The sequence below is a fragment of the Pleurodeles waltl genome, chromosome 1_2 (genome assembly GCF_031143425.1).
Source record: "Pleurodeles waltl isolate 20211129_DDA chromosome 1_2, aPleWal1.hap1.20221129, whole genome shotgun sequence".
Classification (NCBI taxonomy): Eukaryota; Metazoa; Chordata; class Amphibia; order Caudata; family Salamandridae; genus Pleurodeles; species Pleurodeles waltl.
This window is the reverse complement of record NC_090437.1, coordinates 78,776,793-78,848,881: the sequence shown is the minus strand read 5'-3', so window position 1 is coordinate 78,848,881 and position 72,089 is coordinate 78,776,793.

The following is a 72,089-nucleotide window of genomic DNA, read 5'->3' as shown; positions in this document are numbered from 1 at the left end:
TGTTGGAGGTTTCCACCACGGTCGTAATTCCAAATTTTTTACCGCCGGCCTGTTGGCGGTCTTACCGACGCTTTAACACTGTCCGCCAGGGTTGTAATGACCACCTAAGTCTCCTGGGTCATTAAATCTATGACCCCAGGAGAACACACCATGGCCCATATTCATACTTTTTTTGCACTGCATTTGTGTCATTTTTTGACTCAAAAGCAGCGCAAATGTACAAAATATAATTGTATTTTGTAAGTTTGCATCGCTTTTGCATCAAAAAATGACGCAAATATGGCGCAAAAAAAAACGTATAAATATGGGCCCATATTTTTAAAGCATTCGTTGCTGGAGCTCTGTGCTCTTTGGTTGAAGTACAGGGCCCCTTTGTGGTTTGTTCTATGGTTGCACTTTGTAGCTTGAAAAATGTTGAAAAAAACACTCAAATACATGTTGATTTTTAAAAATAAACTTTGATTAACATGTTTTATGAGTATATAACATTGCATTGCATGAATTATTGAAATATACATCTGATTATAATTATAGGTGATATTTATACATTAGCTGGGTTGTATTTTATAACAGACTGATATTCTGAACCTTTGACAAAGTCAGTGGGTCTCTCTTACTTAAAGTGACACCTTTTACATTGTAACATTACATAGTCAGCCTGTGGGGGTTGGGCACAAGGGCCAGGACCTGCGTCTAACCCCACATTGTGCACGGCTAAAGGAATGGAGTTGTTAGGTGCCAGTGAGGTTTTGGGTGCGGGGTCTGGCTGCAGGCTGTGTGCTGCAGGAGGTAGGATGCTTGCAGGGCGTTTGATACATCCTCTCAGACGCTTACCCTAACCTCTGTGATTTTTCAGGAAAGACACCAATAGTTCCACATTCCGCTCCTGGAGTTAAGTGCCCAGTGCCAGTACTCATATGCCCAGTTTCTACTCTCAGAACCAGGAGAAAGGAGCATGGAGCCTTGGGTATGTCCTCAAGAACTCTAGTATGCTCTTGCCTCTGATTCTAAAAGTACTAGCCCATCTACAAGTGGTCAACAGAGCACTAATAATGGAAGTTCCCTTTAGGCCAAGGAGGTGCTGATTTCCTCTCCTTCAGAGGATGTTAATATTCCATTATTAATTTTGTTGTTTTATGGAATGTTGTGGGCTTAAAAAATAAGCTTTGCAACCCGGATTGGGGTACATTTATTGACTCCTTCAATTTATGCCTGATGCAGGAGACATGGTGTCTGGAACTTGTCTAAAGGCAAGGTTACTTGAACTTTTCCCTCCCTGCTCACTACACTGGGATGGGCTGCCCTCTGGGTGGCCTTACTATATGAGTTAGATCAACTCTGCTTGTCAATATTGGCATACTCAATGTGAACTCTTCTGATGTTTTGGAAATTGCCCTTATGAGCAAGGATGGTCAGTCAACCCATGTATATAACATATGTAACAGAGGGATGTGAGGGGCCGGGAAAACCTCTATTCTGAAGCAGTCACACATGGAGGATTTTGACTCACATGACACCCTTGTTGCTGCGGGGGACTTTAACAAACTTTTGAGCCAGTAGATGCTAATGGTGAGTCCCCCACAGGAGCTGAAGATGATAAATGGGACATTCCTGTCTTGCCTGTAAAGCAGTGCACAGATGCTGTATATCAATTAATGTCTTTGTTCTTGCTTTTTGGGCTCAGGGCTTGCAATGGCCATACACGTTCTGATCCACAAGCTCAGCACACTTTTAACTGCCCAGGTCACCCAACAGTGTAGATTACATTCTTGTCTCTTTGCCCTTATGGAGGTTTGTTAAGGATTTGGTGGTAATTGAAAGGCAAGTCAGGGACCACAATGTTTTACACTGTTCAATGGGAGACTTTGTAATATGCTTGCAGACTGCCCTAAATTTATTAAGTATGGACATTAGGCCCACTAACAACAGGCCTACCTTAAATTGGGCCAGAGTGTCCACTAAACCTGAAACTTTGACTTCCATAAAAAAGGGGCACTAAATATGTCCCTGCAGATCATAGCTTCACCATTGTCAAGGCCAGAAACATTGCATGCCTGATATTCATAGTACCCTTTTTAGTAAAGTTGGTGACTGTTTTCACCAAGATGTCAGTATGGACCACTTCTATGTCAAACAAAGTTATTCATGGTTTACCAAAAATATAAGGCTGCAAAAACAGATCTGTCACATGGGGACAAAACTGGCAGAGGTGATCTTATAAGAACAAAGAGGGCACAATACAAAGAAATCCAGGTATAGGCCAGCTGGGCTTGGGACTCTAAATGTTGGCACCATATATTCAATTCCACAAAGGCGAAAGATGGGCAATAAAATGGGAGCTAGTGCCAAGTGGGGACTAGTGTAGACGCGCAAACTTAAATAACGTTATTCATCCAAAGGCATGGTGAAAGCATTTCTCAGACCTTCATGACACAAGATTGGAAAAGGGTAGGGTGCCTTACAACAAATCTAACTTGTTCATTGATCCTGCAGTCACTAGGAACGCCATCACTAGTATCATGTCTTGTAAAGTGGCTTGACCGGATGGGATTCCAGGGGATCTTTTCAAAGCGGATATAGCAAATTGGACTTTATATTTTAACAAACTGGCAAATGCAATTGTGGCACCCAGGTTCCCCTTCCCTACAAAGCTGCTGAAATTGCTCCCATCCACAAAAGGGGTCCAAAGATTCACCAATGAAGAATAGACCAATTAGTCTTACAGACGGTCACAGGAGATAGTCTGTGGGCAGATTCTGAGCACCCTTGAACCCTGGATAGAAGAAGCAGCCATTTTGTCGAATCTGCAAGTTGGGTTCATGAAAAGCATTAGCACTATAGATCATTTGTAATCTTTTTTTAAAAAACGCTTTTGCCTTAGTTACTTGTTGTAAGTTATTGGAGACATTAGGCAGATGGTGGCTCCCTTGCCACTACCGGAGATCCTAATTTGGCTATATAGTGTCACCTATGCGTAACTGAGATGGGGCCAGCAAGTTGAGAGGGAGTACGGCAAGGGTGTGTTCTTGCCCCTAATCTCTTCTCTTTGTATTTAAAAGATGTAGTGGCACAGTTGGAGCAGTGTAGGAATGATGCCTCAATGATCACAGGCTGCAAAACATCATACTTCTTGTAGGGCTTAAACCTGAAGCACCCAGGGAGAGTGTCAATTGGTAACGCTTTCCTCGTCACCCAGGGGAGGGCCTCGAGGCACCTTTGCTGAGCCGAGGAGGTCAGGCCCATAGGAGCTGTGACCTCCTCAGCCCAGCAAAGTTCAGTTCAGGCAGCCAGGAGTGTGCGCAAATCGCGCATGTCTGGCTGCCTGAGCTGAACATGGAGAGTGTCTGTTAGGCTGACCTTTGTCCAGCCTGACAGACACTCTTCATGAAGGGCAAAAGGTGGGGGTGGGGGGGGCGTGGCCCTTCCGCCCCAAAGGACGGGCCGCCACTGATTATATGTACATTTTATGCAAACAGCAGTGTAACAATATGAAGCCTTAAAGTATCACTCACTGTAACCGCACATCACTGTAACTAGGAAGCCTCTAGTGGTCTGTTGTGCATATTTAGGGCACGTGGTGCAAACCTTCCGATTATATAAATATAAGCAACTCTCCCTGAAAAATATCTTGAGTATTCATTCTGTAAGTATATAAAACGTACAAAAAGATAAGAGGTTCCTGAAAGTGTTTGCAACATAACCCACGTTTTGCTAAAAGTAATCTAATTAAAAGGTGTACTGAATATATGCTATTACAGATTGTATTCTACATGTGTGAAGTGCAATGCACTCTCTTCTTGGTGATGTAATTTATAGTACAAATCTAACACATCGGATGGTTCAAATACAATTTGTGCATGTTCTTCCGCTAGCACCTATTGGGAGCTGAGCCATGAACAGTCTTCTCTTCTCTGTTTCCTTACGCAGTTACCAACAGTTCCTGAAGGTGGTAGGGCATGTGCAATAATAGAAGTAAAATGGGCGCAAATAGTATTCGCATGTACTATTCTCCATTTTTTGCCTGCAGCTAATTATTCGCACAAAAACCAACATAAACATAAAGGCTGCTGAGCAACATAGCCCACAGCAGCCTGCTCAAAGCTAACACCAGTACACATGAGCATACACACATATGAAAGCAACTAACCACTGCCCCTTTGTCCTCTAACTAAGCAACTAGAACTCGTTGGTTTTGCCATGAGTGTTAGGTCTTGTCAGGTAATGGGCATGTTTGAGGAAATGCAAAGAAATATTCACAGGCATAGGGTCAGTCAACAGGCAAGCAATAATGCAGCATGTACACCCCAATTTCAAATGCGACAATACCACTGAAAAATTCCATTCCACGTGAGTGGACTATGTTTTAACAACGCTACAGAAGCCATAAAGGCCAACATTATCAGCAAAGACTGACGTCATGGTTTGGCTGAAGCAGAAAACACGGCATCCATGACACATATGCAAGCACTTTCCCCAAGGTTATTAAGTGAGAATGTAGCATCACATCCATGACTGATAAAATAATCCCAAACTTGAATGAGGTCTAATGTTTTTAAAAAATCATCTTGAACTTGCTTATCATCCAATCTAAGTCCACATACAATCCTACTATGTCACAACTCTCTCCATATATGTACGACTGAAAATACTTACACCAGTTAACTTCGGCATCTCATAGGCTGCCAGTTATAGCGGAATAGATAAGGATGGTATTTGCAAAGGGCTAACGGTGCAAACTCAGAACACCGCTATTTCTAGTAGGATGGACCTTTTCTCGAACTGAGGCTGAAATCCCCAAAAATATTTCCATTACATTGACAGTGAAGCAGATTTTGCCTCACAGTAACAACAGAGAAGAATAATCTTGCAAACCATAAAGGTTTATTAACAAATTAGTACAGTTATAATCTTCAATCAAATCAATTAGATATAAATCCAAATATGCCTGAATATAGCATACCTGAATATAACCCAAGTATTTCAATTAGTAATGTGAATATTGTGTTATTAAAGGCTACATATGCCAACCAAAGAGTGGTCTAAATTCCATAAAGGGAACACCCTACTGCTAAGCTATGGGTGTGGCAGGTCGGGGAATTTCAGAAGCAGCAGGTGTCAGTGGATATAGCATCAAAAGAAGAACTAAATAAAGTTTTTAATTAGAATGAGAAGGAATATTCTTGCTTTTGAAAGGAGCACTATGAGTAGAAAAATAAGAAGTATTGGTCTCAAGAAGATTGATAGAACATCCACCTGCAACATTTCATTTTAAAATGTGAAATTTATATTGATAAATCGGTATTTTATCACCATTGGTTTAGCATGTTCTCTGTGACTGACATGGGTAGCATATTTTGATTTGTCATTCAATATTATACACATTTCAAGTGTTACAATATTTACAATGTGTGCTCATGTGTTTCAATTGTGAATGGGACAGTTTGATTCAATTAGTAGCATTTACATGGATTGTTAATTCATTTGTTATATTTAGTTTTTTTGTATCACAATTTGAAATTGCTGACTGAATGTCATGTACTTTACTCAGGTAACTGTTGTTTCAGTTGATAAGCCATTTAGTATGCTGCAGAAATTTGCAAATGCTTTTATTGTAACCCGGAATACCATTGGCCACTTTATTTTTTGTTCACTAGCACCACAATCTTTAGTGAGCCATTCATCTATGTTTATTCATAGCACTGTATATTTCTATTGGGTCTTGAATATGCCACTTTGATCTGTGAGAAAGGCGTCGGCCGAAACGCATCAGGTGGGGAGCCATCATTTGCATTAAAGCTACTTTTGAAGTTCTCAAAGTGCATCTGCTACTCTTTTTGTACTGAAGAACTGTCATAGGAATTTTATGGGACAGCCACGGCCTTTTGCTGACCACAGTCAGAAGAGGCCAGACGGTAATGGGACTTTATCTTGCTTTTGATATTCTGGCCCTCCAGAACGCCTGAAGTTGTCAACATGCTGCACAGTTTCGATTCCATGCAATTGCTGAGACTGTGAATGTTTCTGAGTCAGAAGACATGGACAGGGGACTGTCAGAGTAGCAGTAATTGCGTTTTCTCTTGCCAGCCACAGACGCATTGTACACACTGCTTGCTTTGGATTTGCTCTTATTTCTGGCAGACGGAGCCCCTGTGAGTGGCATTGACACATATTGAGCTGTCTTCAAAAGGTAACTTGAACATACCTGCGAAGGTGGATGCAAGTAATTTTAATAATATACACAGATCAAGACGGTTTTTGTTATAGAAGCTAAGAGAATACATCAGATAATAAATTATGATTTGCCCATGTTATGGAAAGTCTGAGTATCGTGCATCAAGGTTAAGGAGTTAATGAACAAACAAATGAAATATGTGAGACTGGAAAGGTTACATGAAAAGAAACGTTCTAAATGGTGGGAGGCGGAATCACTACAAACATATACTGATGCAGGAAGAGTATCCAGGGGTCTCCGAATTTTTACAATCCTCACAGAGTGGACAAGTAGTTCCATAGACTGTTGCATCATTATGATATGGATCCTAGTCAAATAAGCATTGAGAGAGTCAAGATACTGGAAGAAATAGAAATGCTTAGCATGGAAATGAAGAGCAGTGATTAAAAAAAAATACTTGATACTTTCATACAAAATATGCAATTAAGGTTGGATAAGACAAAGGAAGAAATCAAGTCTAAAAAACAAAAAAATAGTTGTGGGAGGCTTTAAGGATTACCAGTCTGGAAGAGTTTTAACAATCAACAAAAATTATCATTATATGTGCAAAGATATAAGACAACATTGGCATTAAAGAGTTGTGGCAACTATCAGCGCGTATGGTTAGCAAAAGTAATGTATCAGAAAGTAAATTCTCCTATGTCTCAGATTTATTGCTTATGGGAGATGAGCCCACAAATAATTAGAGTATTTTTAAAGTAATTTTAACTCTTAAGCAAGGGAAGGACAGAGTTCAGAGCAGAAACAAACTATCTTAGAGGAAGAGGCAAAGGAAAAGAGGAAAAAACAAATCAAGAAAAGAGCAAAGAGGTAACATACATGAATGACGTGTGCAGAAGTGACATGCCAATGTTGACCAAGTGGTGCTTCCAAATGTGTGGGATGCAACAGACATAAACCCGATTTGGATGTCATTGGGCATGGGTATTGCTAAACGCAACATTGCGCGTCTATGGGGGGCTATGTTCGTAACACTCCTGAAGGACTGGAAAAGGGACATGGACTGGTACATAGTAGCGGAGAAAGTGGTTAATGAAAGCCAGGGCTGCCCCAGAAAATGGGAGAGGGTTTGGGGTAAGTGGAATGTCTATATTGGAAGTCCATGTGCCGCTCCCGCTACAGACACTTTTGATGACGCCATTCCCTGATGCAGTAATCCTCGCTCCTGGTGGCGGACGGGTGAGGGGAGTGTTATCATCAAATTTATGATTACCTTTCCATCCAATTCAGGTATGGGACTCTACCAATAGCTGCTTTTACTGCCAAATGGGGCAAGCAGAGTTAGGAAACAGATTGTTGTTTTTTTGTAAAACTGCCCAAGAAAGTGCTAAGCGCTTGTTGTTTTTTTGCCCACTCTATACTAAACCTAGAAATAAAGGGATCGTTCCTTTGTGTAGATCCCTCAGTTTACAAATTCAAGTTGAAGTTCTTAGAATATGTAAAAGTGACCCTGCCACGATTGTGGTTGTGGCTGTTTCAAACTTTTCGTATGCTGCCCAGGCAATTAGAACTAAAACACTAGGGCCAGTATAAGTAGGCACACCTCAAAATGAGCTATACTTTGTTTTGCAATCTATGTTGATCTTAATTGTGTGTTGATGTTTTAAGCGTTTCATAGTTATTTAATTGGTGTTTCAGTTGCTTCCCATGTACTTAAAGTATTTTTTAATAGTTTTCCTAATGTATGTTGATGATGAGACTGTTGTCTTGAACTGTCAATAAATGAGAATGAGACTACCATTTGTTCCTCATTAACTGTATGCATGGTTATCTGTGGTGTACTAGTCTCTTTACTGCTTGCTGTAGGCTCATTAAAAAGATGCTAAAAAAAAGAAAAGAGCAAATAAAGGACCAACCAAAACTCCAGTGGGAATGATGACAAGCGGAAGAAAACAGACACAATGAAACAACAAAAGATGAATGTGGAAAATCTTTTAGACCGTATTTTGAAAAAAATGTGATTGAACTGCTTTCCCTAAGTTTATTGTTTTTCCCGTCTTCAGAGCTGAACTATGTTCAAAGTAGAATTGATTTGTTTCATTCCACTATCAAATTGAAACCCCAAAAGTGGTACAAAAGCAAACCACAGATTACTAAAACTAACATTATTTGTAAACCACCCATTATCACTCTCCTTATTAGGAACATCAGTACATTACAAACTCTTTCATCACTTGACAAATATACTGGTTATCGTAAGATAAGTAAAACACTTTATTCGGTATGAGGATAATCAACCATAAAAACAAATAGCAATACAATACATAATACCAATTTACATTAAGTCAATGTATAAAAATGTCAATCCAAAATTCATTAAAAATATACAACATCAATCAAGTTAAAAATTATAAGAACCATTTTTAAAAATGCTCTAAATTACTGCGCCAAGTGATAGCTCCCTTCAGAAAGGATCCCAGCCCCCGCCACACCAATGCATCAGAAGCCATTCGCAGTCACAAAAAGGCAGGGGGATATTGCCCAAAACCCTTGGGCCTCAGCAGGGGGAATAAAAAAATGACACCTAAAAGGTGCATAAAAAAACTCAAAACAATGTAAAATGAGTCAAAGTCTGCAAAGACACACCATCACAGGGACAAAGTTTAATAGATTTTTCATCATACTGACCTAGCAGGAAGCATAAATTACTTCTGATAACCCCAAAGTGAAATTGCGTAATGAGAGTCCTTTCCCTCACATCTCTTATCTCTAAAAGATAGGGCTCAGGGCCCACCCCCATCTTTAGCATAATAAAATCCCTAACAGACATTTTCCTTAAAACCTCCACCTATCTTTTAGCCCCCAGGATTCTCAGAAAATTTGCCTTTGCCCAATTTTTATCATGGCTGGTCAGACCCTCGGGAGCCTCAAACATGTCCGGCCGACCCAGTTCATAGGCCACCTTTCTTATATACATCAGCCAGGGAATATCCTTCAGGTGGTCACAAGTCAAGCAATCCTGCAAAATCTCTCTATTAAAAGAGGCACAATCATTAGTCCAAATAGAGATCCATAACAAGAGGGAAGCAAGCTGGATGGTATCTTGTACAAACTCAAGATCTAATTCCAAGTGAAGGCAGAAACCAGAGATGTTTTTGGCTAACTCCCAGTATCCTTCTGCAGAAATGATTTTCCTCTACAGCAGGGGCTCGGGTGTCCATGTACCCCCAAAGTGCAGCACCATGCAACAGGACTGGGAGACATTTACGGCTGTAAACTTCAAGCAAAGACTTAATGGGTTTGTTTTCTACCCCAGCAGCAAAGTGAAAAGTAGCACCAACTGTAGCATAAAAAAGCATTCCTCTTCTGGCATTACAAGGTTTCCATGTAACTTTATCATCAAAAATAACCCCTAAATAGGGGAAATCGTGGACCCTGCTAATAGCTTGCTCTTGAATCTTCAACTTCACCACCCTGCGAAGATGTTTTCCGAAGTCCATAAAATTTGATTTTTTTACAGTTAATCTGTAAATCCAGAGCTGACAGAAGAGAAACATAAGTTCTAACTGCTTCAAGCAGGCCATTCATAGTGTGGGCCATGAGGACCGCATCATCCGCATAAATCAGTACGGGACACTGTTACCATTAACTTTGGGAACATCCCTACAGTGTTCCACTAAGAAGTCAAACAATCCATTTGTGTATAGAAGAGATTAGGGGCCAGGACACATCCCTGGCGTACACCCCTATTTAGCTCGAAAGCATCCGAACACTCCCCATTTGTCCCCACCCTCACATTTGCATTTGTTCCTAAGTGGAGGTACCAAAGCAACTCCACAATGTGAGGATGCATCCCTAACTGGTTTAGCCTCTCTCACAGCTTAGCCCGATTTACCTTGTCAAAGGCACAGCTGAGGTCCATAAAGGCAAGATAAAGGGTGCCCTTCTTGGCTTGTGTATATTTCCCAATTACCATCAGCAGATTTAAACACTGTTCCCGGGTACCAAGCCCTTTCCTAAAGCCGTACTGGACCCGGCTCAAAATTTCATTATCAGCCATACAAGCATCAATGCGCCTTAAGATAATCCGGCCCAAGATTTTCGCTGAAGAATAAGGAAGGGAAATAGGGCGATAAGACTTGGGATCATTCTGGTCCCCCTTTTTAAACACCAGAATGATACAAGCTGATCTCCAATAGGCGGGAGTTCCCAAACTGACTGCTGCATTGAGAACATTTAGCAGAATAGGCGCCCATAACTGGGGACAGGATTTGTAGACATCCATGGGGATCAAATCTGGATCCAAAGCTTTGTTGCTGGCTCTACCCTGGAGCGCCTCCCTGACCTCATGGACTGTGAACCTAAAAGCTAGATTGTGCGACACATCAAACTGTCTATCCCAGTTATTTCTTAAAGGGCTTCCCTAAAAAATTATACAAACATGATTCACCCTGACCTCAGCAGCAATATTACAGCCCAGGCCCTCAGATGTTTCAGTTTCAAAGGAACCCCTATTTACAACTTTCCAAAACAGACCAAGATTCTTCAGCACTGTTGTACGCTCCAATTGCTCCCAGGCTAATTGCTTGAGTTTTAACTTTCTGGCCCTCAGAGCACTTTTATACTTAACCCTTGCATCTCTAACATGGGCCATATCTCTCGGGTGGTCTTTTAGGGCCTTCTTCAAGTTTTTTTTTAGCATCATAGCAGGCCTTACGGAACCACCCACCCCTATGCTTACTGTGGGGCTGAACAGCTGATAACAGACAGTCTTTAAAGGCTATGTTCATACTGAGCATCGCAGCCATATCGTCCTTTGGACTAGAAGTCTCTGCCAGAAGTATACCTGTGATCAAATTTAGATTGTCACCCACAACCCTTTCTACAACTTGTTGGATATTTGCCTGTTTCCAACCAACTCTCCTGCCCTGATCTTTTATCCTCACTAATGCAGACCCACCCCGTCCTAGTTTACATAAGGCCCCTGGAAGATTAAAGCAGACTGTGAGAGGGTTATGATCACTACGGTGCTTCCCTAGCACCAGATCTTTTAGTGGTGGGGACACAAAGATATAATCAATTGTTGAGTCAGACCTTCTACCTACAAAAGTTGAGAGCTAAACAATGTCCACTACTTCAATATCACAGATATTCAGAAGGTCCATCTTCCTTAGTCCCTTAATCAAAACCCTACCCCTAGAATCCTGTACACCTTCAGCTAAGTGATCCTCACAATCAAACTCAAAAGGATTTACCACTGTGCTATGCTGTCCTATCTTTGCATTAAAATCTCCCGACACAATAGAACAGAATTCCAGCCCCACCTCCTCCATTCTACACTTCAGTACCTGAAGAACTGAAAAAAGGACCCTGATTTGGCACCCCACATCCCAGACAGCATTATAAAAATTAACCAAGAGAACATTGAAGCTGTTCGGAAAAATTACCCAAACAAGCAATATGCCCTGATGGTTACAGTTAATTTGAAATGCACCCACTATTTAGGAAAAACGGATTAAGGTAACCAAACCACCTTTAGAGCGGCCTCCAAGAAACCAAACTTCCAGGACTGCAAATCTATTATATCTATCCCATGCTGCCTGCCCATCTGACCAGGTTTCTTAAAACATAACAATATCATAGTGAGCCAGACACCTAACCCATGCCTGATCAGATAGCTTAGCATCATACCCTGCGACGTTCCATGGGATATGGCAGCACTGTGTAGTCTTCCCATCCTGCACCACCCTAGACATATCAGCATTAGGGGGTACTACCAGGTTCGCTATATGTCTCCTAGCACATCGTCAATCCACCCTCTCCAATTCAGGGTCTCTAATTAAATCGACTCTCCTACATGTTGGCTGCAGGACACTCTGACCTTGGGGGGGATTCCTACCAGTTTCAGGTAAAAACTCAGCAACCTGCCGCATATGATTATAAAAATAACCCAAAGGGACTATGCCAATTTTTCCCATTCTCGAGGAGGCCATGCTATATGTGGAGGGGAGCCGTTGGGCCAGGTCCGAATATCTACAGTTTATAATAATACAGTCCCCATATCCCTCTTTTTCTTGGGGCCCAGTCAGTTCTTCTAACAAACAAAATATCCCTAAGATCCTTGCAAGCAAAGTCACAGTTTCTGCTCAGCCAATGGCCAGTCTTATTTTTCAATTGGTCTGTGGATTCACTGGAGCCAGGGGCAAGAGCAGGGACGTTTTGTCAACACCACCACATAGGGGGCATAGGCCGGGGGGAGCTCCAAACGGATCAACGAGGAACTTTTCTTCAACAAATGCTGATTTTGATTTCTACCATTATGTTCCCCCCCATTTGCCACAAACCCACTATCAGATTGCCTGCCACCACTAGATCTAGTTTCTGCCCTCGCACCTGTCGATTGAACAGTTGGTGGGGCCAGCACAGACTCAACAAAGGAGCCCTGTGCCCCAAGATTTACCATTTTTTTCGGTTGCCGTGTCACTTTCTCCAAAAGCCCCAGAAACATCCTCTGGCAAAAACGCCTCCTCACTTGATTGATTCAACCAGCTGGGGGCCAGGGGTCCGCCTGTGAATTGCCTAGACCTCTCCAGCTCACATAGCCGGGAGACTGCTTTTTCAATGGATGGATGAGTGGATATGTGGATAGATGGGTGGATATGTGGATGGATGGCACCAGATCAAAGACCTCCTTACCTTCCGGAAACTTCTGAAGACCTGGCTGTTCGAGCTGTAGCAGCACCTCCTCCCTCTCTTGCCCCCCTCTTCTCCTCAGCACCTTGTGACCCTCATGGGTGAGTAGTACGCTTTACAAATTCCTGATTGATTGATTGATTGATGGACTGGAATGGTGAAAGATTGGTTGAGAGAATGTAAAGCTTAAATGGTGGGTATCAAAGAGTGAACAGAACAATGAAAAGATGAATGGATAATTGCTTGGATGAAGAAAAATAGGAGCTCTTCTGGAGAGGGCCGTGTTCACCTACTTCGCTTGCTTTGCTTGTTTATCAAAGTTTTGGTTCAAAGTGGGTGGTATTTTAAATTTCTGTCTACTCCCTCAAGTCACTGTTGGGCATATTTATAAGCCCCTTGCACCACCTCGAGGCACATTAGCGTCATTTTTTTTTTTACGCTAATGTGGCCCAACAAGACCAAAATCCTCATGCCATATTTACAAAGTGACACAATGCATGCATTACGCCACTTTGTAACCCTTTGCGCTACCTTATGCCTGCGCCAGGCATAATATATGCAAAGGGGGCATTCCCCATTTTGGGGGAGGGCAAAAAAATGGCACAAGGAAATCTAACAGATTTCTTTGCATCATTTTCTGCTGCACTTTTAATGCCTGCTCTGAGCAGTGTGCGTCTGCTTCACTTAATGAAGCATTTACAAAGTTTTAAATTCATTGCAAACCGAAAACAATGTGTGTTTCCATTCCCTCCCAGTGCCCACTTAGTCACCTCCTAGTACTTTACTCCTGTGTTCTTTCCCAGGTTCTGTCCCAGCATGCCAAAAAAATTAAAAAATAGATTCTTGGCATGTGCCACATTTTTGTGGACAAGTGTGTCATTTTATTTCATGTCTTCCATAATGAATTCATGGCTGTTCAAATTTTTCCCTTTCAGCATTCGTCATCTACAGTGGCTGACTAGGCCAATGCTTAGGCACATGATGATGATCAGTGACACCCCACTATTCTATAGCAAACCCTTTTCCTACCCGGCCTCATCCCTCTAACTTATCCTGCACTACAGTACAGTAAGTTATTTTCTGTACCGCCAAGCAAATGTATTTTTGAAAATAATTTGTGGTGGAGGGAGAGGCCAGGAAGTAGAGTGGGAGCAAGTGCCTGATTTTGAGTTTTATGGAGGAGTAAAGTGAACCCACCCAGTTCTAAAAATTATGATTGTTAAAAGAAAAAATATACTGTATTGCCAGAGTGGGCTGTGCATCTGCATTCTTCTGGGCATGGGTGTCTGGCTGATTCAGTCAGGTAGCTAAGCAAGAGTGTTGAGCTTTCGCTTTTTGTGCATGCAGGCGAGGAGAAGGCCTGCGGATTGTAAAAGAGAAACTGTATTGTAGAGTCAAGGAAAAGGACAGAAGGAAGGTAAGCTTCATGAGGAGAGTACCAAGAAGACTCAGAGGGAGAGCAGGAACATAAGAGTAGTTTCACGTTTGAGCCAGCAGTGCAGGACACACACTCAGCACCATTTCCCAAATCAATGCACCTCTCTCCAGCCCACAAAGCTGAGTAGTAGGCCTCAAAGTCATCATCATCATGGTTTCCCTTTGAAGTTGATAACCTCCTTCTTCTGGATGTTGAGGTAGTCCTGCCCTAAATCCTTCATCCTATTCCTGACTCTGAGTACGTACCTCCATCCCACTCCAGACCAGCACTAGATAGGCCTGTAGTGCACTGCTGTTAAAGAGCAAGTAGAGAAACAGAATTGGAGTAGTTTGTGTAGATTTGTGTTTAACTAAATTGACTTGTCTGAAGAACCAGAAAAAAAGAGTGGAACCTGCAGGTAAATTTCTCTTAGTTTGAAAGGGCCAATCACTTTCTGGAAAAATGATCACCCTTCAGACCCCAAACATTGCAAATTATCAAAATCAAGTTTATGAATTAGTTGAACACCCTCCCCCACTGTCTGCCACCACAAAAATCATCACTCACAATCACTCAATATTATTGATTATTGGTGCAATAGTTATCTCTTCCAATCCAAGCATGGTGGTAGGTACTCTATTGTATTTCCTCTTTGATGCAAGCAACACATTGGAATTTCACAGTCTTATAAACCAATGATCTGGGACAGCCCCGCTAGATGATGGAAAAAAAGGATAGGGATGGGAGAAGGTAGGCATTGATTCCGGGGAATGGGGAGACTTCTCCACTGCACACTGGTCTAACTCCAATCCAGCCATTCATGTGCCTAAAAATGGGGAGGCAGCATAAGTCAGGCACAAACATAATGTTCCACTAGTTACATACTTTTCTTTTTGGCAAAGAAAGAAGTTAGAAGATAAATAATTAAGAAGTACTATGGTGGCATACTCAGTCAGCGAAGTAGAGTTTGTCCCCAAACTCAGGTGGTTCGTCCAGAAATTTGTCAGCTAACACTTGAGTCTAACCAATCATCTTCCTTCTGTGCTGATTCAGGAGCAGTGTAATTGTGTGGTATGAAGCGTTGGTTCATTTTGATCATGGTGTCAGAGTCACCAGATCCTCGGGGTCTGTGCACGTTCGCAACATATCCACCACTGAACAGCTCCAAGACTCTGATAGATAAATCACAGAGACTAAGAGAGTTCAAGAGGGGAAGAGGGGATTAGGAAGGGAAACAGCTGGGAAGAGAACCTGTAGTAAGAAAAAGGTTAGAACACACAATATGAAAATTATATCTCCTGAAATCAATACTAGACTCTGATTCTAAGCACAGTCATTCTGAAAACATGAACAATCTAAGAATTAAGTTTAAAATGACTAAGTTTCAAGATGGCCGAATACCTGTAAGGGAATCAAGATGGATTAAATGAAAACTTTCTTATTCAAGTACTTTCCTTTACATGAGAATCAGAAAAACATTCTGACTAAATTTTAAACCAGTCATATAAATCCTTTTTTGAGAATGCATACTAGGACCATACAATATTGCATCTAGAAACTCTGATCTTCTGTGCACTCTTAAAATGTTTCAACACAAATTGCGCATATCGTAGAGTTATATATATATATATATGTAGTAAACACCATAAAAGGATTGTGCACCATGAATAACACAATATGGATTCAGGAAAAACAAATCACATAACTTGTCAACTAGAATATTACATGATAAATATCTTAGAATAGTGGCATACAATAAACAACATGAATTAAACTCGAGGAGAGAATCGTGCGTCTTGCCGATTCGAGTGTCACCATGTAAAAAGCCAAGAAATGGTAGTACGCAATGAATATCAAAGGGAAATCATCATTGAAGGAATTGCGCGTCTTGCCGATTCGTAAACCACAATGTAAATGCCAAGAAATAACAGCTCACAATGAATAACAAGATCAAAGTACAATGAAACGAATCGCGCGTCTTTTGCCGATTCTTAAGCCACCATGTAAATGTCAAGAAATGGTAGTGTGCAATGAATAACAAAGTTAAAACACCATAAAACGAATCGCGCGTCTTGCCGATTCTTAAGCCACCATGCAACTGTCAAGAAATGGTAGCGTGCAATGAATAACAAGATAAAATTATCATGAAACGAATCGCGCGTCTTGCCGATTCGCAAGTCACCCTGCACATGTCACAAACACTCAAGCGCATATTTCACACGCGCAAAGTACTCTGTCATATCATAAAAGAAATAGGCCCAAGAACATGAGAGTTCTCGATAACGGCGTCGGGAGGCCAGCCCAACCACCGTCTTACCACCCAGAACAGGGATCTCCAAATGAAGAATGAAAGTCAGATGTCTGGAAGGTCAAATAGGCCACCGGGACAGGAGCTCAGGAAGTAGCTGCTGCTCTGCACCGGGACCTCTGAATAGTGAGCACTTGGAGCTGGGCTGGCTCCTTTTTATAGTCTTGGCCCAGCCCACAACCACACCCAGGCATGTTGCAGGGAAAGTCTCTAGAAGGCCCCGGAAAGGGACCACACCCTAACACAGTCTGAAAGCCTGCAGCAATACATTACAAATGAACAGCATTTGTAAGCACATTAAAAATAAGTCTTCAGGATTGAATTCTGCAATGCAAAAGGTTAAACAACAACATATCAGCACAATGCATAAATTACATTGTTTTGAGAGTGCTGGGTTTTTGCATTCTAGTCGCCATTGGGGCGCGCACTGCCCGGGTGTTGACAGTACTCACCTCTCCAAGACGCGCTCTAGGGCCTGGTTTGCCTGGATTAAGACGATGAAAGCGTCTCACAAGTACTGGAGCATGAACATCAGATGTGGAAACCCATGAGTTACTTTCAGGACCATAACCTTTCCATGAGATTAAGTACCATAGATTACGCCCTCGTAGTTTAGAATCCAACACTTTCTTAACTTCATATTCCTCTTCTCCCTGTACTAGAACAGGAGCTGGTTGAGGGTGGACCTTTTGGACTGCCCTTTTCAATAAGGAAGTGTGGAACACTGGATGAATCCGTAAGGATCTGGGCAATTGTAGTTTAAAGGCTACCGGATTGATTTGCTGAAGGACTGTGTAAGGACCTATAAATTTGGGATTAAACATGTGATTCTTCTTGAAGTCTATATGTTTTGTGGAAAGCCTCACTTTGTCACCTGGTTGATATTGCGGTCCCTCACAATGTTTCTTGTCATAATGCCTTTTGTATTTTTGTTCGGCTTTTTCTGAATGCTGTTGAATCAGATTCTGGGTTTGATGCAAATGCTGAATGGTTTCTGACACAGCTGGAGTAAGAGAACTTTCTTGAGGAATTGTGATGGGCAGGGTGTCAGGATGATAGCCAAATAAACCAAAAAAGGGTGTAACGCCAATAGAAGTGTGGAATGAGTTTTTGTAAGCTAACTCAGCTAACCAGAGCATAGATGTCCAAGAATGAAGTGCCTTTTCAGCATAGGCACATTGGTATTGTTTCAAAGTCTGATTTAGTCTCTCCGTTTGACCATCTGTTCGAGGATGGTGACTAGTAGATAGCGTAGATGTCACTTGGAGTGTTTTACACCATGTCTTCCAGAAATTGGAGGCAAATTGCGACCCCTGATCGGAGAGGATAATTTTTGGCAGTCCATGATAACGAACCACTCTGTTCAGTAAAATAGTTGCCAGTTCACTAGAAGTGGGCAATTTTTTACAGGCAATGAAATGTCCATATTTCGTGAGACTATCTACTACCACCAGAATTACTGAATGCTGTTGAACCACTGGCAGACCGGTAATAAAGTCTAAAGAAATATGCTCCCATGGACGACTTGGGGTTGGAAGTGGATGTAACAACCCTTTTGGTTTTGAATGACTTGTTTTAATGCGAGCACAAACTTCGCAGTTGTTTACCATTGCTTTTACATCTTTTGTTAGGGTAGGCCACCAAAAATACAGTTGGATCAGTTCAAGCGTTTTAGGAGTACCTGGGTGACCTGCCGTCGGTATAACATGCAACCAATGAAACACTATCTTGCGAAGTTTGGTAGTGGGTACGAACAAACGAGCGTCATGAAAGGGTAGTCCTTGCTTGATTGACCTTTTGGGATCTGCTTGGGCCCATGTTTGCCATTTTTCAACAGTGAAAGAGTTGCGAATTTCTTCAAAGAAATCTTCAGTTTTTATGATACATAGAACCTTGTCAGGAGCAATGATAGCTCTGGAGGCTTGAAATGCCGGCAACGTGGTAGACTCTTGACGGGACAAGGCGTCAGCTTTGCGATTATCTTTACCAGGCTGGAAGGTTACTACAAAATCAAATTCGGCAAAAAACAGCATCCAGCGTAATTGCTGAGGGGTCAAAAGTCTGCCGGAACTCATGAATTGAAGATTACGATGATCAGTATATACTGTGACAGTGTATTTGGCACCCAACAAATGATGTCTCCATTCTTTAAAGGCGTCACGAATTGCCAGAAGCTCTTTTTCAGCAATGACATAGTTCTGTTCGGCATCGTTCAACTTCCGAGACATATAAGCTACAGGATGAAGTTGACCAGTGTCTTTATTTCGTTGTGATAAGACGGCTCCTATTGCTACATCTGAAGCATCAGCTTCCACTATGAAAGGTCGATTCGCATCAGGATAAGTCAAGACTGGGGCAGTGGAGAAAGCTTTCTTCAAAGTCGAGAAGGCTTGATCAGCTTCTGGGGACCATACAAACTTTTCTTTCTTTCTTAGTAGCTTAGTGATTGGAGCCACTGTCTGGGAGAAATGATTTATGAATCTCCAGTAAAAATTAGCAAACCCCAGGAAACAATGTACATCATAAACAGTCTTTGGGGTGGGCCAATCAGATACGGCTTTTACTTTCTTTTCTGCCATCACCATACCTTGAGGAGTAAGAATAACCCCTAAAAACTCAACTGTGGTAACATTAAACTCACACTTGGTTAGTTTGCGATATAAATGGTGCTTTCGAAGGGCTGCAAGAATGTTCTTGACATGTTGGACATGTTCGTTTTCATTGTAAGAGTAGATCAAAATGTCATTGATGTAGACTATGGCAAATATGTTGAGGTACTCTCTAAGAACATCATTCAAGAAAAATTGAAATGCTGCCGGAGCATTACACAGACCAAAAGGCATGACGGTGTGTTCAAAAAGGCCATATCTTGTCTTGAACGCTGTTTTCCATTCATTACCCTCTCTCATTCTGACCAAATGAGAAGCACCTCGAAGGTCAAGCTTCGTGTAGATTTTTGCTCTCTTTACTTGTTCTAATAATACCGGAATTAGGGGTAAAGGATATTTATTCTTGATGGTGACTTTGTTCAAACCCCTATAGTCGATGCAAATTCGAAGTTCTCCATTAGCTTTTGGAACAAAAAAACAAAGGCGAAGCTGCAGGAGACTTAGAGGGGCGAATGAAGCCATTCTCCAAAAATTGATCTAGGTAATTTCATAAATGTTGATTTTCATGTTCTGACAGGGCATATACACGACATTTGGGAATTATCGCACCTGGGGCTAGATCAATTTGACAGTCATAAGATCTATGAGGAGGTAGAGTCTCTGCTCCTTTCTCATCAAATACATCTTTGTAAGATGAATACTGTTTGGGCAGCTGAATTTCTTTCTCCGTGGCAGTAGCTATGTAAGAGTTACAAACTTTTGGTACTTGAATCTTTTGGAGACATTGTTCGTTACATAACGCAGATGAGAACACGATTTGTCGTTCTGCCCAATTGATCTCTGGATTGTGATAAATTAACCATGGCAAGCCAAGGATAATCCCATATTGGGAGCATGGATCACATCAAGAATGATTTTCTCTTTATGTTTCTTTCTTTGATTCTTATCTTCACAAATCATCGACAAGGGGATAGTCTGAAGAGTTACTGGACCTCCAGTCAAGAGTTTTCCATCGACTGCCTGGATGATTTCTGGGGTCTTCTTTTCAATACATGGGATCCCCCATGCACGAACCAATTGGACATCAACAAAGTTCCCAGTAGCCCCAGAATCGACTAGAGCTTTTTTGAAATAGATCTTTTTCTTGACCTGAACTCTTATTTCCAGTTTAAGATGTCTAAATTGTGAAGGGTCCACGGTGACACCCAAGAGCAACCCTTTTCTGCATCTTGGGTGTTTTAGTTTTCCAACTCGACTGGTGCATTGGCTGCTATCTTCTGAACTGGACCTTGCTTGTTCTTTGGTTTGATTGGACAATCTTTTACAAAATGACCCTTCCGCCCACAATAAAGACATTGTCCATTTTTTCTGCGTAGGTCCTTTTCATCTTTGGTCAAAGGTCTTCTGATGGTTCCAATTTCCATTGGTTCCGGCGTTCTCTCTTCTGGAGTTCTTGAGTCTCTGTTATCATGAACATGCCATGAATATTTTTCAATCTTGTTGCCCGTTCCTTTACGTTCTGCTAAACGAAGATCAAGCCTCAAGACAAGGTTTATTAATTCTTGACAGTTTGTAGGCTGTGGGTCGATTTGAGCTAAGATATCTTTTAGTTCCTCTTTGAGTCCCTTGTAAAACAAGACCGCTTGTTTTTCTTCAGGCCAGGATGTCTCGGCAACCAGCTGGTTAAAGTTGTATAATACGACACTAGGTCTTGATTCCCTTGGCGTAAATCTAATAATTCACGATCTGCTGACTGTGTTACAGTTCTACGATCAAAAACTCTCTCAAACTCACAAACAAAATTTCGCCAGTTGTACAACAAGGGACTATTTTTACGCACAAGAGGAATTGCCCAAGTAGCTGCATCCCCAGCCAAATATGATAACAAGAAAGCTACTTTGGACTGGGCATCGGGGAAAGTATGTGGTCTGCAGGTGAAGTGTAGTCCCACTTGAACCAGGAAAGATTGTGCTTTCAAAGGGTCACCTGAGAAACGTTCTGGGAGAGCTAAAGGAATTGCGGAAGGAACATTTAGGGAAATGTTTGTCGGAGTACTTCCAGAAGCCTGAGAAGAAGTACCTGGCCAGGACACACCTGTGGGACTTTGTTCCTTCTTCTCTACCTCATCTTGCAACTGACTCACTCTCTCAGCTAAGCTAGTTGTCAATTCTTTGGATGATACCACCTCTGCCTGGAGCTGGGTGATAGCTTTGACTAACTCGTCCAGCGTGGCCATGCTGAGAACATACACAAACCTGGAGGATAATAATTAGTGGGCAAACTATTCTGTCGGAGTCACCAGATCCTCGGGGTCTGCGCACGTTCCCAACACGTCCACCACTGAACAGCTCCAAGACTCTGATAGATAAATCACAGAGGCTAAGAGAGTTCAAGAGGGGAAGAAGGGATTAGGAAGGGAAACAGCTGGGAAGGAGACCTGTAGTAAGAAAAAGGTTAGAACACACAATATGAAAATTATATCTCCTGAAATCAATACTAGACTATGATTCTAAGCACAGTCATTCTGAAAACATGAACAATCTAAGAATTAAGTTTAAAATGACTAAGTTTCAAGATGGCTGAATACCTGTAAGGGAATCAAGATGGATTAAGTGAAAACTTTCTTATTCAAGTACTTTCCTTTACATGAGAATCAGAAAAACATTCTGACTAAATTTTAAACCAGTCATATAAATCCTTTTTTGAGAATGCATACTAGGACCATACAATATTGCATCTAGAAACTCTGATCTTCTGTGCACTCTTAAAATGTTTCAACACAAATTGCGCATATTGTAGAGTTATATATATATATATATGTAGTAAACACCATAAAATGATTGTGCACCATGAATAACACAATATGGATTAAGGAAAAACAAATCACATAACTTGTCAACTCGAATATTACATGATAAATATCTTAGAATAGTGACATACAATAAACAACATGAATTAAACTCGAAGAGAGAATCGTGCGTGTTGCCTATTCGAGTGTCACCATGTAAAAAGCCAAGAAATGGTAGTACGCAATGAATATCAAAGTCAAATCATCATTAAACGAATCGCGCATCTTGCCGATTCGTAAACCACGATGTAAATGCCAAGAAATAACAGCTCACAATGAATAACAAGATCAAAGTACAATGAAACGTATCGCGCGGCTTTTGCCGATTCTTAAGCCACCATGTAAATGTCAAGAAATGGTACCTTGCAATGAATAAAAAAGCTAAAACACCATAAAACGAATCACGCTTCTTGCCGATTCTTAAGCCACCATGCAACTGTCAAGAAATACCTCTGAATAGTGAGCACTTGGAGCTGGGCTGGCCCACAACCACACCCAGGCATATTGCAGGGAAAGTCTCTAGAAGGCCCTGGAAAGGGACCAAACCCTAGCACAGTCTGAAAGCCTGCAGCAGTACATTGCAAATGAACAGCATTTGTAAGCACATTAAAAATAAGTCTTCAGGATTGAACTCTGCAATGCAAAAGGTTAAACAACAACATATCAGCACAATGCGTAAATTACATTGTTTTGAGAGTGCTGGGATTTTGCATTCTAGTTGCCAATAGAGTGCGCACTGCCCTGGTGTTGACACATGGTCAGTCGCTCCATGTTTTAAGGAGGGAGAATGGCCTTTCTCACTTAGACAACTGTGCCAGCTGCACTGAACACACACTCACCAGACACACTGGCTACTGGACAAGCCAGATACTTTATTGCCAGCCAGCTGAGCTCTGGCCATTGGTGCATCTACGCATACCCAAACACCAATGCGTTTTGATCCTTATAGACCTCTTTTGGGTCATCCAAATACTCCTGGCACATGCTCTGAATGGTCATTGGTGCTGCTAATACTCAACCTCTTTTGCCTTCACCTATGCACTGAACCTAAGACCTGTCACATGAAATAAAGCCAATGCAGAGGTTGGGGCCAGTTCTTCTCTTCCTGTTGTTGTGGTTGTTGCCAGTATTCTTGTTGCTGGTGTTAGCTGTTGTTAAACAAGACTGCCTACTCTGGAAGTTGAAGGCGGCACCCCAGAACTTTGGAGTGGGACTCTAATTTCCAGCCATTCTTTTTCCAGGTTTCTGGCTTGCTCAACAACCCACGTCTTGTATTTTGAAACATCACCTTCAGAAAAAAGACTGAAAGTGGCCAGGATGTTTCTGTACCATGGATCAAGCAGTGTAGCATAAATTACTCTTTGGACAACATGATGTCTCTTTGCAGCCTTGTATTAACAGCCAATCGAAGGATTAAGCTCTCAACCAAGGCGTGTACTTCTGCGCTTTTGTTCACACCTGCGAGTGCGAACCTTTCAGACACCTTTTTTAAACTGATTCTGTAGCAGATGCAACAACAGGATAGCTTGGCCCACCATACTGCCCTTCTAGCTGACTTCCAGTTTGAAAACATTCAAAGGAAGTAGCGTCTGTGTCAGACATTTGACTAGGCCCCCTATGTTCGCATCCGTGGTCATGCTTTTCCCAATTGCATCCTCTCTGCTTTGAATGATATAGTCATTGATCTGTCTGCACTGCTCAAACAGACCTTGCAGCACATAATAGGTCGAGCTCCAATGTGTTGGCACCTTCTGTATGAGGGCTTTAACTGATACTCTATTAGCACACTGAATAATCCTCAACTGTTTCTGGGCTTTAAAAGAATGACTAAAATGAGTGCAGATTCTTCTGCAGGTGGTCAGTATGTTGCTGACTATGTCTTTTTTTTAGAAAGTCCTACACAAACAGGTTGATGCAATTCACCAAACACAGGACCATGAAATAGCCACCATCTGACATAACCTTGACTAAATTACTGCCATTGTCCATGACAACAAATTCAATTCTGAGATCTCTGGGTCACAGCCATTTACACACCTTGCTGTTAAAGTCTTCCAAGATGTTTGTATCTGTATGGTATTTCTCCATAGTGAACATGGCTACTGTTGCATGCCAGTGAACACCCTTAAAAGTATCTTCAGCACTGAGACCTGTAAATAACTGTTTCCTAACCCCCACAAAAGAGATCCAGTATGTAGTGATACACATGGAATCAGTTGCTTGAGAACTGGTACATGTGTCTGTCGTTGGGTGATTTGTGTGAACATCACTTTAGTTATCCACCCAATTGCAGTACATTACGATGGAGCACTGGAACAGCAACTTTGGTAAAATAGGTCAGACTGACAAACTACCATTTCGGACAGATGGCTGCCATAAATTCTAAAAATCCCACTCGTCCCACAAAAAGAGAGGAGGTCTAGAGCTAATATTTTAGCCAGCTCCCACTTATACAAATGTGCCATTTGCTGGTTGCAGTTATAGGGCCCCTCCAGCTTTGTGTAAATATGTCACCCTCTTCTTCCACATCACCTCCCAGTGTGATTGGAGCTGATTATTCCCTCTCTCCTCACCTCCACTACCATCACTTGCAGCAATTTCTTTAAGATACTCCTCACACCAGATTGTGTGATGTTTTTTCACATGGGTCTTTGTTCCTCCTGTACCACAGTTGGAACCAGGCTCACCTCGATTAAACTTTTTGTGACAAGTGGAACATATCGCAATGTTATCCTACTACTTGCTAATTGTAAAACAGTCCCAAACTGGGGAGGAGAACTTTCTTAGTGTGCCAGTGCCAATGCCTGAAGAAGAACTTTAAATAGGTGGGTGTGTCACTGATTGCCTTTTTGCAGTGCATACTTCTACTCAGGTTGGGGTTGATGTGGATGTCAGCAGGGGCCTTATAAATATGAGAGCTGTCGCTTCCAGAATAGGTGGGATAATGTCAGCCTCCTCGCACCAGCTTCCATAAAAATTACTGGCTCATCATTCTCCTCATCGCCCTTCCATAATTCTAAGGCTTTCAGGATCTTTTCTTTTGCCTTGCCTCTCCTGGCATGTCCCGGACTCTGCCAAGGTCCAATCAATGTCCAGATCATCAAAAGGGGTGCTTGTAGAAGAGAGTGAAGTGCCCTTTCTTTTTCTTGCTGGAGATCTGGGAGCCAATGATTTTAAAACAGGATGGCCTGGCTCGGCAGGAAGCTCAACCTCTTGTTCTTCTCCAACTTCAGGAAGATCTGGTATTTCTGGATGCTGCTGTTGTCCACTATGCTTTGTTTCATGAAATGATTGGGGACTACTTAGCAAAAGGGACAAATCCAATTCAAAGCCACTGCTCATTGGTGTCGCCATGATTGCAGTGGCTGTCTTGGTGACAGATATGGCTTGTGCTTTGGTTAGGTTGGTGTTGTTGATGTTGGAGGCGCCTCCCCAGCTTCCTCCCTGGGGGCTGGTGCAGCAGGCACAAGTTTCCAGAAAAAGGTTGTGGTCGGCACACCACTGGTGGAAAGCTGCTTCTTCTCAACAGCCACTTTCTTGGCAGCACCTTTCTTTGGGGCCATCTTAAAGCATTCAGTTGGCAGTGACACTGGGATGCACAAGCAGAAAAGATTGGAGGACTGACATCATGTGTTGTCACATGTCTTTGTAGAAGCCTTCTGTCTATGTCTCTTCTCTTGTGCAACTAAAAGCAAACAAACAAAAAAACATTAAGTGAAATATGGTATTATTGCCGTTTGAATTAGTACAGAAAGAGACAATATAATTTAGTGTGGTTGGTTACTTAAGTTATTGTCCTAAATAATTAACAACAATATATCTAACCATGTTAAAGTAAAAGCACACCACCATAACATTTCATTTCCAATAAGGATAACAACATACGGATGTAACTCTTTGCTTTATGTGCATCTCTTCTAAGGGAGACACCTGTGACAGTCAGGGAGGTGCATAGAAAAATTTAATAATCCTTACAAAATGAAGGCTGGTGTGTACCTATGGCAGGCAATACCTGAAAAAAATAATGCTGTTGTGCAACTGTGCACCTATGGCAGTCAGAGGGTGGATGGATGGAGGCAAAATGCAAAAAAATAATAATACAATAAATAAATAAATAAAACTTACAATTAAAAATAAAATAATAATATATATTTATTTTTAATGAAATAAAAAATATAAAAATTAAAATTAATTGCTGATGTTTCCACTATGGGTATATGACAAATCCGTTGGGAGGCAAGGAGTTGAAGGCGAACAATTCAAAGAAATGCATGTAATATAAAGCACTGTCCATCATCATCATATTCATAATATACATATACTGCAATGATCCTCAAGCACATTATTAAATTGATGTCAGGGAAAAGTATAAAAAATGAACAAAAACAAAAATGCCTTAAATCCAATGGTATATATGTAGCAGACAAAGAGAGTGATCCTCCCACCTCTAAATCCAAGTGAAAAGTGACCAGGAGATGGACAAAGCACTGGGAGGAGCCTGCTGGAAAGGAACAGGAAGTCTCTGGGGCACTTCCTTCCTGTTGGAAAACCCAGTTAAAAAAAAGGCTTCTCACACTAAAAACCAACTTTAACTGTAGAATATCCACTAGAAAACATCTTTTTGAGTAGATTTAGCTGCTTCTCGAAGAGAGAATATGCTCAAGTTGCAGCCGCTTACCAGCAGCACGTTAAAGGTGCCGTTGCAGCATGAAAGCATTGCAAAGGGGTGCAAAATCTAGTGTGCGCTTGCAAGCAGCCTGAAAGTGTTGTGGTGCCCACCAGCACATGCCAAAACAAAAAAAAATATTCCGCCAAGTGACGGAAGTTATGTATGACACTGTTACGTGCATAGCTCGGAGTTCCCGAATTCCAGCAAATTCATGAGTGCAGTAATTATTTCCACCCATCCCTCGTGATGAGGTTCTAGTACCTTGATTTTAATGTTTATTTGTTTTTATTCTGCTACACCAGGGTGACTTCACTTCATCTTATGGTGAAGCTGGTCTTTCAAAGCTAAGCATTTCATTAGATAGATTCATATTTAGTTTATGGTTTTGTAGCATGATTAGTTTGCATGTAATCACATGCCATAACTGCCATGATATATGACCTAGTTCATTATCATTAATACGCTATTTGACTCTGTCGAGCCATAAAAGTTTGCATGAAATGCAATACAATACAATACAGAATTATACAAAAACAAGTCCTAAAACAATACAATTAATAAAATCAATCTTATCAATATTTGTGGCAAATCTTTAATACACTTGAAATAAAATTCAGCTTGGTGTAAGTTACATCTATGCCTCCCAGATGGTTTAGATAAGTAAGTGCCAAATCATGGAACCTAGTCTCATATGCTATTCAAACTGAGTGAAGAAATTGTCTTCTCAGTGTGGCATACAAAGTGCAAAATAAAGTAAAGTGCTAAGAAAGCGCAGAGTCACTGCAAGGGCAAAAAGTAAGGAGAACTATGTGACCGGAGTAGAGAAAGCCACCAGGAAGTGTACATAATTAATTATTAATAATTAGCTATGGCCTAATTATAATTAATTGGGGACCCTATTTTGAACACTTGATCACACATTCATGTACCATGCCTTGTGTTAGTCAGACAGTTGGTAAATTTGCTGATTAGACATTATTCTTGTCATGATATCAATTTACTTCTTATGTACAATTATTTATTTGACACATACATATTATTAATATGAAAAATAAAAAGTAACAAATAGGGAATATTTTTAACTTTGGAGAGGTCAAATTTACTATTACCACTCTTACATAAGCAAAAACATGCAAACTACTGAACTTTGGAGGGGTTAGAATGGCCACTCCCTCTACAATCTCAGCAACAGTAGGAAAAGCACTGGCCAAATTTACATTTTCCACTCTAATGTTGGCAAAAGCAAGGAAAGTGTTGTACTTTGGAAAGGGTAAATTTACTATTAGCATTCTAACCTAAAGAACAGTAGGGAAAGTGTTGGACTTCGAAGGAGTTAGATTTACTATTCCCACTCCAATCTTAGCAACAGTAGGGAAAATATTGGATATTGGAGAGTTTAGATTTAATACGCCCACTCCAATCATAGCATCAGTAGTGAATATGTAGGAATTTGGACTGGGGAGGGGTTGGATTTATTATTCCCAATCCAATCTAAGCAACAATAAAGGAAGTGCTGGATTTTGAAGGGGTCAAATTTACTACTCACACTTCAATCTGAGTAACAATAAGAAGAGTGTTGGACTTTGAAGGGATCCAATTTACTAATTCCACTCCAATGTAACCAAACTCATAGAAGTGTTGGACTTTGAATGAATGAACAAATTAAAGGTTTTGTAAACCACAAACTTGGAGATGTTAAAATTATTATTAACACTCCAAAGTAAACAAAAGTGGGGGAAATGTTGGATTCTGGAGGGGTTAGATTTATTATTCCCACTCTAATCTGAGCAACAATAGGGAAAATGTTGGAATTTGCATGGTCAAATTCACTATTCACACTTGAACATAAGTGAAAGCAGGAAAAAGGTTGATCTTTGGAGAGATTAAATTTACTATTTCCACTCCAACGTAACCAAAAGCAAAGAAGTGTTGGACTTTGAATAAGTGAAGGAATGACTGAAAGAATGAATGAAAGGTTTTGTAAAGCGCAAGATTTGGAGAATTTAAAATTACTATTTCCACTCCAATGTAAACAAAAGTAGGGAAACAGTTGGACTTTGGAGGGGTTAGATTTATTATTTCCACTCCAATCTGAGCAAAACTACAGAAAGCATTGGAATTTGAGGGGTCAAATTTACTACTCACACTCAAACCTAAGGGAAAGCAGGGAAAGTGTTGGACTTTGGAGAGGTATTCCAACTACTAAATGTTAAATAAAATTACATATGGAACAAAATAAAAAATAGGTTAATAAAATATAAATCAAATGAAACTATAAAAACACATTTTTGTATATTATAAATGAATAAAAAAGAAACATTATTATTTAAAAAATACACTTCCCAGCCTACAGCAGTACCAACAACTACAATTAATAACACATATACATATGAAACATTACTAATTATTAAATAATCTGTTACAAGTAAAATAATTAATAAATATAAAATTGATTTAAACACTTATCATTAAACCAATCAATCAGCAAGCATTAGCAAGTAATAGAAAATAAATAAATAATTATTTTGGGTAATTAATTATCAGTTTCTAAATTACATTAAAAAATATAATTGAATATACAGTAAAACAATATTTTATATCTTAAATAACTTCCCACCTAAATCCCCCCATAAACAAAACAACTGGCAACCAAAAAAAAATGTAATTAAATTAAAAAATATATAATCTCACCTATACAATAGAAATGTTATCATAATTCCAATTACTTATACTGATACAATAACTAATATTTATCAAATTATTTTAAAAAACACAATATTTTATAGAACTTTATTAATGAAAACAATATTATATACAGCGATATTTAAAAAAATATGTTATATACCTAAAGTCAACACTCTTACCTTCTACATTCTGTCCATGGGCATCATTTAGGCGTCGCCAGGGGTCGCTGTTGCAACCCCTGGCTTGCCCCTTGTTGCCCCCGGCACTACCTTTGTGAACCCTGGCCTCAGAGGGGGCACAATTACTCCCAGGAACACAGTGGCTGCTTGTCCATTGGTTAGGCTCCCACTCTCTTTGTTTTGTTAGTGAATTTAAAAAAATTGAGAAAAAACAAAGAGTGGAGTCCTAACCGACGTCCATTTTTTATTATATTAAAAGTAAATAATGTTACATTTTTCAATATTAGTGTAATTAAAAAATGGAATACAATTAGAAGGGATTTGACCTTTCCTGGCTGTTTCGGTGTGAGTGTGTGTTTACATGAGAGAGAGAGAGAGTATATGTGTTTATGTGTAAGCATGCATGTGTGTCTGTCTGTGTGTGAGTGAAACTGAAGGTCAAAAGGCAAATGATGTCACTTCTGCTACCCCTAGCATTTTGGTGAAATAACGTTCATTGTTCTGTCCCCAATTTTTTTCAGATGACGATATTTTTGGCATGATATTTGTATGCAACAACATTTCTCCCAAGATATTTTGTTAATTCACACTTCGGAAATGGACAGACCTTCAACCAATACCACAGGATACATTCTGTTAGAGTAGGTCGCACCAATGGTAGCTATGCTCCTAGTTGGCCCCAGCAATCAAGCTGCAGGCCTCTGTACAGCCGTAGAAACACTGTCTATTTCATTTCTAACCATATACTAAAATGATATCCTTGTTTGGGGGGTGTTTGCCCTCTCTGAGGATCTGAGCACACGGATGGCTCCAGGCTTGTGGACTAAATGTAATTCCTTCTGTTCACAGTGCACAGTGCAAACAAATGATCATTGCACGCCGCTTCTTCTGTCCCCACTACAGCACGCACCAGTTACAGCCAGGCCCTGCACTAGAGGGACCCAGCACAGTGCCGCCAATCCCAGACCCAACAAAGAAGGCCAAGGTAATCACACACAGTTTCCCACATCAAACTCAAATATCAAAGTTTTAGCAGACCTGTATACTACATCCAAAACAAAGAGGTAGCAAATAAATTTAGTTTGCGGTATGGTGCCTCCACAATTTCCATTCACCATTCCACATACTCCAAAATCCTTATGCATTAATACTATGACAAAGGGAGAGGTGTCTCCAACAAATGAACTTTAATAATAGCCTACAAGAAAAGAAAACTACTTCGAACGTATGGCCTACTTTATCATGCGAATGTAAATTAACTTGGCAATTCACATTTTACTCATATTTCTCAGAGCTGTATTGTCTTCATCTCTTTTTTGTAAAAGGAGCATTATCGTTTAAAGTAAGGCCCGACCTATCATTGGTGAAAAGCCTCCAAAGAGACAGGTACATTGTACCTACACGAGTAGTAAAAGTTCATACATTGTTGATGAGATAAAGGCTTTAAACGAACCACAGGAAACACATTAACAGTACATTGCAACCATTATATTACTTTTCATAAAAGAGGCACATCAAGCCTGTCATGCCTCCGAACAAAAGCCCACCAAAACTGGAGGACTGCATTACTCAAGTCAAAAACCTAAACCTGACTTTCCCAGAAGGTTGGGCTGCATTTGTATGAAACTTCTGAGACAACAATGCCTCGAATAATCCTTCAAAATATCCGTTTAAGATCCACGGCCCAGCAGCCATTATCTTCCATGGTTCTATGAAAAGACTTGATGAGTTTTAAGCCCTGTACCTAATCCCCGAGCATTGCGCAAGGACACAGCTTCTTGCAGTCTGTCTGTCACGTGCAAGGAGAAAGGCCATGAATCTGTCAAACCGGCGTGGGTGTGGCGGTCGTAGACACACATTCCTCCGGCCCCAGCCCCGCTGTGGGAACATTGTAAGAGAAGTAAATTGTGGGTGAGAAAGAGGTATGTGTACATGAGTTCAAGTTACTGAGGTATGACTATTTGATAATGACTCCACTGGGTTACGCTTGTCTTTACTATAATTCGAAACTTGGTAACTGCGGCAGCAATTAGTGGTTTTCTATCTAGAGAGTTTATACAATTTTGTGCAACAAGGTAAAACGCTTTCGCTTCTTTTGTGGAGGAGAACTGCTCTATGCAGCTAGTGGCAATTAAATCTGGAGCTCAGTGGTTAAAACAGCAATAATGGCACATTTATTTTACGAAGAGCCAATGCTATAGTTATAATTAGTGTCTGAAGTAGTTATAGAAAGTGTAACTTTCACCGGGCTACATTTACAAAGAGGTTTCAGAGCTCTAACCTTCCCCAGTTTCTTGTCTGAGTAGACTATTCAGTCCAGGTATTTTTCATTGCCTGCTGGGAATTTGTATTCCTGTTTAATCCAATATAAAGCCACCACTGCTCGTCCCAGAATTCAAAGAAACTTCCTTGGTCTGGGTGAGCTACTCAGGCATGGCAAGGGGAAACATAAGAGCTCTGCTTTTTCGACTGCAGGTGTCACCTATAGTTGGTAAATGTTGAATTTACCTTGGGAATTTCCACATGCTAAGTGTCAGAACGATCATATGCAGAACTTGGTTTCCATAAACTGCAGTTGCGACAAAGTAAAACCTGCCAGAGTGATAGATTTTTCACTGCAAAAACATTTGTAAATGTGTGGGAAATGGACATTTTGGAAGCATAGATCATAGTGGTCGATACAAATGTCAAGAGCACATGCAAATTAAAACATTGTAACTAATTACCAATAAGTTTTCTCCCCGAGGATGCAGGTGTAAACGTAGGGCCTCATTTACGGGACTCAAGCGATACACTGCACCACAGGAGCGTCGTTTTTTTTAATGCTCCGGTGGCGTAGTGTGTCAGCCCATATTTACAAGGCCACGCAACGCCACCTTGCGTGGCTTTTCAGGGCCTTGTAAATATGGGCCCCTTTCACGCTTAACACTGCGTGAAAGGGGTGTTCCATAGGTGTTGCTTGGGGAGTTCCCATTCAACACCTATGGAGCCCAAAGGAATCTGATGCATTCCCAGATTTACAAGCCTGGGAATGCCTATGCCACCTCAGGGTTGGTGTAAGAGTGACGCAAACAGGAGAAATATCATTATTTCTCTCAGTTGTTTCCTCTTTCTATGCGTGCTGAATTCTACAGCACACATGAAAGAGCAAAACACCTCTTGTGATTATTTTTGTGCAGGAAGGTGTTACTTCCTGAACAAAAACAATCATCCCCACAATGCAGGCACCCTTACACCATGGTACAAGGGTGCCTGCATTGGTGCATGGCAGCACATTGTGCACCAGCGCAGGGGCAGAGGACAGAAATGTGCAGCATCTTGTAGATAGCAAGAGCACTTGTGTGCCACCCTGCGCCACGGACCTTGTAAATGAGGTCCTTAGGGGCAGATTTACAAGAAAGTGGCGCATAAGCGTTTATGCACCACTTTTCTTGTGCCCCCCTGCGCCCTCCTAACAGCACCATGGGTTTGCCATATTTACAATGTGGTGCACCATGGTGCACAATACTGCAATAGTGTCAACATTTTTGGGGCTATTGTGGCGCTTTGCTGCACTAGCGCCAAAAATGTTGATACAAGTGAAGGAAAGCACAAGGATGCCCATAGGAGATAATGGGTGCTCATTTTAATGCCTGCCCTGAGCCGGCGTTAAAAATTATGCAGAAATAGCACAGTGAAATCTATTACATTTCAGTGCACCATTTCTGCGGGGCTCGCTGTGTGGGAACACCCACAGTAAAAATCCCACACCAATTTATAGAACTAGATTATATTTATATCTTTAAAATTACACCAAAATGACAAAAATCCAGTGTAGGGAACCAGAGATATGAATTTTTAAAGATTAAAAGTAATTCTAGTTCTTAGAAGCAAATAGCGCTCAAAGGGTTAATAAAGGTCACACTGGACAGGGACAAAATCCAGAGTTCAGGCCACCCACGATGTAACACTGTTACACTTAGTTTCAGAAATATTTCTTGATACAGGAAAGTGGTCCACAGCACCAGCCAAGGGTTCAGAGGCTTTGGTTTGCCTCTTGGGATCTGGGACTACAACTCCCACAATGCGCCTCTTCAAATTATGAAGCTGTTTACAATAGTTACTACAAATATCTCCAAACTTCTGGATCTTCTTCCAGAGGTCCTTTTGGGTCCTTGAAGTGTAGTGTCCACAACTTGATTCAAGGTTCCAGAAGCTCTGAGTTGCTCCTTGGGAGTTGGGACTATAATTCCCAGAATGCACCAGGTCAGAATCCTCAAATGGCCACTGGACGCTGATCAGCTGGGCTCTTTTAGCAGGGCTTGATGCAGGTGACTCTGGGCAGCTCCTTTGTACCTGTAGCTTACAGGGAGTCCACTCCTGGAGTTGCAGAAGCAAGGCAAAGTGCTTTTCTTGTTGAAGCCCAACGGGTGCAGCTGGTGCAGTCCTGGTGAGTGTAGTGTTTAGGTGCAGGCCAGGGGTCCAGCAGGAAACTTCCTCTTCTTCAGTATCTTCTTAAGTATCTTCTTCCAGCAGGAATCTGAGGTGTGGGTGCAGCTCTGCCATATTTATCCTTGCTCCTGGGGTGAAAAGCAGGGAGCAGCAACTTTCCAATCACAGGCATGCTACTACCCTTTTGTATAACCACTTCCTGTGAAGTGTGACAAAAATCAATCTCAGGGAGCAACATTCCTTAAAAATCCAAAATAGCAGAAATTCAATTTTGGAGGTTAGGTCTGGCTGAGTCCACCCACTGGTGTGGCTAAAATTCCTTAACACTCCCCTTTCCTGCCCTCCCCTAATGTAATCAAGAGGGCACCTGGTTGTCTGACTGTGCAGGAAATGTCCTCCCCTCCTTTGAAGTCCAGTTTGGCTGCTCTCCCTCCATCCTGTTTTACCATATGCTGAGGCAGATCTCTTCCCCCATGCACTTCCCTTGTCCTCAGCCCAGGTCACTTCACACCTCATCAAGCCAGCCTGGTGAGGCTGCCAGAGGCTGGCCAATCAGAGAAGGACAGACAGAATGCAAAGCGTATGATTAAAGATAACAATGCCGACTGTGCGAATTTAGGCTTGAACCACATGAATAATAGTTGGTTCTGGCTTATTTTATTCGAATATATTTGGATTCAATGTTCCCTGTAAGGCGCGAGCGCGCGCGCACCTTTCCTTCCCCCATCGCGCATGCCCCTTCGGCAAGAGCGCACGTTAATAAATAAGCCTTTTAGAGCGATATACGTGCTCCCCTAAGGCAGATAATGCTCATATTTGAATCTGGATTGAAGTGAATGAAAACAGCGTTTAAATGCCGGGGTAGTGTTTTAAACATCATTTGGCGTACTTTAGCATACAAGCGAGCAAGTGATATTTATGTTGAAAATTTATGGTTAATGAGCTAGGAAATGCTTCAGAACAGTAGGAAATGTGCTGTTATCAACTTTTCCATCATTGTCATACTTCCTAGTTGTTTATATGCATTATCACTTTCTCAGATCAAATAAGCCTTTTAGAGCGATAGTCGTGCTCTCCTATTGCAGAAAATGCTCATATTTGAATCTGGATTCAAGTAAATGAAAACAGCGTTTAAAGGCCGTGGAGAGTGTTTTAAACATCATTTGGCGTACTTTGGCATACAAGCGAGCAAGTGATATTTATGTTGAAAATTAATGGTTAATGAGCTAGGAAATGCTTCAGAACAGTAGGAAATGTGCTGTTATCAACTTTTCCATCATTGTCATACTTCATAGTTGTTTATATGCATTATCACTTTCTCAGCTCAAATAAGCCTTTTAGAGCGATAGTCGTGCTCCCCTAAGGCAGATAATGCTCATATTTGAATCTGGATTGAAGTGAATGAAAACAGCGTTTAAATGCCGCGGGGAGTGTTTTAAACATCATTTGGCATACTTTAGCATACAAGCGAGCAAGTGATATTTATGTTGAAAATTAATGGTTTATGAGCTAGGAAATGCTTCAGAACAGTAGGAAATTTGCTGTATCAACTTTTCCATCATTGTCATACTTCATAGTTGTTTATATGCATTATCACTTTCTCAGCTCAAATAAGCCTTTTAGAGCGATAGTCGTGCTCCCCTAAGGCAGATAATGCTCATATTTGAATCTGGATTGAAGTGAATGAAAACAGCGTTTAAAGGCCGCGGGCAATGTTCCTCTGTTTTCTCTAACTGGGGTGTAGGTGGCACTTAACATGTCATGTCCTTGGGGTGTGCAACCAGGTCACAAAACTGCCTTGATGCCCTATTGCATGGAGCAATGATATCCCTTTTTTGCTTTAGTGGTATGGAGAGTCTAATGCCAAAGATCTTGGCTAGTTATGCGCTGCGCGCGCGTGAATGGTCAATTTCTTGGCGCACCTCCTTGGCTGCAGCGCACAGAGACCGCATACTGCCGCACACAGTGGGAAAAAAATAGAGGGAACATTGTTTGGATTCCATTAAATATACTTCCTAAACACTGCGGATGTCGAGGAAAGTATCTATGTTTATATCTGGATCAGTGTGGATGTTTTGAATTGGCATTTATGGAGGTTTGAATGAACAACCTTGGGGAGTATAATATTTAGTCCTGAAGAAGGTGGTGAAAAAGGTCTGGAAGCCCACCGAAACGCATCAACGCTTTATTCTTACTGGACCCATACAAGGAGGCTCTTATCGAACAAGGACTGCTGACAATGATCGATAGGCCCATACCTACCAGAATTGGGACAGTGTCATTTTATAGACTATTGTATATGTCTTTTTCTTGTCTCCCTTTTACTGAATTTTATCTGGTTTTATTGATGGTTTTAGCATTGATGTGTTTGTCTTGTTATTGTGAGATCTTGGGTTTTTATTTGGGATTATATTAAATATATACCTTTGATTCCTTTGTCTTTAGGCTGATCAATAGAGAGATGAATTGATTGTGTGAGTGTGAAGTGATTGGTTTGGTTTTCCCTTGGGGGAATTGAATGATTTCACAATCAGAGAAGGGCACTGTAGTGAATCCTACTTTATTTTAATGGGATAACAGGAGTTAGCTTAGCTTTTGGCTTGCAGACTTGTGCCCCCCTCACCTAGTGACTTTTAACCTACTTAGCTTGCTCTGTCTTAGCCCAACTATTCAATTAATTTTTCTAAGATAGCTGCTGTGTTTCTAGTTAGGCCATTTGTTTAAGTTTATGTTATCAGTGCCACCGTGCTAAGGCATCAAATCAAGCAACAAAGACAAACAAACTGTAGGTCTTCACATTAGGTACTTTACCTCTTCACGCTTTTGAGGGAATTGTTTATATTAATTACCGTCCCAAGCATGCTGTGTTATCTATTGTTTGGGAACAACCTACGTCAGGGGTCCAAGTAGATCTGTATTAATACACCTCACTTTAGACAGATAATCAGAGGGATTCCGACCAGATACCATCGCTGCTATCGATGCTGCACGTCACCTTGACTCTGACCTGGACTTCATGTTCCTATGGAGTCTGATCTAGAGACCTCATTTCAAGGTAACAAGGGTTGGGGGCTCTTCTCATGGACATGGCATTGGCAGATTAGGTTTAACATACCCAGCTCTTCTTTAGGTAGAAGGTTAGGCCCATCATGATAGGGTATTAGGACATATTACACACACTATGTCTTTCTATGTTGTTGCAAGATGGTGGGGGTCTTCATAATCATGACTCTTGATTTTAGCATTATGTCTCTTGCACTGTTCATTACCCTAATCATTGCAGTCCATGCAATTTACTGCATATTGCAGAGTGTGTTGAATAAAAACTATTGAAACCTTACTACATCTTCGTTTTTGCCTGTGTTTGGATGAGACATGATGTATCTGTGAGGAACGGGTAATCTCCGTTTAACCAAGACACTCCCTGTAGGAAAGCACCATCTTGCCTGGCATGTTACCCCCATATTTCACTGTATATATGATGTTTTAGTGTATGTGTCACTGGGACCCTGCCAGCCAGGGCCCCAGTGCTCATAAGTGTGCCCTGTATGTGTTCCCTGTGTGATGACTAACTGTCTCACTGAGGCTCTGCTAACCAGAACCTCAGTGGTTATGCTCTCTCTGCTTTCCAAGTTGTCACTAACAGGCTAGTGACCAATTTCACCAATTCTCATTGGCATACTGGAACACCCTTATAATTCCCTAGTATATGGTACTGAGGTACACAGGGGATCCCTATGGGCTGCAGCATTTCTTTTACCCCCCTTAGGGAGCTCTGACAATTCTTACACAGGCCACTGCAGCCTGAGTGAAATAACGTCCACGTTATTTCACAGCCATTTACCACTGCACATAAGTAACTTATAAGTCACCTACATGTCTAACCTTCACCTGGTGAAGGTTGGGTGCAAAGTTACTTAGTGTGTGGGCACCCTGGCACTAGCCAAGGTGCCCCCACATTGTTCAGGGCAAATTCCCCGGACTTTGTGAGTGCGGGGACACCATTTCACGAGTGCACTATACATAGGTCACTACCTCTGTATAGCGTCACAATGGTAACTCCGAACATGGCCATGTAACATGACTAAGATCATGGAATTGTCACCCCAATGCCATTCTGGCATTGGGGAGACAATTCCATGATCCCCCGGGTCTCTAGCACAGAACCCGGGTACTGCCAAACTGCCTTTTCTGGGGTTTCACTGCAGCTGCTGCTGCTGCTGCTGCTGCTGCCAACTCCTCAGACAGGTTTCTGCCCTCCTGGGGTCCAGCCAGGCCTGGCCCAGGAAGGCAGAACAAAGGACTTCCTCAGAGAGAGGGCATTACACCCTCTCCCTTTGGAAAAAGGTGTCAGGGCTGGGGAGGAGTATCCTCCCCCAGCCTCTGGAAATGCTTTGATAGGCACAGATGGTGCCCATCTCTGCATAAGCCAGTCTACACCGGTTCAGGGATCCCCCAGCCGTGCTCTGGTGCGAAACTGGACAAAGGAAAGGGGAGTGACCACTCCCCTGACCTGCACCTCCCAGGGGAGGTGCCCAGAGCTCCTCCAGTGTGCCCCAGAACTCTGCCATCTTGGATTCAGGGGTGTGCTGGCACACTGGACTGCTCTGAGTAGCCAGGGCCAGCAGGTGACATCAGAGACTCCTTCTGATAGGCTCTTACCTTTCTTACTAGCCTACCCTCCTTCCTAGATAGCCAAACCTCCTTTTCTGGCTTTTTAGGGTATCTGCTTTGGGGAATTCTTCAGATACCGAATGAAAGAGCTCACCAGAGTTCCTCTGCATTTCCCTCTTCACCTTCTGCCAAAGGATCGACCGCTGACTGCTCAGGACGCCTGCAAAACCGCAACAAAGTAGCAAAGACGACTACTGCAACCTTGTATCGCTTCATCCTGCCGCCTTTCTTGCCTGTTTCCTGGTGGTGCATGCTCTGGGGGTACCCTGCCTCCTTCTTGCACCAGGGGCTCTGAAGAAATCTCCCGTGGGTCGACGGAATCTTCCCCCTGCAACCACAGGCAACAAAAGACTGCATCACCGGTCCTCTGGGTCCCCTCTCAGCACAACGAGCGTGGTCCCTGGAACTCAGCAACTCTGTCCAAGTGACTCCCACAGTCCAGTGACTCTTCAGTCCAAGTTTGGTGGAGGTAAGTCCTTGCCTCCCCACGCTAGACTGCATTGCTGGGTACCGCGTGATTTGCAGCTGCTCCGGCTCCTGTGCACTCTTCCAGGATTTCCTTTGTGCACAGCCAAGCCTGGGTCCCCAGCACTCTTACCTGCAGTGCACAACCTTCTGAGTTGTCCTCCGGCGTCGTGGGACTCCCTTTTCTGACTTTGGGTGGACTCCGGTTCACTTCTCTTCTAAGTGCCTGTTCTGGTACTTCTGCGGATACTGCCTGCTTCTGTGAGGGCTCCCTGCCTTGCTGGGCACCCCCTCTGTCTCCTCATCCCAATGGCGACATCCTGGTCCCTCCTGGGCCACAGCAGCATCCAAAAATCCTAACCAAAACTCTTGCAGCTAGCAAGGCTTGTTTGCAGTCTTTCTGCACGGGAATACCTCTGCAAGCTTCTTTACGACGTGGGACATCCATCCTCCGAAGGGGAAGTTCCTAGTCCTCTTCATTCTTGCAGAAAACAAAGCTTCTTCCATCCGGTGGCAGCTTCCTTGCACCCTCAGCTGGCATTTCCTGGGCATCTGCCCACTCTCGACACTGTTGCGACTCTTGGACTTGGTCCCCTTGTCTTACAGGTACTCAGGTCTGGAAATCCACTGTTGTTGCATTGCTGGTGTTGGTCTTCCTTGCAGAATCCCCCTATCACGACTTCTGTGCTCTCTGGGGGTTGTAGGTGCAATTTACACCTACCTTATAGGGTCTTGGGGTGGGCTATTTTTCTAACCCTCACTGTTTTCTTACAGTCCCAGCGACCCTCTACAAGCTCACATAGGTTTGGGGTCCATTTGTGATTCGCATTCCACTTTTGGAGTATATGGTTTGTGTTGCCCCTATACCTATGTGCTCCTATTGTAATCTATTGTAACTTTACACTGCTTGCATTACTTCCTTTTGCTATTACTGCATATTTTTGGTATTGTGTACATATATCTTGTGTATATTTCTCATCCTCATACTGAGGGTACTCACTGAGATACTTTTGCCATATTGTCATTATTTTTAGTATATCTCTGTATTGTGTTTTCTTATGATATTGTGCATATGACACCAGTGGTATAGTAGGAGCTTTGCATGTCTCCTAGTTCAGCCTAAGCTGCTCTGCTATAGCTACCTTCTATCAGCCTAAGCTGCTAGAAACACCTCTTCTACACTAATAAGAGATAACTGGACCTGGTACAGAGTGTAAGTACCCCTTGGTACCCACTACAAGCCAGGCCAGCCTCCTACAGTGGTGGCAGCAGTGGGATAAGTACTTGCAACTACTTACCACTTTGTCATTTTGTACTTTTCATAAGAGAAAAATATACAAAACAAGTTCAGTGTATGTACACCTAACCAAAATGTTTTGCTTTTCTTCTCTTACACTATTTGCTAAGTGCCGAAAAGTACTTCTAAACTTTCTAAAAGTTTGAAAAAGGTTTTTTTCTGTTCTTTAAAAAGTCCTGAAACTTTTTCTCTCTTCTCAACTGTCCCTAAACCTTCTTCTATCATGTCTGATGTAGGAACTTCTCCTAAAATGGTCAATACAACGTATGACAATCTTAACTTGAAGAGCATAAGGTGTCTCTGCATTGATAGAGGTTTAGTGGTAGGAAAGGACCCTTCTAAAGAATTTCTGTCTAACATGCTCATTGAGAATGATATGGCCCAGGTGGCACTTCATCAGAAAAGTTAGTAGATAGCTCACACTCAGACTCAGGGGAGCCCCTTGTGGGAGTGGTACAGGGTTCTCTTCCTAATCTGCCCCTTAGCAGACCACCTAGCAATGCTGGTAGTAATAGAAGCTCCCATCATAGTAGGGAGGGTTTTGTTCCTGAAGGCCAGGTAGTTAGAGTGCAAGCAGTTAGAGGTAGGTCTCCCTCTGTTGAATCCAATATTTCTTCTGTGTCCAAGCTTTCCCAACCCACAGACCTTCAAGACAAATTGTTAGAAAGGGAACTCAATAAGTTGAGAGTGGAAGAGACCAGACTGAAGCTTAAACAGCAACAGCTGGCTCTAGACAGGGAATCCCTAGACTTAGAGAAGGAGAGACAGAGGTTGGGGTTTGGACCCCATGGGGGCAGCAGCAGTATTCCTGATAGCAATCCTGTAAGAGAGCATGATTCCAGGAATCTGCACAAGATAGTTCCCCCTTACAAGGAGGGAGATGACATTAACAAGTGGTTTGCTGCACTTGAGAGGGCCTGTATGGTACAGGGGGTCCTCAAAGGCAGTGGGCTGCTATCCTATGTCTATCTTTCAGTGGAAAGGGTAGGGATAGGCTCCTTACTGTTAGAAAAAGTGATGCCAATAATTTTGCAGTTTTGAAGGATGCACTCTTGGATGGATTTGGCTTAACCACTGAACAATACAGGATTAAGTTCAGAGAAACCAGAAAAAGTCCTCACAAGACTGGGTAGACTTTGTTGACTATTCAGTGAAGGCCTTGGATGGGTGGGTACATGGCAGTAAAGTTTCTGACTATGAAAGCCTGTACAATCTAATCCTGAGAGAGCATATTCTGAATAACTGTGTGTCTGACTTGTTATACCAATATCTAGTGGACTCAGATCTGACCTCCCCCCAAGAATTGGGAAAGAAGGCAGACAAATGGGTCAGAACAAGAGTGAACAGAAAAGTTCATACAGGGGGTGACAAGGATGGCAAGAAGAAGGATGGTAAGTTTTCAGACAAGGGTGGGGACAAATCTAAAAATGAGTCTTCATCAGGCCCACAAAAACACTCTGGTGGGGGTGGTGGGTCCAAATCCTCTTCTAATCAAGTAAAAAAGCCTTGGAGTTATTTATGTAAAGTAAAAGGCCATTGGACAACTGATGCCAGTTGTCCAAAGAAAAACACCAAACCTCCCACTACCACAACCCCTACTGCAACCTCTAGTGCCCCTAGTAATAGCAGTGGTGGTGGGAGCAAACCTACTAATAGCCAATCCAAGGGAGTAGCTGGGCTCACTTTTGGTAATTTAGTTGGGGTTGGTCGTGTTAGGGAGACCACAGAGGCTGTGTTAGTCTCTGAAGGTGCCATTGATTTGGCCACCTTGGTTGCTTGTCCCCTTAATATGGATAAGTACAAGCAACTTCCCCTAATCAATGGTGTTGAGGTTCAGGCCTACAGGGACACAGGTGCCAGTGTTACCATGGTAATAGAGAAACTGGTACACCCTGAACAACACCTACTTGGTCACCAGTACCAAGTGACAGACGCTCATAACAACACTCTTAGCCACCCCATGGCTGTTATAAATCTCAACTGGGGGGGGGGGGGCCTGGTCCAAAGAAAGTTGTGGTTGCTTCAGATTTACCTGTAGACTGTCTACTAGGAAATGATTTAGAGACATCAGCTAGGGCAGAAGTGGAGTTGGAGGCTCATGCAGCAATGCTGGGCATTCCTGGGCATATTTTTGCTTTGACAAGGGCTCAGGCCAAAAAGCAAAAAGGACAGGGTGACTTGGATCCTGGAACAATGGACCAAGAGCTCCCTAAAGCTTGGGGTAGCAAGGGTAAATCCCTACCCACTATCCCTCCCTCTACAGATGATTCAACTTCTGAGGAGGAAGAATCTCCACCCTGTGCAGAACCTTCACCAGAGGAGCTGGCAGCAGACACTGCTGAGCTTTTGGGTGGAGGGGGGCCTGCCAGGGAGGAGCTGAGTGTGGCACAGCAAACCCGTCCCACATCAGAGGGTCTCAGACAGCAAGCTGTCAAACAGCAAAATGGGGATGTCAGTGACTCATAGAGTTTACTGGGAGGACAACCTCTTGTACACAGAGGCAAGGGATCCAAAACCTGGAGCAGCCAGGAGATTGGTCATTCCCCTGCAGTACAGAGAGTTCCTCCTACCTCTGGCACATGACATTCCTTTGACTGGACATTTGGGTCAGATTAAAACATGGGAAAGGCTTGTCCCCCTGTTTCACTGGCCTAGGATGTCAGAGGACACAAAAGATTTTTGTAAGTCTTGCGTGACCTGCCAAGCCAGTGGCAAGACTGGTGGCACTCCAAAGGCTCCCCTTATTCCACTACCTGTGGTTGGGGTTCCCTTTGAAAGGGTAGGGGTTGACATAGTTGACCCCCTTGACCCTCCTACTGCTTCAGGCAATAGGTTTATCTTGGTGGTAGTGGACCATGCCACAAGATATCCTGAAGCTATTCCGCTAAGGACCACTACAGCACCTGCAGTGGCAAAAGCCCTCCTGGGAATCTTTTCCAGGGTGGGTTTTCCAAAAGAGGTTGTATCAGACAGGGGTAGCAACTTTATGTCTGCATAATTGAAGGCCATGTGGAAGGAATGTGGTGTAACATACAAATTCACCACACCTTATCATCCATAAACAAATGGACTGGTAGAGAGGTTTAATAAAACGCTCAAAGGAATGATAATGGGACTCCCTGAAAAACTCAGGAGGAGCTGGGATGTCCTGTTACCTTGCCTCCTTTTTGCTTACAGGGAGGTACCCCAAAAAGGAGTGGGCTTCAGACCTTTTGAACTCCTATTTTGACACCCTGTAAGAGGTCCCATAACACTTGTCAAGGAGGGTTGGGAACAACCGTTAAAAGCTCCTAAGCAGGATGTAGTGGACTATGTACTTGGCCTAAGATCCAGAATGGCGGAGTACATGAAAAAGGCCAGTAAAAACCTTCAGGCCAGCCAAGAGCTCCAAAACCAATGGCATGACCAGAAGGCTGTTCTGATTCAGTACCAACCATGACAGAAGGTGTGGGTATTGGAGCCTGTGGCCCCAAGAGCACTCCAAGACAAATGGAGTGGACCCCATCTCATTGTTGAAAAGAAGGGAGATGTCACCTACTTGGTTGACCTAGGCACTGCCAGGAGTCCCCTTAGGGTGCTCCATGTCAATCGCCTAAAACCCTACTATGACAGGGCTGATCTCACCCTGCTCATGGTAACAGATGAAGGACAGGAAGAAGAGAGTGACCCTCTCCCTGATCTCTTCTCTTCCACAGAACAGGATGCTCTAGTGGAAGGTGTAGCCTTGGCAGACTGTCTTACTGCTGAGCAGAAGGACAACTGCATAAATCTCCTAGGTCAGTTTTCTGAACTCTTTTCTACTGTGCCAGGCACCACATCTTGGTGTGAGCACACAATAGATACTGGAGACAGCATGCCTGTCAAAAGTAAAATCTATAGGCAGCCTGACCATGTCAGAGACTGCATAAAACAAGAAGTTCAGAAAATGCTTGAACTAGGAGTGGTTGAACATTCTGAAAGCCCATGGGCCTCTCCTGTGGTGCTTGTACCAAAGCCTCACTCAAAAGATGGAAAAAGGGAGATGAGGTTTTGTGTAGATTACAGAGGTCTCAACCAGGTAACAAAAACTGATGCTCACCCTATACCAGGGCAGATGAGCTCATAGATACACTGGCATCTTCCAAGTATCTAAGCACCTTTGATTTGACTGCAGGGTATTGGCAGATCAAGTTATCAGAGGATGCTAAAGCAAAAACCGCATTTTCGAATATTGGAGGTCACTACCAATTCACAGTAATGCCCTTTGGTTTGAAAAATGCACCTGCCACTTTTCGGAGGTTGGTGAACACAGTCCTGCAAGGGTTGGAGACTTTCAGTGCAGCATATCTGGACGAAATAGCTGTCTTTAGCTCCACCTGGGATGATCACCTGGTCCACCTGTGGAAAGTTTTGGTGGCCCTGCAAAAGGCAGGCCTCACTATCAAGGCTTCAAAGTGCCAGATAGGGCAGGGGAAAGTGGTTTATCTGGGACACCTGGTAGGTGGAGAACAGATTGCACCACTTCAGGGGAAAATCCAAACAATCATGGATTGGGTTCCCCCTACAACTCAGACCCAGGTGAGAGCCTTCTTAGGCCTCACTGGGTATTACAGGAGATTCATTAAAAACTATGGCTCCATTGCAGCCCCACTTAACGATCTCACTTCCAAGAAGATGCCTAAAAAGGTATTGTGGACAACTAGCTGTCAGAAAGCTTTTGAGGAGCTGAAACAGGCCATGTGCACTGCACCTGTCCTAAAAAGCCCATGTTACTCCAAGAAATTCATTGTTCAAACTGATGCATCTGAATTAGGGGTAGGGGCAGTCTTATCACAACTCAATTCTGAGGGCCAGGATCAACCTGTTGCTTTTATCAGCAGGAGGTGGACCCCTAGAGAAAAGCGTTGGTCTGCCATAGAGAGGGAGGCCTTTGCTGTGGTCTGGGCACTGAAGAAGTTGAGGCCATACCTGTTTGGCACTCACTTCATTGTTCAGACAGACCACAAACCCCTACTTTGGCTAAAACAAATGAAAGGTGAAAACCCTAAATTGTTGAGGTGGTCCGCATCTCTACAGCGAATGGACTATACAGTGGAACATAGACCTGGGAGTACCCACTCCAATGCAGATGGACTCTCCAGATATTTCCACTTAGACAATGAAGACTCATCAGGTCATGGCTAGTCTTATTGTCCTTTGTTTGGGGGGGGAGGGATTGTGTAGGAAAGTACCATCTTGCCTGGCATTACCCCCATATTTCACTGTATATACGTTGTTTTAGTGTATGTGTCACTGGGACCCTGCCAGCCAGGGCCCCAGTGCTCATAAGTGTGCCCTGTATGTGTTCCCTGTGTGATGACTAACTGTCTCACTGAGGCTCTGCTAACCAGAACCTCAGTGGTTATGCTCTCTCATTTCTTTCCAAATTGTCACTAACAGGCTAGTGACCAATTTCACCAATTCACATTGGCATACTGGAACACCCTTATAATTCCCTAGTATATGGTACTGAGGTACCCAGGGTATTGGGGTTCCAGGAGATCCCTATGGGCTGCAGCATTTCTTTTGCCACCCATAGGGAGCTCTGACAATTCTTACACAGGCCTGCCACTGCAGCCTAAGTGAAATAACATCCACGTTATTTCACAGCCATTTACCACTGCATATAAGTAACTTATGAGTCACCTATATGACTAACCTTCACCTGGTGAAGGTTGGGTGCAAAGTTACTTAGTGTGTGGGCACCCTGGCACTAGCCAAGGTACCCCCACATTGTTCAGGGCAAATTCCCCGGACTTTGTGAGTGCAGGGACACAATTTCACGCGTGCACTATACATAGGTCACTATGGTAACTCCGAACTTAGCCATGTAACATGTCTAAGATCATGGAATTGTCACCCCAATGCCATTCTGGCATTGGGGAGACAATTCCATGATCCCCCGGGTCTCTAGCACAGAACCCGGGTACTGCCAAACTGCCTTTCCCGGGGTTTCACTGCAGCTGCTGCTGCTGCCAACCCCTCAGACAGGTTTCTGCCCTCCTGGGGTCCAGCCAGGCCTGGCCCAGGAAGGCAGAACAAAGGACTTCCTCAGAGAGAGAATGTTACACCCTCTCCCTTTGGAAAAAGGTGTCAGGGCTGGGGAGGAGTAGCCTCCCCAGCCTCTGGAAATGCTTTGATGGGCACAGATGGTGCCCATCTCTGCATAAGCTAGTCTTCAGGGATCCCCCAGCCCTGCTCTGGCGCGAAACTGGACAAAGGAAGGGGGAGTGACCACTCCCCTGACCTGCACCTCCCAGGGGAGGTGCCCAGAGCTCCTCCTGCGTGCCCCAGACCTCTGCCATCTTGGATTCAGAGGTGTGCTGGCACACTGGACTGCTCTGAGTGGCCAGGGCCAGCAGGTGACGTCAGAGACTCCTTCTGATAGGCTCTTACCTTTCTTACTAGCCTACCCTCCTTCCAAGGTAGCCAAACTTCATTTTCTGGCTATTTAGGGTCTTTGCTTTCGGGAATTCTTCAGATACCGAATGCAAGAGCTCACCAGAGTTCCTCTGCATTTCCCTCTTCACCTTCTGCCAAAGGATCGACTGCTGACTGCTCAGGACGCCTGCAAAACCACAACAAAGTAGTAAAGACGACTACTGCAACCTTGTATCGCTTCATCCTGTCGGCTTTCTCGCCTGTTTCCTGGTGGTGCATGCTCTGGGGGTAGCCTGCCTCCTTCTTGAACCAGGAGCTCTGAAGAAATCTCCCGTGGGTCGACGGAATCTTCCCCCTGCAACCACAGGCAACAAAAGACTGCATCACCTGTCCTCTGGGTCCCCTCTCAGCACAATGAGCGTGGTCCCTGGAACTCAGCAACTCTGTCCAATTGACTCCCACTATCCAGTGACTCTTCAGTCCAAGTTTGGTGGAGGTAAGTCCTTGCCTCCCCACGCTAGACTGCATTGTTGGGTACCGCATGATTTGCAGCTGCTCCGGCTCCTGTGCACTCTTCCAGGATTTCATTCATGCACAGCCAAGCCTGGGTCCCCGACACTCTAACCTGCAGTGCACAACCTTCTGAGTTGTCCTCCGGCATCGTGGGACTCCCTTTTCTGACTTCGGGTGGACTCCGGTTCACTCCTCTTCTAAGTGCCTGTTCCAGTACTTCTGCGGGTGCTGCCTGCTTCTGTGAGGCCTCCCTGCCTTGCTGGGCACCCCCTCTGTCTCCTCATCCCAGTGGCGACATCCTGGTCCCTCCTGGGCCACAGCAGCATCCAATAACCCTAACTGTGACCTTGCAGCTAGCAAGGATTCTGCGTGGGAACACCTCTGCAAGCTTCTTCACGATGTGGGACATCCATCCTCCAAAGTGGAAGTTCCTAGTCCTCTTCGTTCTTGCAGAACACAAAGCTTCTTCCATCCAGTGGCAGCTTCCTTGCACCCTCAGCTGGCATTTCCTGGGCATCTGCCCACTCTCGACACTGTTGCGACTCTTGGACTTGGTCCCCTTGTCTTACAGGTACTCAGGTCCGTAAATCCACTGTTGTTGCATTGCTGGTGTTGGTCTTCCTTGCAGAATCCCCCTATCACGACTTCTGTGCTCTCTGGGGGTTGTAGGTGCACTTTACACCTACCTTACAGGGTCTAGGGGTGGGCTATTTTTCTAACCCTCAATGTTTTCTTACAGTCCCAGCGACCCTCTACAAGCTCACATAGGTTTGGGGTCCATTCGTGATTCGCATTCCACTTTTGGAGTATATGGTTTGTGTTGCCCCTATACCTATGTGCTCCTATTGCAATCTATTGTAACTTTACACTGCTTGTATTACTTCCTTTTGCTATTACTGCATATTTTTGGTATTGTGTCCATATAACTTGTGTATATTTCTCTCACTGAGATACTTTTGGCATATTGTCATAAAAATAAAGTACCTTTATTTTTAGTATATCTGTGTATTGTGTTTTCTTATGATATTGTGCATATGACACCAGTGGAATAGTAGGAGCTTTGCATGTCTCCTAGTTCAGCCTAAGCTGCTCTGCTATAGCTACCTTCTATCAGCCTAAGCTGCTAGAAACACCTCTTCTGCACTAATAAGGGATAACTGGACCTGGTACAGAGTTTAAGTACCCCTTGGTACCCACTACAAGCCAGGCCAGCCTCCTACACTCCCTGAGATGTCATACTCTTGAGTCCATGAGTAAAGGCTGCCACAAATCACTTTCAACTGTTTGGGTTTTTGGTGAGGTACTGCTAGTGAGCAGCAAAGGTTGGGACTACAGTTGCGACTTCTTGTAGGATAGGCATAGCTACCTACAAACATAAGTACTGTCATCCTTAAACCAGCAGTCTTGCCTAGAGCAAGAGTCCAACTATGACAGCACTACATAGCTGAAGTTGGCGACTTTCAGGTAGAGTTCTAAAACTCTTTCCCTGAACTAGTTATATTAAACTCAACTATGGCAAGTTGTTGGATGTACTTTAACAATTAATTTGATACCAAACTTGAAATATTAAGCTCCTTTTGGGACTTTATTAAATAAAAATAAAGTCTTCCCATTTTAGCCTATGGAGCCCATTCACTACATGAGGGAAAACATATTTTATAAGGTCCCTGCATATAGTTACACTGCATACATCCCTGGGGGCACCTAGGGCACATATTAGGGGTGACTTATATGTAAAAATAAGGTAGTTTAAGACTTTGGAAGTACTTTTAATTCCAAAGTCAAGTGTGAAGGTAAATTTAATTCAAAAGCAGGCAGCAAGGCAGGCCTGTCTTTAAAATTATACTGGGCACCTCAGCGGTGCACCAATGGGTATACTACTACCTATGCTGGGGTCCTTAAACCTACATGCCCTACCATATATTAGGGACATATAGGTAGGTTGGCACAGGCAATTAAAATTGGCCTAATTTGCAAAATCATTTTACTCAGACCATAGGCCCTGGGGCTGGTTAACAGTGCCCAGGGCACTATCAGAGTGAGGAAAACACCAGCAAAAAGTGAAAAATGGGTCTAGAAAGTGAGGGGGCTTCTGCAATCAGCCCAGTTTTCTCACGCAAGGGTTTACAAAGTGACGCAATACATGCATTGCTCCACTTTGTAAATATGGTGTGGGGCAATAGCCTCCTTAATGCCACATTAACGTAAAAAAATGACAACAGTGTGGTGCAAGGGGCTTGTAAATATGCCCCTTGGTTTCTAAGAATGTTAGTGTAAGTGTGCATTTACTGTGGGAAAGTGACATGGACTCATCCACATTGTCAGAGGAGAGTGTTTTACAAGAAAAGGCAGGAAAAGGAAGTGAGTGGGTGTGTGAGTGGGTGCATGAGTGTGAGTGTCTGGGTCTGTGAGTGGGTGCATAGGGTCTTACTGGGCCGTGAGTGGGTGCAAGAGGTTTTGAGTAGGTCTGTGAGTGGGTGTGTGATTGAGTGGTTCTGTTAGGGGCTGCATAAGGGCCTAAGTGGGTGTGTGAGTGGGAGAAAGATATTGAAAGAGAGAGAGAGAGAGTGAGAGGAAGAGGGATAGAGATAGAGAGTTTTTCAGGCCTTGATGTATGATATACTTAGAATGAGATATTTCTGCACAATTTGAAAAGAAGAATGTATTTGTCATTTAAAAATAGCAAAATCACCTTTCAGCATAAGCCTTAATGATTTGCAGGTGAAAAAAAATTAAAGGAGGGAATTGACTCTGAATACAGTTGGAGTTGAACCCTGAATTGTCAGTGTGAAATTCTGTTGCCTTCACCATTAGGCTATGGTTGTTTTTTTTAATGATTATTTTTTTGCCCTTTATTGGCTATCTAGCACTGCAGTGGAGCCTCAAGGCCTCCCCCGTGGTCACATCCCATTTATTTTTAAAACATTTTGGTTGCCCTTTACGGGATATCTGGGATCACAGGGGGAGCCTTCAGGCCTCCCCGTGTTCCCACACTATTTTTTTTTGTTGCCCCTTCTGGGCTATCTGGGACCGCGAGGGAGCCTCATGGCCTCCCCTCTGGTCCCTGCTCATTATTTTCTTTTAATTATGTTTGGCACTTTACGGGCAATAAGAGACTGCGGGGGAGCCTCAAGGCCTCACCCGTGGTCCCATTGCTAAATCTAGGAAGTTGCTTTAAGTAGCAGCTCAGGGTTGCTGGAGCAAAGCTTTAATCTCTGTTCCCTGCACGCATATCTGCATGCAGGGAACAGAGATGAAAATTCTGCTTTATGACAGTGGGACCTGTTTGGCAGGTCCCGCTGTCAAAAAGGGGAGTGTTTGCTGTGACTTGGCTGCAGCTGTCAAAGCTGCAGCCAAGCCGCAGCAAACAACTGTGTCCTGGGGTGGACACCTCAGAACATAGGAGCAGCAGGCCATGGGGGGTGGTGGTTCTCAGGCCATCAGTGGCTCCTCAAGGCTCCCCTCCAGCATGATAGCCCCAGGGAGGTGGTGGTTCCTGGCTTGGGGGTCCAAAACAGACCCCTTTACATTATTTACTATTTGCCCCAGGGAGGTGCTGGTCCCCGGGGCTGTGGGAAGGGCCTTGAGCCCCTTGCACGAAATCTAACTATTGCCCCGGGAAGGCCGTGGCCCCCCTTGGCGGTGGGCCGGGTCAGGTGACCCCTGTGGTTTGAATATTTGAAGCCCTGGGAAGGTGGTGGTCCTCAGGGCCGCTGGGGCCACGCAACCCCCATACACTATTTACATTTAGCCCTTGGGAGGTGGTATTCCCCAGGGCTGTGGAGGGGCCACGCCACCCTCCCATATTAATACTGCTGAAAGGCCAAAAGTGGTGGTCCCCTGGGCTGTGAGGGAGGCCAACGGGCCTCCCCCACACAATTTAAATATAGCCCCAGGGAGGTGTTGGTCCCCGGGGCTGCAGGAAGGGCATTGCACCCCGCACAAAATCTAACTAATGCCCCGGAGGGCAGTGGTCCCTGGGGCTGTGGGGGGGTGTCAGGTGCCCCATGCGGTTTAAATATTTAAAGCTCTGGGAAGGTGGTGATCCTCAGAGCCACAGGTGGCCGCACAAACCCCACACACTATTTACATATAGCTCTTGGGAGGTGGTATTGCGCAGGGCTGCGGGGGTCAAAACGCCCCCCCCACATTAATTTTGCTGAAAGGCCAAAGGGGGTGGTCCCCTGGGCTGTAAGGGAGGCCAATGGGCCTCCCTCACACAATTCAAATATAGCCCCAGGGAGGTGGTGGTCCCTGGTGTGCAGGAGAGCCAGGCTGCCCCCGTTACAAATAAACATTGCCCCCAGGACTTGGCCCACTGGGGCCTTGATGAAGATGACGTGCTGGAGCCTGCACTTCAATTCTTTTTAAAATTTTCACCGGATCTGTGGATCCGCCATGAATCGTGGTGGAAATGTAAAAAAAATACTTTCTAGTCCTATGTGGGTCCCTTTGGGACCCCAGCACCAGAGCTAAGGAGGTCAGGGTGTCCATACCCTGGCCCCTTTTGTATTTTGCATTCTTTTTTTTTGGGACTTAGCTGAAGCCGAGTCCCAACATGGCTGACAACAATTTCTTGTTGAAGTGTTGTCAGTCAATCAGATCTCAGCACGAGATCGGAAGGGGTTGTGAATCCTTCGGGTCCCTAGATATAAAAATTTGGATTTCCTTTAATTTCTCGAAAACTACTCTTTCTGGACCAAGAGCTACCTTTCTGCCAAATTTGGTGTAATTCTGCCCGGTGGACCAATGTAATATGTTCTGCAAGGTCACGTGGCCCCATGCAGCCCTGTGACCGACACCTCCCCAGGATGAAGATTTAGTTTTGGGCAGGGGGGCCGCCTGGAACTCCACAGCCCCGAGGACTGCCACGTCCCCGGGGTGAAGATTTAGGTGTGTGCGGGAGGCCACATGGCCCCCTGCAGCCCCAGGGGCGGCACCACCTCCCCGGAGACCATTATAAGATGTTATGCGTGGGCCACGCAGCCCCGGGGACTGTCACCTCCCCAAGGAGAAGATTTATTTTTGTGCAGGGAGCCGCCTGCACGCCCGCAGCCCCTGGGACCGCCACCTTCCTGGGGTGAAGATTTAGATGTGTGAAGGAGGCCACACAGCCAACCCACAGCCCTGGGGACCACCACCTCCCTGGGGCCAGTGTAATATGTTATACGGGGGGATGCTTGGACCCCCGCGGCCCCTTGGATCACCACCTCTATGGTGCAAAGATTTAATTTTGTGCATGTGGATGCCCCCCCCCCCCCACACCCCTGGGGACCTCCCTCCCTGGGGCCAATGTAATATGGTATGTGGGTGCCACGTTGCCAGGGATAGTTTTTTCAGTGAATTTATGTTTTTCTAATTCTATTTCTTAACTATAATGTCCCTGTAACCTTTGAGTTTTTTTGGTGTACATATACATATATATATATATATATATATGTATATATATATAGGATCCATCAAAGGGTCCACATTGTAGCGTGCAAATTCACGGGTGCACACGTGAGGAAAGGACCATTCCTCTACAATCTCCAAAAACAAACTATTGCAAACCAATTGACTCGTTGCACTCCAGGAGAGTTTATTGCTTTATCCAAATGTGTACTTCAAACGACACCACCTACACGTTTCGACCTCTCGGTCTTGCTCACAGTTTATGAGTTAACTTCCCATGAATCTCTTTTATAGTCTTTTTACCCTCTACCAACTAAGTGCATTATGGAACATGTGGTCTTAGCAAACATAAATAAAAAACAAAGCATATAAACAACCCAGAAACATCATTCTTCATCCCAAATATACCTCAATGATACTTAAAAAATAATACTTTAAAAATAATTGCTTCCAAAGGAACATATAAATTAAATAAGACACACTATCATAACAAATGAGTATGAGAAATGTTTCCAAATAATCACCAAAATCCTATACATCAGGAGGAAATCGTGTTATTCTAAAGAAACCTATATTAATGGGAAGCTCATATTCCTTATACTGGCTCATCTACTTATGTAGATTGCATGTTTCCAGGGTTCAATGATCATTGTTCATATTTACATATACGTGTAGTACTTTCTACCCCTGGTGTTAACTACCTCTGATGTTAGCAAATTAGAAGTTATAACTCCCTCGAAAGCCTCCCTTAAATTTTCAATATTTTTTTAATAACAACATATTTGATCACAGTATTCTCTTATCATAAATGATAATGGAGTTCTTCGTCCCCATTAAGGCCTCTTGGGATCTTTGTTTTAAGCTGTATTATTAACCGTGATTCCAAACGTCTTAACTTCAGTTCCCGATCTCCTCCTCTCTCATTTTTCTCAACAGTCACAATACCAAAGAACTTCATGTTTGTCCAATTTTTACCCTCATGCATATTCAAATGTTTTGCCATGGCATAGTTCAGATCTTTGTTTTGTACAGCTCTTATGTGTTCCAGAATATGTTTTTTCAAAGGGCAAATCGTACTCCCCACATAGCGTAAGCCACGGACACACTCAATTATGTACACTACGTGGGTAGTATTGCACGTGATCCTTTCGGTGATCCTCATCACATTGCCTTATAGTCTTGATATTCTTTTTTATTTACCTCTATACGGCAAGCTTTGCATTTTCCACAACACATAAAGCCGGTTGTCAGAGCTTGTAGCCAATTTAAAGATTTTGTCATCTGGAAGTGTCTGCTCACCAGAAGATCTTGCAAAGATGGTACCTTCTTGTATGTAACCATTGGTCTGGCTCCAACTAATTTCCCAACATCTGGATCTTTTTTTATGATGTCCTAATATTTGTTGAGAATGTTCAAAATCAAATGATTTTCTTTACTGTATGTTAGAATCATTCTTGTGGTGGAATCTTTATTTGCTCTATTCAACATAGACCTATTTAATATTTATTTTCTTGTTCTAGACCTTGCTTTTTGTTCTCTAAGATTTATATCCTTTCGCTTGTACTTTCTTCGAATAAATCTTTGTCGAGTTTCTGTTGGAAAGTTTCAGCATCATAAGAAGCATCAGATTTTCTTTTGCGCATTTGTTGAGCGATCACCAAATTTCATTTTTTGGAAGAGATGTCTTTTGCATGTCTCCTCCTATCTGCATACACTTTCATTTCTTGCTCCATAACCAAGTCCCTTGTACAAATCATGTTTTCATGTGTATCTCTCTTGGTGATCCATTGAGGTAACTTGATTGCCATTGCTCTACCGAACATCAATCACAGGACTTTTACCTGTACTTGAGTGGGGTTTGAACTCTACGCCCATAAAGTAGAATTCAATACTGCTTTCAAATTGAGCTTCTCAAGAGTTGCATGCTGCACTGCTATTTTTAGTGTACTCATAAAATGCTCAACAAATCCATTGGCCTGTGGTCATAAAGATGTGATCTTTTGATGTTTTATTTTTTAGATGCTCCAGAAATTCTTTAAATTATTTACTGTTGAAAAGTGGACCATTGCTCGACTTTACAATGACTGGGATGCCCCAGGTCACAAAAAGTCATCAGTTATTTTGATTACTCGTTCGTGAGTTGTGGATGAGAGATCTTCAACAAAAGGAAAATGTGAGTATTCATCAAGAATCACCATTTATGGATGTCCTTTATCAAACGGACCAAATAAATCAATGGCTATTCTCTCCTAGGCATGTTTCAGGAGTTCTTGCATGTTCAGAGTATATTGAGTAACATTGGTTGACAGGCAATAGCATATGTGACAAGCCTTGAGTTCCTTTTCAACTCTTTTTTCTAAGTATGAAAACTAAACTCAGTCTGGGAGAGGTCTCTTTGTGGCAACAAAACAACACTGTCCTTTGTGAGCCATTTCAATCACTTTCTTTTGTGGACTCTTCTGAATCAGGCTCATTTACCCTTACAGCATAACTCCATCCTGAGTTGGGCAATTCATCTTTGAGATTTTTATATTTTTGATATTCACCATCATTACTGAGAGGTCATATATGTTTGTTTCACGACTGATGTGCAATTATGTCTTTTAATTTAAGCAGGCCACTATTATGACTTGTGACAGTGACAATCTGGGCTAATGACACAGCAGCTGGTGTACTTGACTTGAAAATTAAATTAATGTGGGCCTCAGCCGTCTTGGATGGAGTACTATGATCTTGTATAGGAACTCTCACAAAGTAGTCAGCAGGATTTTGAACCTTTCCTGGATGATGCACAGTTGTATAATCATACTTTTGCAATCATAGTCCCCATCATACAATGCAAGGGGGCATGTTGGCTTTTGGATTGCCAAAGATAGTGAGCAAAGCTTGATGATCGGTCACTAGCACAAAAGTCTTTCCATATAGGAATACTTGGAAATGACACAAGCCCATACCAGAGCCAAATTTTGTTTCTCAGGGTGTGAGTAAACACGTTCTGTTTGAGACAAACTTCTACTAGCATAGGACACAATATGCCATCTTGCATTTGGACATCCACTTTGCTGTGGAAGGATAGACCGACCACAGCCTCTGCATGAAGCTTTGGATTAAAGTACGTAATTTCCATAGCATTTTCAATGGTGTGCTTGATTCTCTTGAAACTTTTTTACATTCTTTTGACCATTGAAAAGAAACATTTTCCTTCGTCAACTCTCATAGTGGAGCACTACCAGTGGCAAAGTCTTGCATCATCTTGTGGGGAGGGGTCAACATCTGACAAAGCTTGCACTTCTGCAGGATCAGGCGCCATAAACCCATTAGAAAAGATATGGCCAAAGAATTTCAGTTTTGTCTTGTTGAATGCGACTTTTTCTGCATTCAAAGTCAAACCTGCATCACTGAGTAATTGTCATACCTGCATGAGATCTCTATTGTGCTCCTTCTGTGTAGCTTTGAAAACGAATATGTCATCTCTATAATTGAATGCATTGACTACAGGCTGTACGATACTTCAAATGATGTCTTGGAAAAGATCTGCAGCCGATGACACACCAAAACTGAGGGTCTGATTTAGATCTTGGCAGAATTGGACCCGCTGTTGTTTCTCCATTGGCTAATCTGTCTGCCAACAAGGCGATCTGCCCACTTTATTTAGATGTTAGCGGGCTCATAGATGAAAGTCCTTCGGAGAACCACCGTCACCACCATAATTTTCCAACCGTGTCGACAGCACCATAGGCAAAAATACCAGGTGGTGGGCCTACAGCCAGTTTTATCACTGAGCCAATCATGATGTGCCATCCCTCCGACATAACTGTGGCGGCTAAACCTCCACACATGAGTTAGTGTAATTGAACGCATATAATGTTGAAACTGACCTTTTTTCTATTTTTCACTTTCCGTGCCACTATGAATCCGATCATACAAGTCTTACCTTTGTTGCTGCTAATGGCCATGACAAAAATCAATCCCATCATTGCCGACAACAAAGGTAAGTGACTGTTTTACCTTTTATCATCAGAATTGTCTGTGTACATTAGATCTGGACTCATGCATTTTTGAAAATAATTCTAAGCAATAATACAATAATGCCCAGTGCATATATGTGTAATGTGGTAGTTTAAGGAATTTAAAGAAACACACCTCTATATTTTATTTACATTTACCAATTTGGTCCAACCTGCCTTCAGGCTAATGGACACCTACACAAAAAGTCACATTACTCCCAAATTCATCATATGGAGATGTGGCCACGCTGGCATCCAAGATGGCTGCATGGCTGTGAACCTCCAGCTGCGAGTGACCATCAACATGGTGATTGGGCACACAACCACACCATGCTCGACAAGGCCCTATGAGAGGAGGACCATTGGCCCGATCCTGTGGACTTGTGGGCTCCTATGGTGGGCGGGAGTGCAGATCCACCTGTGATGGCCGCTCGGCCTATGGAACTATCGCAACCTGGTAGCGCCCACCTTTAGCAGCTCCCTGCTCACTTGCTTGACTGTCTGTGCCACGTGGACCCCCTAGCAGTGAGAAATGTTTGCCGGGATCATCTGTGGACGGTTTGGGGGATCTCGGATCGGGCGCTTGGTCTACAACATGGCCTACATACCTTGGACGATACACAAGGCACTCCTCCCTTGGGCGGCTGCCTGTGCCTTTGTCAGCCTGCGGGGCCTTGTGGGGGTGGGGCTGACCAGCACTGGAGCCTGCAGTGAGTGCACTGGGGCGGCAGTGCTGGGGAGGACCTGAGGAGCTCCTTCGGCCTCTTGGTGGACAGCCCCCCTGGGTCACGGTGCCTCGGGTGCGCCTTGATCCTTGCCTGGGTGGCTAGAGCAGATGCCGGGTTGGGCTCTGCTTGGCCACCTGCCTCTTTGGACTAGCTGCTGCATGTGAGGCTTTGGGGGCTGGCCTTGTGGACCACGGCCTCCCCGGCCGCAATACCTATGATGGTGGCTTGCCTTCAGTGAGTTCACATGGACAAGGGTGCTCATGCACCTCTTGCGGAACTGAGCGGTGACTGGAGCGGCCTCCCAGCTGCTGGGCCCTTCATTCTGCTGTGTGGCCACCTGCACTTTTCTCAGCCATTGGTTGTCCCGGGCGCCGGTGGCCCGCTGCTTGTCCTCTCTGTGGCGCACCCCGTACACCTCGTATTGCCCCATTATGGGATTGACAGGGCTACACAACACCCTTGTGGAGACTCACACTGCTGCACTAACCTCCTTACCGCTCCTACATCATGGGGAAAGGCGACACACAACAGCGTAAAATCCCCTTCAACAGGGTGGAGCTGGTCTAGGATCCTGGTACGACCCCTGGGACATCTGACTGAAGCCAAGGCGGGCAGAACTGCATGCTGGTGTTCACTCAATTGATGCCTGTATTGATGTATTGGCGAGCAGACTGGACCATATGGGTGAAAAGATCGACTTTCATGTCACTTGTCTGGTTAGCGCGGAGGAGTGCATCCCCGGACTGGAAGATGGCACCATATCACTCACTTAACACATGGATGAAATTGAGCACCTCCTTAAAACAATGGCACTTAGGAACGAGGATCTGGAAGCCAGGTCACGAAGGAATAACATTTGCATAACTGGCATTGCAGACTCTACCAACATGGGTCTTATGGACCAGTTCGTGGAGCGGCTACTGATAGAATTGTTCAATCGTCTAACCTTTATGGACACATTTATGGTCGAGAGAGCCCACCGATACTTGGGCCCTCGCCCCCCGCTGGACACCCCTCCTTGACCCCTCATCTCCCGGTTGCTTCATTTCCGAGATAGCAATATATTGCTTAAACTAGCTTGTGAACGTGGCCCACTGAGTTACCAGGGAGCCTCCATCTCCATTTATCCTGATCACATTAATGGTGCAGGATGCCCGCCGCAAATTTCAAGATGTTAAAACCCTGCTCTGAAAAAAGGCGATTAGATATGGTATGTTATACCCCACTAAACTGCGCTTTGACATGGAAGGAAAGGCCTGCATCTTCGATAACCCAGCTGAGGCATGAATCTTTTGCAAATTGTATAACACTGGTGCTGCTTTCTCTCCAGAAGACACAGCAGACTGGCTGTGGGTGTTTCGCAAACCTCTTCCAGGGAGGACCTCTTTGGCAGTGGAACTGTTAAATAGATGAGGTCTGGGCAGATTCATTGCATGATGGGACACTTGTGCCATGCTGTTATACCATGGTTTGCTGTTTAAATTATTCATGGTCCATACTATCCTTGCACCCGCCTGATGCTAGTGGTTACACTCTTACACCTCACTATATCTTCTGGGCTCTAATCGCCCAGGCGTTGCCCCACCATCTGGTATTTACCGCATTGAATGTGCTCTGTAACGTATGTTTTCTTGTCTTCTTTAGAGGGATTCACTGAGCTATTTCAGCTCCGTGTAGGTGGAGGGGGGTACTTGAGATGATTGTTTTTTTGTTGTTTGTTTACAGAATATGTTCTCGCGCATCCACCACTAGTAGACAGGCTACTTACGCACAATGGACTTGCTCATCTCATCAATATACTTGGTATTATACTCATGATCATGACTCCCATGGCACAAGACACACCTAACATCCATTCATGTCTCACTTCAAATGTGAAGGGTTTAAACAACCCATGTAAGGGAAAACAGGTACTGGCCTACTTAAATAGACATGCCGCTAAAATTGCTTTTCTCCAGGAGACTCATCTTTTCCTGAGTGACTCCCCAGCGTTTGCCAAGTTCTGTGGGCAGCATAGATACTTTTCCAGCTATAGCACCTATTTCAGAGGCATATGTACACTCAAACATAAGTCTGTTCCCTTTACCATCATCACTAGCTTTTTAGACAAAGAAGATAGATATGTCATACTCCATCGTCGCCTCCCTGACTATGAGGTATTGTTGGTGAATGTCTATGCACCAAACACTGATTCCCCTGACTTTTTTCACATCATCTCCTCCATTATGTATAGATTTGATGTTGCTATCACTCTGACTGGAGGGGACTTCAATATGAGACAAAACCCTTTGTTTGACTCTGCTGGCTCGCACCCCACTAGTAAACCACAGGCCGCTAGGGCTCTTCAGGACAGTAAGGACGCTTTTCACATCCAGGATGCATGGTGTCACTTATACCCTACCACTGCCGCAATCACCTTCTATTCTGCCCCACACGTGATATTGACTTGAATAGATTACTGGCTACTGTCAATGAATGCCCTTTACTGACTTCACACAGTCCCTTATCTTCCTTGGACACTCTCAGGTCATACACCAGTTAAAATAATCCTACATATCCCTCTTCAATGTAGTTTGGAGAAATGGTGGACCTTCCCTAGCTCTGCCCTGCTAGATACGTTTTTCAATTCCAAGCTAAGAGAGGCTATTTTAGAGTATTTCAGGTTAAATGCTGGATCTGTGGCCCGTCAGGCTATTCTTTGGGAAGCCTTCAAGGCCTATATCCGGGGAATATCCATTTCAGAACATGGCATAATCCTCAGGTACATCTGCCACAGCATCAAGCATGTGGAGGAGTAACTTATAGAACTGAACAGGCCCAGTGTGGCACAAAGTAGGGGGCTGCTGCTCATTGAGCGTTCCAAACTAATGAAAGACATCCGCTCATTAATTTGCCTTGAAATGTGGGAGGGCCCGCCTCTACATTGAGGGTGAGCAGCCTGGGTGGACATTAGCCAATCTTGTACGCCCATCTTGGTACCCCACTTATATAACAGAACTTCAAAATCCTGAGGGCTCCAGGGCCACTGACACCAAGAGTATAGTCACAACACTGCTGCCCTATTACAGTGAGCTTTACTCCACCACTCTTACTCGGGATGAAACTGCCAGGATGACATATTTACAAGAGGTGCAATGGTGTGGATAGATGATGCACAACGCCAATTTCTTAGTGAGCCAATTTCTGCTGAGGGAATTGGGCAAGCATAGATGCACTAGATAGGAATATGGCCCCAGGCCTGGATGGCCTCACAGACACCTTTTACAAGGAATATAACCCTATACTGACACTGCATCTTTTAGAGGTGTATGCAGAGGCCCTTCAGCATGAAGAGCTCCCACCTACCCTACATGAGGCAGTATTCACACTTCTCTTAAAACCCGATAAAGACCTAAAGCTGTGCTCATCATATTGGCCCTTATTCCTATTAAACGTTGATAATAAGATCTTAGCCAAAGTAATCTCTGTTCAGCTTGCACTACTTATCAACAAGATTATTTCCCTGGTGCAGACGGGGTTCATTCCTCATAAATGCACAGCTTTCAATCTTTGTACAGTTTTCTCAGTTATCAACCAGATAACGCCGATCGTGCCAGCACCTGTCGCACTCTTGGATGCAGAAAAGGCCTTTGACTCCCTGCAGTGGCCATTTCTTCTGGCGGTGCTGGGAATATTAGGCCTCCCTAAGGGATTTATAGCACTCATCATGCTCCTCTACTCCCACCCAACTGCCCATTTAAGAGTGAATGGGGCACTCACAGACTTATTCCCGATTGCCAGCGGAACCCAACAGGAGTGTCTCCTGTCACCCTTACAATTTATTATAGGTATGAACTCCTTGGTCCGTCACCTGCAAGCCAAACATATGCAACGTGGACTTCTGTTTAAGCATGCCGCACTTTTGCTTACTATGTATGTGGATGACATATTATTTGCCCGCACCCAATTCAAAACTTCCACCCCCTCATCGCTGAAATTACTCGATTTGAGGAATACTTGGGGCTGCATATCAATTGGACAAAATCTGATCTCTTCCCATTGACTCCTGCAACTTCTGTTGAATCCTGTGACTGTCCACTCACCTGGTGCGAGGGAATGGCTAAGTACTTGGTTATTATTATACACAGGGACAGGGATCAGGTGCTACACCTGAACTATGAGCCAGCAGTCGAGAAATTATATGTATATCAAACCCTGGCAACGGCTGCCTCTCTTCCTGGCTGGACGAGTGGCCATTATCAAAATGATTGTACTCCCCGGTTTTTATACCTCTTTCAAAATGTTCCAATACGATTAACCAACTCCTTTTTTGCCCAACTTCGAAGCTCACTAAACGGTTTGGTTTGATTTGGTTTGGGCTGGGCAGCAGCCACGGATTAAGTGGGAAACTTTGGTTCTACCATATATCAGAGGTGGTTACGGAGCACCCGATTTCCAAATTTACTATCTTGCTGTCCAGCCCAATTTGCTGCAGGTTTCACATAGATGCCAGGGTTTCTCACCTCCTGCCTGAGAGAGATCATGCTGATCCCATTCCCCTATCTTCCCTCCTTCCACAAGGCATTCTGCGGGACCCCAATGACATACAACCACTCTCCATTACATGCTGGGCGTGCCAAAAATGTAGTCGATTTCTGGGGAAGGGACCACTATACTCTCCTTTACTCAAATTGTTAATAACCCTTTGATCCTATTTACCCAGGAACGAGTGGTTCAATGCACCCTTCTAAAATTTATTATCACTGCGGTTGGCAACTTCTTCCCTGCCTTGGTGCTCTCCGGGTGCTCTAGATTTGACACAGCAATTCCTATGGATCTCTTTATCCTTAGAAGGATGCACACCACTCTTAGATGATGTATTTCCTCATACCCCCAGGCCCCTGCCAACCTCGCCCCATTGACGACCTTGATATCTACCGCTGACACATGACGTACCATTTGTAGACTTTATAGAAACCCCATGATCATGAAACGTGTCCACGATGGGGGGATACGGGCCCGCTGGGAAGCCGACTTGGGTTGTCCACTCCCCATAAAGTCTGGGACTACTGCTGCACTCAAACCAAACATATCCCTAAATCATCATCATAAACTAATTCACTTTACATTTTTGGACCTGGCATATGTTACTCCTGCAGTGCTTGCAAAATGTGTCCCACCCAGACCATCTAATTGCCCCAAGTGTGGTAGGCCTGGTGCAGACTTCGTCAACATGGCTTTGCTGTGCCCCCTATCTGCCAATATTGGGGCGATATCTTTCCACACATCTCATTGATGATGGAAGTCAACCTAAACCCTTTCCCTCTGATGGCACTGCTGGGGTATGTGGCTGATATACCTCTGTCGACACACAGGCCCTCTGTTGGGGCAGTGGAAGGCGGCCTACCATAAACGCATGGATAAACAGTTTGATCTACTGTGACACTACCAGTGAAATGTATGCTACACTACACCCCCCACCTGGTAACCTAAAGATATATGGCAACCTCTGCTAGATTACCTCTTAACACATCCACCTGAATCACAGACTGCACCACTAGCCTCTTTGAATCTTTCTTAAAATGTATAGATGAGTCTGCACCTGACCCCCATCCACTTTTTTCATGTAACTTCCCTGTTTTTTCATTATCAAATATGCTGACTCATGTACTGATGAATGTACCAATGCTGATAGAAATTGCTATGATGCCTCTATGTACTACTGTTGTCATAATACTTAATGATATAGAACGTGTAAATGTTAAATGTCACTGTTTTCATTTTTGGTTTTGAAAATCAATAACTACAGTTTAAAAAAAATGAAAAAATAAAAATGTTCAATAAACTACCAAATCAGATATCATTACATACATCAAATAAAATGTAGTAACTGTACTACACAATGGGTTGGTGTAAGTCTCCATTATCATGATGAATGCTAGCACCACAATTGACATGTCTATTACAAATGTTCATCACTAATGTATGCACTATACAAATATGTCAAAAATAAAACCTGTGTTTTTTACTGTCAAAAATTAAATTAAGTTCATGCTACTCACATATGCATTAATAACATTGGGGGTCATTCCGACCCCCGCCGGGCGGAGACCGCCAAAAGACCGTACCGCGGTCAAATGACCGTGGCGGTCATTTTGACTTTCCCGCTGGGCAGGCGGGCGACTGCCAAAAGGCCGCCCGCCCGCCCAGCGGGAAAGCCCCAGCAACGATGAAGCCGGCTCCGAATGGAGCCGGCGGAGTTTCTGGTGTGCGACGGGTGCAGTGGCACCCGTTGCGATTTTCAGTGTCTGCTTTGCAGACACTGAAAATCTTAATGGGGCCCTGTTAGGGGGCCCCACGACACCCGTTCCCGCCATCCTGTTCCTGGCGGTTTTTACCGCCAGGACCAGGATGGCGGGAAGGGGGTCGGAATCCCCATGGCGGTGCTGCGAGCAGCGCCGCCATGGAGGATTCTTTTGGGCAGGGGAAAACCGGCGGGAAACCGCCGGTTCCCCTTTTCTGACCGCGGCTTTACCGCCGCGGTCAGAATTGCCCCTGAAGCACCGCCAGCCTGTTAGCGGTGCTTCCTCCGTCCCCGGCACGCCAGGGTCGGAATGACCCCCATTGTCATCAATCTATTATTATTAATTTAAAAATAATGTCAGGACAAACTTTGTGGAAATAAATGATAATTTATTCAACAAATAAGATACTTCTCTCAGAATCAATTAAGTAAAAAAAAGATTTGTCAGTTAAATATGTGGGTGGCCCAGAACTTGCTTCCTAATGACGCTTCCAAGAACAACCTCCTGAGTTGGGGGCATCTAGAAGGCAGAGCAGGCACCTCAATAATCTTTCTTTGGAGGGTTGGGTTTTGATTTCGTAGGGATCGAGGACTGGTAGACAGTAAAAGTGGGTAGAAGCGAAGGGGTAGAAGGGTTGGCAGAGGGTGTTTGGGAGGTAGAGGGAGCTGGACTGTATGTTGTGTGTTTGTCTGTTTTGCAGGTGTATGTGGGTCTGGTGCATGTGGTGTATGTTTGGGTGTGTGTTTCTTTGAAGGGTGTGGTGTTCAGGTGAGTGTGTGCATTTGCATTCATAAGGTGTTGGCTTGTGGATGCTTTTCTGTGAGTGTGTTTCTTTGGATGAGTGTGCTGTTGAGGTGGTTGGTGAAGGTTGTGGTGTGTATGTATGTGTTGTAGATGCATGTGTGTCTGGTGTATGTTTGGGTGTGTGGTTTTGTAGGTGTTCTGCCTTTAGCTGTCATGTAGCCGTGTGTGTGTGTTTGTGTGAGTTTGTGTTTGCTTGGATGAGTGTGATGTTGAAGTGGATGTTGTGGTTTCTGTGGGCGTGTTGATGGTTGTGGGTGTGCTGGTGGTTGTGGTGATGGTGCATGTGCATGTGTCTGTGATGGTGGGTATTGTGGGTGTGGTGGTTGTGGGTGTGATGGTGGTGCTTGTGGGTGTGGTGGTCAATATGGTTGTGGTGGTGGTTGTTGTGGTGCCTCTGGGTGTACAGTTAGTTTTGTATGTCTGCTGGATGGGTATATGTTTGTGTTTCTTGGTGTGTTTATGTTTATGTGTAGGTGTGCTGCTTTTGTCTGTTGAAGTGGGCACGTGCAATGAAGTGAGTATACTTGGGATTGGGCTGGAAGTTGAGACTTGGGATGAGGAAGGGATTGGAGTAGGGACACAATGTTGGGCCAGTTGGGGGGCTGCAGTCAGAACAAAGGCTATTTTAGCTAGCGATATCAGCATGCCAGTATTGAACTATGAATGGCATCCAGGAATGTAACCATCTGTTGCATTTGGAAATTAAACCTCTGGATGCCAGTCACAATCGCTGTCTGGCTGACAGAGATGCTGCGTAAGAGGTCAATAGCCTCTTCACTGAGTGCAGCCAGGGGGATAGTTGCAGGGAGGGAGATACTTCTAGCAAAGGAGACCCCAGACCTTTTAGGGGAGTAGATTTGGCCAACTGGGTGGGGGGCAAGCGGGAGGGTGGAGATGGGAATCTGGGTGGCAGACAAGGATGCCGATGGAACAGGTCCTGTCGGGTCCTCTACCACTAGGGACTGGTCGCATGTGGAGATCTCTGAAGTAGATGTTGAGCTTTTGGCCTCCATGCCACTCCCCTAACCCTCCATGCCACTGCATCCATTGGTGTCTCATGTTTCTCCACACGACACACATTGGCCAGCTGCTTCCCCACCTTCTTGGCCAATGTCTCATTCGCCTGCACCAGAAGATGCTGAAAAGACACATACAACATTTTTATCCTATCTGTGCAAAATGACCAGAAGGTTATTTAACAAAACATTTCCTAATTTCAAATTTTTACCTGCTTCAAGGCTATGAAACGTAGGTAATCTTTATCATTACCCCATGCATGTAGGGAGCATATTATAGACCCATTTGCTCACAGTTTTGTAAATTACCATCATTAGCCCCATTTAAGTTTAGCTCATTTCTCTTAAACACTTCAAATGTCTCATGGATTTGTTTAACACCTCTGAATGGTACAGATTGATTGTTTTGGGTAGTAAACTGATGTCACAAGGAAAAATATCTAGCAAGAAACCTTTTTACCATGTATATTGTCCATCTGCAAAAGTCCTTTTCAATAATTCCTTTGCTTCAACATTGATTTACCATCTGGACTTAGCAAAGGACACAAAAATGTTGTTTGGATACGTGCAACTCTGTCACCAATGTGTACACTTTCCTGTCTGTTTCAATTAGGAATGTTTGCCTGATACATGCATGACCAGGGACCCGAGCAAGATGGTCACACTATAACATGGGTCTGGAGACCTGAAGTCATTATCCGCCGAATATCCTAGCGTCCTGCCCATAAACAGCGACCGGAGATGCAGTGCCGGAATGCACTAAGGGAGCAGACCCGCAACTGAAATTTGCCTCCATAACCGTTTGCGTCCATACCTGGCACAGTTGTCAGATCAAATGCAGCCTTCGACCTGCTGCTGTGGCAGTGCTGCCCAAGATGGCAGAGGCACGGGGACTGGTGAGCGTCCCAAAGGCCTCCACCTAATAAACTGGTGCTACCCTGATGACAGCGAGGACACGGAGACTCAACTGGCTGGTGTGGGGATGGGGAGAGTGAGGTGCCAAGCTCCTGCTACTTCTTGTGCCGCAGCGTCTGTGCTGGATGGGCTGCTTCATGCGGCTGTGCACTGGTGGGAGTGATGGCCCTGTTCTGTCCCCGCTGAATACGTAACCCCATCCTGTCAGGGAGCGGCCTAGCTCAATCGCCATGCTCCGGCTACTTGTTCTGCCGCAGCATCTTTGCCGGGTGGGCCACTACCTGCAACCGTGCGCTGGTGGGGGTGAAGGACCCTTCCTGGGGGGCGCTGAATACGCAGCCCCATCCTGCCATTGGGGAGCACTGACAAATATCTAGCACCCGGAGGCATTGGGGCGGCATCCATGAGATCGTGCTATCATAGTTCAGCAGGGCCAACCAGGACCATTGAGGTGAACTGCACAACCCTTCTGATGTCTAATATCCAGTCCCAGCGCGCCACTGCCCCCATGACCGGGGAAGCCTATCAAGTACTACATCATTGGTGGGCTTGGTGTGGCTGCAGGGAGTGACCCTGTCCCCTAGAAACTGTGTGGGTATTTGGGACAGCGTCAACAATATAACACCTTCCCACTACTGCACTGGTTTTATTCCTGGATGGGCTTGAATGGGAGTGAGCACAAAGAACCTCTTGCCAGTGTTGACTGCTCGGTGATTCCAAGCCCAACACCCGAGCATATGGGACAACATTCCTCTGCTGGTTTGGCCTAGGGCACGTCCGGTGGCCCCTTTGTCCCTGGAGCCACATCACAGGCATTCCAGGAATAACAAATACTGGCAAAATTGAACTATACATCGAACATATGTTGAAGGACTTCTTTGGGGCTGCCAACTTTTCAGCTGTGCTGGTGGTGGAGTGGGCACACATAAGCTTGGCACCATAACCCATTCCTGACACCCCGCCCAATAATCAGCAGTTTATTAAATTATTGCAACCACGATACGGCTCTTAGACTGGCATGAGAAAAGTTTTACATTAGCTACCAGGGCAATAAGATCTCTTTTTATTCAGATTTCACTGCGGCGGTGCAGGTGGCTAGGAAAGAATTTCACCCTATTAAACAGCATGGCCTGCCTCAGGATAGGATACCGCAGAACCACCCAAATATTCTCAGCACCTAAAGCTGCAAAAGGCTTGCTCAAGAAACTCTCCAGGGCTTGTCCAGGTGCTCAGGATATGGATGCTGATGATGGCTGATCATGAAGAGCCTGAATGGCCTGAACTGCCTACTGATTGTCCACACTACTTCAGTTTTCACTATAGCAGGTTTATTAGGTTCAACTACCGTTTGCCACTGATATACTGTAGGACTTTATATTTCACCATCTCACTGAATACTTGCACCAGAATACCTACTGGACTGCCACATCTACTGTGCTTCCCGGCCCCTCCCCTCGTCCCTTGGGAGGGCCTGCAAGCCCCTGGTTACCCCACTTTGGGTATACCCCAGATGGTTACACACACTGCTTTTGTTCAAAACACTGGTGTTAACTGTACATTTTATTTGTGAACTTGCTTATTTAACTCCAAGAGGGGGACTGTCTTTGGCAAGTTTGGGCAGCTGAAGTGAGAGTGGGGGAATGTTAACTGTTGTAATTCAATTGACTGGTTGTCTTCTTTGCCACCATTTTTGTACCTTAAATTGCATTTAATGTACAGTGCACAATCTGATATGGCCAGACAGCTACTGTTATCATGACAACCTACAGAGCTGCCCGACTATCTTTGTTAACTTGGAATGTACGGGGACTTAACAACCCCCGTAACATGTACCAAGTCGTGGCGTATTGAGACAGGCATCACTTTCAAATTGTTATCCTCCAGGAAATGCATTTGACAAAACAGACCAAGCACAAAATGGGCTCTCGTTGGGCTGCAGTAGGCCTCTAATCCTCCTACTCCTCATACTTCAGAGGTGTAATGATTCTAATTAAACATTGGGTACATTTTGCCACTGTCTACACTGAAATCGACAAGAAGATTGATATGCCATCCTACATGCTACCCTACCTGGCACACTGGTAATCTTGGTGAACATCTATGGCCCAAACAGGGATGACCCCGAATTCTACACCCAACTGTGGAACAAATTACTCTCTCTACCACCCTGTGAAATCATCTGGAGGAGAAATTTCAACACATACCTGGACCCATGCTGCGACCGGTCTGCCTTCCCAAACTGGTGTGGCAAACGAGCTGCCAAAGTACTATATGAGGGAATGGTGGATAATGGGTTCATAGATATCTGGCAGCTGAAACATCCTAACAGACGGGGGGCACATTCACTTCCTCAGTGCACAACTCATGGTCAATTGATGTCTTGCATCTTGCGAGGACTCTCTCTGATCATGCCCAAGTGCAGGTGACAATATCAATTCCCACACATCCCACAGTCCCATTCATGTCGAAATTTCAAGCTACGTCACTAATGGATCAGATGTGCATGTAGGGGCTATGGACTGCTATAATGGATTATTTCAAGACTAATACAGGCTCAGTGGACAGCAAAAGCCTCCTTGGGAGGTCTTTAAGGTCACAATACATGGGGTTTGCATTAGTACACCACCAGTTATATTCTGCGACATCTGTCCACAACCTTGCAAACTGAAAATCACAATTAAAATGTTAGAATGTGATTACGGAAGAACACCACGGCCAGACACGTTGACTTGCATTTGTGAGCACATTACACAATAGAATGAGTGAGCTTCGCTATTTGTCTCGCCACAGTGTGGCACAGGCATTTGAGGAGGGTGGCTGACCCAGTCGTAACCTGGCACAGCAGCTGAAATCTGCCTGGGCAACTACTCATATTGTGAAGATTACCAATTGTTCTGAAGAGAGTCAATATGGGACCCTGGACATTTTCTCCTCTTTAAAAGAATTCTGCACAGCGATGTACACTGCTAGAGAATCCACCCCAGTATCTAGATGACAGCTTTGGCGCGGCTCTCCTGTGGTCAGCGGGAATACCTAACCCAGCCTATCACTAAAGAGGAAGTTAAAGATGCCGTCCGATCCCTTCCAAATGGAAAACCACCTGGCCAAAAAGGTCTGCCCGGTGAATTTTACAAAGTATACATAGATTTACTAGTCCGCATCTCTCACAGTCTATGAGGATCCTACATCACTATACTACTCCCCAATGCTGCCAAAAACCTTACTAATCACTGCTTAAACCTGGTAAACCGCTGGATGCCTGAGAATCAAATTGTCCGCTCTCCATAATCAACACGGACCCCAAGATTTTAGCAAAGATCATCGCCAATAGGCTATGCCCTCTCATGCCCATCCTAATCCTACCTGATAAAACCAGCTTTATACAAGCCAGATCTGCAGCACATAACTTACGCACTCTAATTGCCCTGCTCCATTATTGGATCCATGCATCAGGAAGGCGGCAGTACTATTGGACACTGACAAAGCATTTGATTTGGTTGTGTGGACCTCTATGTTCACAATTCTGGATAGCATGGGCATTCCAGAGATGTTTCTACAATGGGTACACTTATTATACAGCGACCGGATGGCCCATATCCATGTCAATGGCCACATTTCTGATATCTTGCCAATACAGCAGGGTAGACACCAGGGCTGCCCCTTGCCCCCTATCCTCTTTACCCAACCCTAAAACCACTAGCATGCATGCTTTGTGAATAATATGCACACACAGCACTAAGTTTCAGCTTGCGCCCAGTCAGTATCTCTCTCTATGCTGACGGCATGGTGTTATACGTCTGGGACCCCCATGATTACATGGTGCCTATGCTTAGAGAATACATAAGGTTTGCATGGCATTCTGGCCTCACAATCAATTGGGCAAAATCTATTGTCTTACCACTCACACCTGACACAACACCATTCACGCTAGAGTGACCTCTTGCATGGGCAACAGACCCAGTGAAGTATTTGGGTATGTGGATCCACGGGGACCCAGAGCTGGTGGTACATAGAAAGTGTGGAAGGACTGCCGACAAACTAGCAGATAAAGTGGCCAGATGGTCTAAAATGCAAATTTCCCTAGCAGATAAAGTGGCCCTCATGAAAATGATTAAACTTCCTAGATTCCTCTATCTTTTCACCATTATACCCATTGTCCTCCCCCAACATTTCTTCATAATTATCAGATTGGACATGATCACTTTAGCGTGGGCTGGTAAACAAACCAGGATTCGCTGGGATACGAGGACCATACCTTACGCGCAGGGTGGGTTTGATGCACCAGACTTATATTATCTATGTGCACAAGCAGATTTTGCATATTATTGGTACACTCCAACTCATACATACCACATGTTGCTATAGAAACGGATGATGTGCACCCCATCCCACTGAGATCTATACTACCGCACACAAGACCAAGGATGATGGGGGCAATTAATATGGTAGACTTCACAACCACAGCATGGCGAAAGTTGGGAGCATACACCACGAAGAGTCCATTGTATGCTCCAGCCCTTCCTCTGAAATCCCACCCGGTCAAATTGATTGCATGTGAAACCGAAGCCCTTGCCTTCTTGGGCAAAACTGGACTAAAGACCCTCAGCAAAGTATATCATAGAGGCAAGTTTATCCCCATCTCAGATCTCCCAGACAATGCACCAAACCTTACTATTGATATTTACATATTATCACCTGCATGCTGCATTGAAAAAACACTAGTTCTCTTTTCCGATGGAACCTCTAACGCTAGATGCACTAAAACTATAACTGACAAGCTCCACACGTAAAAATCTCATAACAAGACTGTATGATATGTCGCAACAAGACAATCCAACCATAGTAGATAGGGGACTGGGTCACTGGAATGCAGTTTTGGACACACCTCTGACAAAGGAGGACTGGAAATTCTGTTGCATATTAATGACAAAACTCGCATCAAACTGTAATTTACGTATCATTCATTTTAAGTATTTACAGCAGATGTATTATACCCCCATTAGAGTAGCACAATATGGTTTACGTGATGCAGCAAACTGTACTTGTTGCAAGGCACCAGATGCCAATTTTCACCTTTTGTTATGGCGGTGTGACCTCATCCAGCGGTCCTGGGTTAGAGTGGTGGTGGACTTGGAATCTATGACCATGGAATATTTAGCTTGTACTCCACAGCTATGTCTATTTGGACTGGTCAAACAAATCTCGCCAGCAAATCGCAAGTTTGTGGCGGTTGCAGTGCTACTGGCAAAATGGATAGCCATAAACTGGGGTAAAAAATCTGCACCAAACCATACTCAATGGCTGCTGTGTATATTGTATTTCAAAGAGAAACTAGAGATCTATGCTGAGGAACTGCCACCAACCCAAGGATATATGGATCCCGCTAATGTCTCATGATGTCGCAGCCCACTACTTTGTAATACACTGTGTCCCCTATGAGAATGACTTGCTTTGCAGTGAGTGTGCATGAGTGAACTGATATCTGTACTACTCAGGTTGAACTGAACTTACACTGTACTGATTACGTATGGAAATTGACTACTTACTGTTTATGTATGTTAATGCTATTCAAAATATCAATA